Below are 72,089 nucleotides of genomic sequence, written 5' to 3' on the forward strand. Positions count from 1 at the left end.
ACGCTTAACCGACTGCGCCACCCAGGCGCCCCTCAATATTGTTTTTAACAATAAAGCTAAAGCATATCACGTAGTTTGTCCCCCAAGGGACACTTGACAACTGGCTGTCATAATTGTGAGGGCAGGGGTACCACTGGCATCTGGCAGGTAGGGACGAGGAATGCTGCTAAACACCCTACAGGTCACAAGACACCCCACAACAAAGGATCGTCTGTCCCAGAATGTCGATAGAAACCCTGCCATTGGGCAAAGCCCCTTTTGTAAGGAGGCAATTCTCTGCAAGGGCCTCCCTGGTTGCTGCTCTGTGGACCTTGAGATCACCACTCCACCCCCTCCCGAGGTCATCCAGAGACGTGCCATGGGACAGCAGCGCTACAGCCACAGACGGAGGGCCGGAAGGGGTGAGATGGAAAAAGAAACATACAGGGGCGCCTGGGTGGCTCGGTCGGTTGAACGTCTGACTTCGGCTCAGGTCATGATCTCACCCTTCGTGAGTTCGAACCCCGCGTGGGTCTCTGCGCTGACAGCTCGGAGCTTGGAGCCTGCTTCGGATTCTGTGTCTCCTTCTCTCTCTGCTCCTGCCTCTCTCATGTTCGGTCTGACCGTCTCTCTCTTTCTCAAAAATAAATAAACATTAAAAAAATTAAAAAAAAAACACATAGAAATGTTTATTGAGGTCTTATACCAGGCTCTGAGCTAACTTCTTTACATCAGTATGTTGTTGTTTGTTGTTGTTGTTTTTAAGTAAGCTCTATGCCCAGCGTGGGGCTTGAACCCATCACCCCGGGACTAAGGGTCACATTCTCCACTGACTGAGCCAGCCAGGCACCCCCCCCTTCTTTAGATCAGTTTAATCAGTTATGAATTGATGTATCAATTATCCCCAGGACAACCCTGCAAAAAGTAGCTGCTGTTTTCATGCCCGTTTTGCAAATGAGGAAATGGAAGCACAGAGATGTTAAGTAACTTCCCAAGGTCACATAGCTGAGAATCAGGAATCTGGGGATTCTCACTCAGGCTGCCCGGACTCTTCATTTCCTCTTAACAAATGTGCTGTGAAAATCCCCAGATATTACCCTCTGAAGAGCAACCAAAATGGGCTGTCAGGACCGCCAATGTTTTCCAGCTGTTCTCCTCAGACTATTAACCAATTACATCAATTCCAAGCAGGGCCAGTGCATAATTTCTTCATTGCAAAATATTTGATCATCGGCCGGGCTATTTATTTTTCCTGCATTCACACCTGTTACCTACCTGTGACAGCCAGAGGTCCACAAGGAGTCCCCGCTCCGGAAGCATACACAGCTGACAGTAAAATCGTGATTCACTGGAAACCAACTGTATGAAGTTCACCTTCCTTTCTTCCTATTTTTGGCCCCTGGGCCCCATTTTTAGAAATCATGTAAATTAGGGGCACCTGGGTGGCTCAGTCGGTTCAGCCTCCAACTCCTGATCTCAGCCCAGGTCTCGAGGTCAGCGTCGTGAGTTCGAGCCTCCCGTGGGGCTCTGCGCTAAGTGTGAAGCCTACTTCAAAAAGAGAGAGAGAGAGAGAGACGGAGAGAAATACTAGGAAAATAACCTGGGGTTCAGAATTTGTCTTTAAACCACAACCAAGAAAACATCGCTTCGGGGAAGTCCTGAGGTTAGCGTTTAAGTGTGGCGCAAACCATTACAAGTTCTTTAGAGCTAATCTTAGGTCACCGGGTCCGGAGCTGTCGCCCAGGGCAGACCACCAATCACTCCAGAGAGACTCGATTATGCTCAGATGCTCGGAAAGGAAAGATTCGAAAAGGTTTTCAACCGCAAGAGATGATGTGAAACAGGTTTTCTGCATCTCCTGGAGCGGTGCCCCAAAGGCCAGCCCCCACGAGCCGACACAAAGCCTGAGCAAAACGATTCATCGAGCAGCTTTCTTCCAGGAGTGGTATTTGAATTAGATCCGCTTGCCTACCTGTGCACCCTCGGGTCCCCACAATACGGCTTGTCCCCATCACACCCACCGGTCACGTGAGCCTGCCGCCGTGCCTGAAATTGCTTGGCTCCTACCTGCCTGCCTCTGGTGTTCGCATCTGCTGTTCTCTCTCTGCACCTGCAGGGCTCTCCTCTGACCCCTTCTTATCTTTGCGGTCTGTGCCTGGCCCCCTCCCCATCCATAAGCCAAGTCCCCGTCATCACCCCGCTGACGTCTTCACGGGACGCGGCAGGTCCTGACTCCACCTTGTCACTTGTTCAACGTGCTGTCTTCAAGATCATAGGGAGCGCGTGGTAGGGGTTCGAGATGCACTCTAAAATCCACACGGCTGACCTTCAAATCCCACTGGTTAGTAAACCGGCCGTAGGACGTTTAAAAGATACGTTAAGATACTTGCTTTGGATTCTGTGTCTCCCTCTCTCTCTGTTCCTCCCCCACTCACTCTCTCTCTCTCTCTCTCTTTCCAAAATAAATAAAGATTAAAAACTTTTTTTTAAAGATACTTACGTTTTGGTTTCTTAACTTCCCCTATTTTATAAATGGCATGACATGAGTTGGAATATGGAGAGTTTCGGATACGACCCAGCAGGTAATAAGTCCTATATTGAGGTTGTCGTGTATTAATAATAGTTATTTTATGCATTGTAATTAGAATAACTATAACGGTATTCTGTTCAATTTGGGATTGATTAAAAAAATTTTTTGGGGGCGCCTGGGTGGCGCAGTTGGTTAAGCGTCCGACTTCAGCCAGGTCACGATCTCGCGGTCTGTGAGTTCAAGCCCCGCGTCGGGCTCTGGGCTGATGGCTCAGAGCCTGGAGCCTGTTTCCGATTCTGTGTCTCCCTCTCTCTCTGCCCCTTCCCCGTTCATGCTCTGTCTCTCTCTGTCCCCAAAATAAATAAACGTTGAAAAAAAATTAAAAAAAAAAAAAAATTTTTTTTTTTTTTACTTATTAGTGCTTGATTAGCTCTCCTATTAGAAAGAGGTGTCATGATGCTAATTTGGATGTAAATTAAAAAATATAAAAAATAAAACAAGTTAAATAGTTAAATAAAAAATTAATAAAATTTTTTTAAAAATTTTAAAAATTTAAAAATTTAAAAAAAAGAAAGAGGTGTCATGAGAACAGGGACTTTTTAAAAAAAATTTTTTTATGTTTATTTATTTTTGAGAGAGAGAGAGAAAGAGTCTGAACGGGGGAGGGGCAGAGAGAGAGTGATACGCAGAATACGAAGCGGGCTCCAGGCTCTGAGCTGTCAGCACAGAGCCCGATGCAGGGCTCGAACTCACGAACGATGGGATCATGACCCGAACCGAAGTCGGACACTCAACCGGCTGAGCCCCCCAGGCGCCCCAAGAACAGGGACTCTTGAACACAGTATCAGGCGTGCAGTAGGCACCTGATAATTATTTGCTGACTTGCAGAATGAATGAATGAATGAATGAATAAAAATGGTGTATTTTCTTTCACCAGGTATGGCAGTGATACTCCCAGCAGGGGACAGGAAAATCCAAAGAAAGATTTTATGAAATCTGAATAGAAAGTCCTGAAAGATTATGGTCCAGAGGATTATCTTGGGGGGCCAGAGAAAGCTGGGTGCTGAAGGAAGCTTGGCCTCTTACAGGATCCTCTCGGAGGCCGACACCCTCCCAGAACATTCCACAGGGAACCTGGTTTCCTTGCCTGCTCCCTGGAGAATCAGAAAGCAGTAACCTGCGTCCTTTCATTACTGAACCTGGTTTATTTGGGTTGGAAGGGAACTTTGCAAACAAGCTCAAAATGTGAAATGTAAGACATCAAGGGGGAGCTAAAAATAGCCAAGTGGGATAAACCTTTCCCCTCATCGCTGTCAGCAGTGTGTCTGCTGGTCAACCTGGGGAGGTGGTGGGGGGTTTGGGGGGGGGAGAGACAGCAATGCCTTTCTTGAGAGGAATTCCAAGATTTGCGGTGCAGACGGCCAGTGGCCCCACGCTGCGGCAACACCCCCTGTACTAACATCTGTTTGTGCGGAATGCACACAGCTTCTTGCCGCTGGCCTGGGCGGACGGCAGTTTTGAGATATTTGTTTAGGTTTACATCTTTTTTTCAATTCTCCCACATTTTGCCCGATGAAATATTTCAAAACACTCACTTTGGGAAAAGCAAAGAGGGCGGCTCCTGGGTCCAGGGCAAGTGCCTTTAACTATTGCCTGTTGAGCAGTCACGCTCCTGCCGAGCAGGTGCGGGGCCCCAGGACACCTCAGAACTTGACACTCCTTAGCCCTGGTCTCGAACACCTGGAACGACTCGGGGATGCGGCAGGCTGTTGTGAAGATTTGTTTTAATACTTTTTTAAGTTTCATTTCCTTATTTTAATTTTTTTTATTGTTTATTTATCTTTTGAGAGAGAGAGAGAAAGAGAGACAGACAGAGCACAAGCAGGGGAGGAGCAGACAGAGAGGGGGATGCAGAACCCCAAGCAGGCTCCAGGCTCTGAACATCAGCCCAGAGCCTGACGCAGGGTTTGAACTCAGGAACCTGAGCCGAAGTTGGACACTTAACTGACTGAGCCACCCGGGCGTCCCAATTTTTTTACTTCTTTTATTTTTATTTATTTATTTTATCCCTTTTTAAATTTATTGTTGTATTTATTATTTTATTTATTTATTTTGAAAGAGAAAGCGTGAGCAGGGGTGGGGCAGAGAGAGAGAGGGAGAGAGAGAATCCCAAGCAGGCTCTGTGCTATCTGTCGGCACAGAGCCCGATGCAGGGCTCCAACTCACAAACCATGGGATCATGACCCACTTGGAAATCGAGAGTCAGCTGCTTAACCGACTGAGCCAGCCAGGCACCCCAGAGATTCTTTTTAAATTTTTTTTTTTTTTTTTTTTTTTTGGGGGACAGAGAGAGACAGAGCATGAACGGGGGAGGGGCAGAGAGAGAGGGAGACACAGAATCGGAAACAGGCTCCAGGCTCCGAGCCATCAGCCCAGAGCCCGACGCGGGGCTCGAACCCACGGACCGCGAGATCATGACCTGGCTGAAGTCGGACGCTTAACCGACTGCGCCACCCAGGCGCCCTCAGAGATCCTTTTTAAAGCAACCACTACACCCAACGTGGGGCTTGAACCCACAACCGTGAGATCAAGAGTCGCGCGTTCGACCAACGGAGGCAGCCAGGCACCCCAAGACAGGTTTTGGGAAAACATTTTCCTGATGAAGAAGTTGAGGCCCAGCAGCACCCTCGACCAGGCCCACATTGCTAGCAAGTGGCAGGGTCAGAGTTCAAAGTCAGGTGTGTTTGAACCAAATTAATTCTGCACTCAATCACCAGAGTATATACATTCATTATATGCAGAGAAAGAGAGAGAGAGAGAGAGAGAGAGAAAACAACCACTGTGTACCAGGCACTATATGGGGAGCTAGACCTACCTATCAACAAGAACCAAAAAGTTCTTGCTCCGATGAACCTTACACGCTACAGAATGAGGCAGTCGAGAAGTAAAGAGGGGCGCCTGGCTGGCTCAGCCAGCGGGGCGTGCAACTCGTGATCTCGGGGTTGTGGGTTGGAGCCCCCACACTGGGCACAGAGACTACTTTAAAGATAAAAATTTCAAGGGGCGCCTGGGTGGCTCAGTCGGTTGAGCGTCCGACTTCAGCTCAGGTCACGATCTCACGCTTCGTGAGTTGGAACCCCGCGTCGGGCTCTGTGCCGACAGCTCAGAGCCTGGAGCCCGCTTCGGATTCTGCGTCTTCCTCTCTGCCCCTCCCAGGCTCGCACTTTGTCTCTCTGTCTCTCTCAAAAATAGGCATTTAAGAAAAGAAAAAGAAGAAGAAGGAGAAGAAAAATAAATAAATAAATAAATAAATAAATAAATAAATATAAAAAATTCATAAAAATTTAAAAAGAGGGGCACTTGGATAGCTCAGTAGGCTAAGCGTCTGACTGTTGATTTCAGTTCAGGTCATGATCTCACGGTTCGTGGGTTTGAGCCCCGAGACGGGCTCTGTGCTGACAGTGTGGAGCCTGCTTGGGATTCTCTCTCTCCTTCTCTCTCTGCCCCTCCCTCATGCACATGAGCACACACACTCCCTCTCTCAAAATAAATAAAAATAAACTTAGTAAAAATTTAAAAATAGAGGCGCTTGGGTGGCTCCGTGGGTTCAGCGACCAACTCTTGGTTTCAGCTCAGGTCACGATCTCATGGTTTCAGGAGTTCAAGCCCAGCATCAGGCTCTGTGCTGGCTGCTGGGAGCCTGCTTGAGATTCTCTCTCTCCCTCTCTCTCTGCCCCTCCCCCACTTGTGCTGCGTTCAAAATAAATAAACTTAAAAAAAATTTTTTTAATTAAAAATAAAGAAATAGAGAAGCAGTATGGACTCTGTCCGCTGACAAAAAAAAAATCTGGAAGAACTGGAAGAAGCTTCAGCTAATTCAGCAGCTCAGTGGCCTCTTGAATAACATGGGTTTTTACCAGCTTTCTGTTCTTTTTTTTTTATTAAAAAAATTTTTTTAATGTTTATTTATTTTTGAGAGAAAGAGAGAGAGACAGAGTGTGAGCATGGGAGGGGCAGAGAGAGAGAGAGACACAGAATCCGAAGCAGGCTCCAGGCTCCGAGCTGTCAGCCCAGAGCCCGATGCGGGGCTCGAACTCATGAACCACGAGATCATGACCTGAGCCAAAGTCAGATGCTCAACCGACTGAGTCACCCAGGCGCCCCTACCATCTTTCTGTTCTACAAACCCCAGCAGATGGGCCTGGTCTTACCAAGGCAGCCCCCCTCATGTTCGCAACACTGTTGCATGGCTCCAGCCATCACGTCTTCAGACAACCACATCCAGAGGCAGAGAAGTTACTCTTTTTTTCTTCAGTTTCTTGAGCCTCTCTTTAGGAAGAAAGTACTTTTTCCCTGAGACCCTTTTCACACTTCCTTCAAATCTCATTGCCCAAAATGATGTCCTATATCAATGATGTCATATATCACATAAATTAATCACTGATAAGAAGAAATGGACCACTCTAAATAGTTTAAGCTAATTAGAACCCACCTTCGGGAGCCGGTACAAATATTCTATAAAGCAAGGGTGCAGGGTGGCTCAGTAGGTTAAGCAACCAACTCGTGATTCTGACTCAGGCCATGATCTCACGGTTTGTGGGTTTGAGTCCCATATCGGGTTCTGCATTGTCACAGTGCTTGGGATTCTCTCTCTCTCCCCCTCTCTCGCTGCCCTTCTCGTGCTCTCTCTCTCTCTCCCAAAATAAATAAATGAACTTCAGATAAAATTAAAAAGAGTCGCATGTTCCACGGGCTGAGCCAGCCAGGTGCCCCTTCCAGCTAACATTTTTTGAGCACTTACTATTTGCCACGGATGATGTGACACATCTTAGATGCATTTTTCTCATTTACCCCTCATAGGTCTATGAGAGAGGCTGTTATTATCCCCATTTCACAGAAGAGGAAACTAACACAGAGCATGGCTAAGAAATGTGTCCAGGGGTGCCTGGGTGGCTCAGCTGGTTGAGCGTCCGACTTCGGCTTATGATCTCGCGGTTCGTGAGTTTGAGCCCCGAGTCGGGCTCTGCGCTGACAGCTCGGAGCCTGGAGTCTGCTTCGGATTCTGTGTCTCTCCCTCTCTCTGCCCCTCCCCTGCTCGTGCTCTGTCTGTCTGTCTGTCTCTCTCTCTCTCTCAAAAATAAATACACATTAAAAAAAATTAAAAAAAAAAAGAAATGTGTTCAAAATCCCACAGCTATTAAGGGGCGGCTCTGCAACGCACAGGGGGCCGTCTGGTACTCCCACACTCTCGCGTGTAGCACCCCACATAATATCTGTAAGAATTCAGACTCACTGAAAGGCGTTCTGAAGACAATTCCTAAATTTAGTGTTATTGACCCTGTTACTTCAATATAGTGCATTCAAGGCAGCAATCCAAGGAAGGCAGTTTCCTGGGAACGTAGCTTAATTGTACAAGTGATTCAAGCACCAACATCTTTCAATGGTAAGAGTGGAAGACATGTGGGAATGCAAACTGGTGCAGCCCCTCTGGAAAACAGTATGGAGGTTCCTCAAAAAACTAAAAATAGAACTGCCCTACGACCCAGCAATGGCACTACTAGGCATTTATCCACGGGATACAGGGGTGCCGTTTCCAAGGGACACACGCACCCCCATGTTTATAGCAGCACGATCAACAGTAGCCAAAGTATGGAAAGAGCCCAAGTGTCCATCGATGGATGAATGCGTAAAGAACATGTGGTCTATATATACAATGGAGTATTACTCGGCCATCAAAAAGAAGGAAATCTTGCCATTTGCAACCACGTGGATGAACCTGGAGGGTATTATGCTAAGTGAAAGTCCGAGAAAGACAAAAATCATATGACTTCACTCATATGACGACTTTAAGAGCCAAAACAGAGGAACATAAGGGAAGGGAAGCAAAAATAATATAAAAACAGGGCGGGGGACAAAAGAGAAGAGACTCTTAAATGCGGAAAACAGACTGAGGGTTACTGGAGGGGTCGTGGGAGGGGGGATGGGCTCAATGGATCAGGGGCACTAAGGAATCTACTCCTGAAATCATTGTTGCACTCGATGCTAATTTGGATGTCAATTTTAAAAAATAAAAAATAAAATAAAATAAAATAAAAAAAGAATGGAAGACATGATCTGCTTCTTAGGAAGCACCACAGCCTTTCCTGTGATATACAGTCCATGGCATTTCAAAACGAGTCTCTAAATGACTCCTTCCTGTTGCCAAGGAGTTTATGATCCCACAGAAGGTGCAATGTAACCATCTCACGTTTGATTTTGCCTCCTTAGTTCTTCCCACAGGCCAGGTAGACTCAGCGCGGACCCTCACCACCGGCCTCTGTCTGAGGTGACGTAGCATCATCCTGATTTTTATTTTTTTTTTTATTTTATTTTTGGGACAGAGAGAGACAGAGCATGAACGGGGGAGGGGCAGAGAGAGAGGGAGACACAGAATCGGAAGCAGGCTCCAGGCTCCGAGCCATCAGCCCAGAGCCCGACGCGGGGCTCGAACTCACAGACCGGGAGATCGTGGCCTGGCTAAAGTCAGTGGCTCAACCGACTGCGCCACCCAGGCGCCCCAACATCATCCTGATTTTTAAACGAAGAAACAGAGACTCAAAGACACGGGGGGCGCCGCTCGTGGTCGCAGAGCTAGCATGTGTGGGAGCCACGCACCCCCGCAGGCATACAGGGTGGCCCTATGCAAGGACACCCAGGGCAGAGAAGTGAGTTTCTGCCCAAACTTCGTCCTTCCTCCGCTTGCCCAGTGGGAGCCATCAGCCCACCTGCCCTGAGGGAGCCACTTTTTCTCATCAGCACATCATTTGTGCTCATCAGCACAAAGCCACCAAATGGACCAGTAGGGGCCCGGCCAACTAAAACGGCGATCGTAGATGCCAAAACTTACGTTCCTAATCATCTCCAGGGCAAAGATGAGGACATTACCAGCCTTGGACAAGTTTCTTAGCCTCTCTGAACTTTGGCTATCTCAACCAGATCGCTGTTACCTGTTTTCTCTCAAGCAGAGACAGGGAGATCATCCACAGAGACCTGGAGATCCTGTCCTTCGAGTTAGCGTCGCAATGGAAAAGGACTCAAGTTTGGGATCAAAGTCTACCTTTAAGACAATGCCGACTCAAGGTGAAGCAGGGAACGGCCATACTTTTGTTTTCCCGCTCTGCTGGAGATGGGCTGTGTGTCACCGTTTTCCATTCTGTGATTCAGCCTTCCTTTCTGTAAACGAAGGGCCACACCCCTGGAGGAAAAGAGAGCCTGCGATTCTCTGGGATTATTAACTCACAGCAGCCTCGTGCGGTCCTCAAAAATCCACAGATGTACAGCCACCTAGGGTAATAAACAAAATATAAATAGACAAGCTGCTGGCGGGGCTTTGCAAACGCTGCCGCTGTGTACCTGACGACAGAGGGAAAATTTAGTCCCTTCCTCAAAGTCCGAAGTAGGTGTTTTAGGGTGACTCATGCTTCGGTAAACCTCTTCTTTGGATTTTAGTGTGCTCTTGGGACTTTTCCAGAACCTTTAGCATGAGAGGAACCCTGGAGGTGCCTAACTCCACCTGCATAACATCCGATAAAAAAAAAAAAAATGTATGCCTGTCTTTACTGAAAGTGTTGAGCAAAAGAGATTGGGAATTCTAACTGCTCTCTGGCCAATGGTTTACATGCATGAGTTTAGTTTCTATGGCGTGTAGGTTGCTAACTCTGACCACCTCCGGGTTGCTATGATGATCCAATAAGAAATAATAGGAGGGGTGTCTGGGTGGCTGAGTCGGTTAAGCTTCCGACTTCGGCTCAGGTCACCGTCTCGTGGTCCGTGAGGTCGAGCCTCACATCTGGCTCTGTGCTGACAGCTCGGAGCCTGGAGCCTGCTTCCGATTCTGTGTCTTCCTCTCTCTGCCCCTCCCCCGCTCACACTCTGTCTCTCTCTCTCTCTCAAAAATAAATAAACTTTTAAAAATTAAAAAAAAAAAGAGGGGCGCCTGGGTGGCTCAGTGGGTTGGGTGACCGACTTCGGCTCAGGTCATGATCTCACAGTTTGTGAGTTCGAGCCCCGTGTCGGGCTCTGTGCTGACAGCTCGGAGCCTGGAGCCTGCTTCCGATTCTGTGTCTCCCTCTCTCTACCCCTCTCCTGCTCACACTCTGTATCTCTCTGTCTCTCAATAATAAATGAACGTTAAAAAAAATTTTTTTAAAGAAATAATAGGAGAATAATGCTTGGAAGAAGCAACCAAATCTAATACTAAGATAATTTCGAAGGACATCTTCATCTCATTTGATGAATACAAGCAAAGTTTCTTGCAAGATTCTCATTTGATAGAAGCATATGCCAAAAGGTGGGTTCAAATAAGCTTTTCTGGTACTATTCTGTAAGCCTGGAAACCCGAGGGACACAGACAAACTTTTTCCGACCAGTGGTGCATCCTATAGAGTTAGAAATCCCAGCCTTGAGAGAATAATGTGTCCGCTCCACAAATCCTAATCAAGATCCACCCATGCTGGTCATTTATTCTTCCAGCGCCGACGATTAAAGCTCCAGTAATGAAGCATGCTGTTCTCCCGCGAGACGCCAGTTTCAGACCCGCAAGCTGGAAACGCTTCTCAACCCGGGGCTTGTCACCAGCCACCTTGTGTTGAGTTCCTGGTATCTTGCAAATAGCGGTGGGTGTGCTCCTCCCTTTCACCATCCCACCCTCCCCAGGCTCCTCACCCACCTCCTATTTTCTATTTAACAGATTTATGAGGAATAAATCAGACAAAAGTAACAGACAATCAAAAAAAAAAAAAAGCCACAAACAATCTAGCGAAACTTCTACGAAATGACCATCTGAAAGTGACAAGGCAAACAGGTTGCTTTACAGCAGGTTAACCAAAGGCCAAATATTTTTGTGCCTAATCTAAAGGCCCCTCCAGGATCTACTGCCTCCCTGTCTTGGTCTTTGAAAGAGATCCGATTTTATATCGGATTTATATTATTTGCGGAATTATATCCACAAAGATATAATTGGAGGCCTTAAGCGAGTAGGATGTGTATTCTGAAAGATACATTATAAAAACCATCCATCATTTTAGATGCTTCTTATTTCTCAAAAAAAGAAGGTTAATAACTTTAAGCCGAGTACGAGAGAGGGAGAGAGGACAGAGAGCGAGGGAACCGAATGTGTCCCTTTTGTTCAACAAGGAAGTGCCAATAACCGTTTTAAGTAATCTACCGTCTAGGGACAAGGTAGAATTCTGTCAAGTTTCCAAACATGATGTAACTAGGAATGCCCAAACCAGGAAGTCATTGTGCCTGGGGCTTTCTAATTCTTAGAAGCTATAGGGCTTTCTGATTATTATAAAGCTGATTCCTTGAGGGCTTTTTATTTGTTTGTTGTTGCAAGTTATTTTATCTGTTTTTTTTTTTAGAGTCCACAACCAAAGGAAGAATATTGCAATATATACGAGTGAAAATAGAAAGTTGCCGGCCTCTCTCTCTGACACACACACCTTCCTCCGCCCCCGCCTGCTTCTCATCTACTTCCTGTGTTAACGGGGAGTGTATTTTTCCTATTCTTTTTTCTATGTTTTTACAGAAACACACACACACGCACACACACACACACACACACACGCAGATACATGCCTTTTTAAGGAAATCCTACAGTAGTCACCTGTCTATAACCATGTTTTAATCAACATCAGCCTCTGTGAAGCTATATAGCCCACCTCACGCCTCCAAGCCTTTTTTGAAGGCACTCTGGCTCACTTAGAACCACATTAATTTTCCACTGCCTTCTAGAGGCAACTTCACATCTTCTCAAGGAAGCTTTCAAGCGCGCAAGGGGAGGGCTCACTTCCTCTCTCGACTAGAGGAAATAATGCTTTCACACTTTGGAAACAGCATTACTATATACCCCATTGCCCTATTCCAGGCTGAGTACCCAACAGACAAATTACACTCTTCCTGTTGGCCATGGCTTTGAGTTTTCAGGACCAGAGCAGCCCCCGAACCCAGAGAGAGAAATCAGTAATAGTTTTTGTTTTTTTTACAAGGTGCCGTGCCCTGATGGAGGCAGAAGAGGTTTAACCACAATGACAAACTGCTCAGCTCAACGCTGCCTGGCTGGAAAAGCATCTGTTTTCTTTCCCCCGCCTGGTAACTAGTGGGTTTTGTCACCTGATTCATAAAGATGAGATTGCTGGAAACAACAGGCGGCCACAAGGCTCTAGGAAATATAGTAGCATAGAGCTCCTTTCTGAGTCTTGGTGTGTCTGTGTGTGCATGTGTGTGTGAGCGCACGCGTGCATGAGTGTGTGTACGTGCATGTGTGCGTGTGTGCAAGCATGTGTGTGCGCATGCGCGTGCATGTGTGGGTGTGTGCATGAAAATGTGTGCACGTGTGAATGTGTGTGCACACATGCGTGTAGGGGCGTGCATGAATGTGTTGCACGCGTGCATGAGTGTGTGTGCACGCGTGCATGAGTGTGTGCGTGCGTGTGTGCGTATGTGTGCACGCATGTGTGTACACATGCGTGCATGCATGTGTGGGTGTGTGCGCGCGTGCATGTGTGTGCACACATGCATGTGGGGGTGTGCGTGAATGTGTTGCACGCGTGCATGAGCGTGCGTGCGCGTGTGTGCGCGCAAGCGTGCATGCGTGCGTGTTTCGCATGCACATTTACAGCGGCAGCGCTTGGCCTGGAAAGATGTTCTTTCCCGGAAAAAGCAGGAGTCTCTCCAGCAGCAGGTAAACAGCCCAGGGTTTGGAACAAGGCCCAGTCAGCTGCATTTACTGGTTAATTCAACCAGTCGACGAGCACCAGCACCCGCCTCTTTTAGGATAGCCTCCCGGTTAGGATGCATCCTAGGGATCGGATTCCGGGATTCAAAGCGGGGCTCTGCCACACGCGAGCACTGTTATTCAGCCTCTGAGTTCCTCAGCCTTAAAATAAGGGAAAGTACACGTCCAAATCTCTCATCCAAATCCTTGGCGCCGAATAGGATTTGGAATTCAGAATTTTCAGATTTTAAAAGGTAAGGTGGGGCTTCGGCCCTGTTACACAGGATCACCGGCCGGGGCCCGGGAATCTGCCTCATCCACAAGTCTGCAGAGAAACCTGCAAAGACTGAATTAGGGAGAATGGATGCCCACGGTCAACAGCCTCACCTTCATTCAAGTCGTGTTCTGTAGCCAGATGAGGGAGGTCAGCTCACTTTGCTGCCAAAGTTGTTTTTTAAAAGTATATACAGCTTTTGGAATTTCAGGTTTGTGGACCCTTACTGGCATCTGCCTCACGGAGGATTAAATGGGACGATACCTGTAAAGCGTACTTAATACATGCTCAGTAAGTATTTGCTGAGTGTCCACTATGGCCAGACTGTACTAGAGCAGCTGACGACAGCCAAGGTCAGCACAGGTTTTCTGAAAAGGGTAGATACCTCTTGTTTTAAATTTTTTATTTTATTTTACTTTATATTAGAGATGGGGGAGAAGCACGAACAGGGGAGGAACAGGGAGAGAGACACAGAATCGGAAGCAGGCTCCAGGCTCCAGGCTCTAAGCTGTCAGCACAGAGCTGGAAGCAGGGCTCGAACTCACAAGCAGTGAGATCATGAGCTGAGCCCAAGTCGGACGCTTAACCGACTGAGCCGCCCAGGCGCCCCGGAAAGGGTAAATATCTTCACTCTGTGAACAATACAGTCGCTATCACACTTCTCCTTCGCTGTTAGAGAGCAAAAGCAGGAAAGAACTGAACAGGTCTGTGTTGTGATAAAACTTCATTTACAAAAAAGGAGACAAGAGGCCAAATCTGGACCACAAGCTGTAGTTTATGAGCCCCTGACCAAGACGGACATGACTCGAGCTCTGCATGGGTACTGGCATTTGAATGCAGAAGACAGTCAACGAATCAAATAATAAAAGGAAATGGCCAGTCTGATCATGATGGATATTGAAAGGAAATAGAATGTGCATTTAACAAGATCTGCAGGTGATCTGTGTGCACTTTAAAGTCTCAAAAGTGCTGGTCTGGGCCACCCCCCTCTTCCACAGAACAGGGCTTTCTACTGAGCTCACAGTCAGGGAGGACTTTTAATCTTTAGAACTCCCCTAAAAGGTGGGTCTTATGATACCCACTTCACAGACGAGAAAACCGAGGCTCCGAGGGTTTAAGCCACTGATTTCATATCACCAGCTTTGCGTGCTCTGGAAGAAAATTTTAGACTCAAGCCTTCAGAATCCCCAGCCTGCACTCTTAACAATTTTTTTTTCTTGCTTTGTGGGAAATGACAGGAAATCGTCTCCCTTCGGTAAAATGTCCAAGAAAGGAGGCAAGACATTGCCCTAAGCCAACAGTTCTCAAATGTTTTGGTCTCAGGACCCCTGAACCTCCTTCAGAATCACGGATAACCCCAAGGAGCTTTTATCTACGCAAGTCAGACCTATTTATGTTTACCTGCTCAAAACCAAATCTGAGACATTTTTGAAATGTTACTTTTTTAAAATCATTTTAAAATAACAATAACAGGAGCCCCCGGGTGGCTCAGTTGGTTGAGCATCCGACTTTGGCTCAGGTCATGATCTCACCATCCGTGAGTTCAAACCCTGTGCCAGGCTCTGTGCTGACAGCTCGGAGCCTGGAGTCTGCTTCCGATTTTGTGTCTCCCTCTCTCTCTGCCCCTCCCCCACTCACACTCTTGTCTCTCTCACTCTCAAAAATGAATAAGTGTTCATTATAAATAAATAAATAACATCTTACATATTAACATCAATAATGTATTTTCGTGAAAATTAACTATTTCCACCCCTGCCCCCAAATTTAACAAGTAGAGTGGCTTTGTTTTTACATTTTTACAAATGCCTTTAGCATTCAGCTTCCCAAGGCAGCTTTTCTTTCAGGTAGTTGAATTTCACACGTCATACCATCCCTGGAAACCCACTTCAGCTTGTGGAACAATGAGGGTGGAAACAGCAAAGAGCATTTTGCCTTTGGGCCCCAGCCCACTGCTGCTGTGGGTTGTTTCTTTCTATAGGTTCTGAGAGAGAGACCTTGGCTTCCTTGGTTTGTGGCTACATCACTTTAATCTCTGTCTCCATCTTCCATAGCATTTCCCCCTTGTTTCTTAGCTGGGGAGGGGCAGAGAGAGAGAGAGAGGGAGACACAGAATCCAGAGAACCCGAAGCAGGCTCCAGGCTCCGAGCTGTCAGCACAGAGCCTGACGCGGGGCTCGAACCCACAAACCGCGAGATCCTGACCCGAGCCGAAGTCAGACAGTTAACCGACTGAGCCACCCGGCGGCCCTGAATTTCCTTCTTCTTATAAGGATACCAGTCACTGAATTAGAACCCCCTCCCCCAGTCCAGTATCACCTCATCTTAAGTGGATTACATCTGCAAAGGTCCTTTTCCTGGGGCAGCTGGGAATTACGTCTGGAGCCACACTGACATGATCTTGTGAAAACAGCACTGATGTCCTCTCAGGGCTCCAGATCAGGGGCCAGCCGAGTATAGCCATGGACCGAATTGGGCTGCCATATTGTCTAAGGGCCCATGAGCTATGAATGGTTTTACATTTGTAAATGGTTGTGTAAGTATCTGCATCATCAGCCTGATATTGCGTCTTGCCTAGCAAAGCCTCAAATATCTATCTGGCCCTTTCCCAGAAAAGTTTGCCAGCCCCCGGCCTAAACCCTGCTGTCTGCACCAGACCCACCACCCACACCGGTTGTGGATGTCGGGTTCTGCTATGAGAACCACAGTCAAGGCCACCAGGGATGAAGGAATGTTAGCGTCACAAGTCACTAACGCGGGCTCCACCCAGCCCGTCCTGCTTGGCATCGCTGGGTTCCAAACCAAAGTCTGGGGCAGCTGCCTCTGATTGGCAAGCCCCAGGCCATGTGTCCACACCCTGGCTGCAAGGAGCACTGGGAATCGATCTACATTTTTCCCTCCTGCCGTGAGAGGTGGGTTCTGCTTTCCAAAAATCAAAGGGGAACAACTCCCCAGGTTTAGGAAACAGGTTCAGATGGTGGAGGAGAGACAAAAACGATAAACACACCCTACCTGACGCAGACACATAATCTCGGAACTTTCTCTGCTGGACACAGAAGACCAAGAACTCTGATGACTGGCTTTTCGACCTGACTCCGTCTATACCGGCCAAACGCCACGTTAGATATTGTTCCAGCTTTCTCCTCCAAATGCAAAACGTGAACCTCTGATAGATGGTCTTCACTTTCTAGAAAAACCTAAGCTAAAAGACTCACCCAAACCCCTGGAATATGACTTTTGTGTGGGCGGAACTACCATGTGGCTATTATTTTCACTGGCTCTGCCTCTGTCTTCAGGAAGATGCCTTCAGGTCTGGATCTTATCTGAAAACCAGTGAAGAATTAGGTACCAGCAGACAAGTTACGGAGAGAGCTCCCTATGCGTGGGTGCTGGGCTGGTTCCCATGCCCGGCTTCCTTAATTGCCACGATCACCGTTACACCCATTTTATGGATGAGGCCATCGCTTTGGCCTCCAGAGAGCAAAACGTAGAGCACTATATTCTACCCGAGGGCACCCATTGAGCGCATGTGCAACTTTACCTAGGTGCACACAGCTAGTAAGCGACAGACTAGGTTTGAACCCGGGTTCACTGACGGCAGAGGCTGGGATAAGTTTTTTTATTCCGTCTGGGCTGCATTTTCCTTATCTGTACCTGCACCTCGGAAAGTGAGAAACTTACATAAGCGCGGGAGGCCATGGGGCTGAAGGTTCACAAAACGAAATGACTTTAAATCTATCCTCTCTCTTCCCGCAGTGAGTCCTATAGCAGACACAGGCGGTTACCTTTCATTACACAGTCTGTACTTGAGAAATACTTCAGTATGATCAGTGCAATAAACTGTCCACAAAGTCCAGTTAGTTGAAACTCAGCGGGAGTGTGGTTAGCTAACTGGCGAGCAAGAATGCATCGTTTGGGGATAGCTGGCAAACACCAAGGCAGAAAGGACCACGCTCCAGCAGCAGCTATGACAGGTGCTTTTTGCAAAATTCAGAAATGGGGTATTTGGGGTTTTTTGTTTTAATTTTTTTAATGTTTATTTTACTTGAGAGAGAGAGAGAGAGAGAGGGAGACAGAGCATGAGTGGGGGAGGGGCAGAGAGAGAGGGAGACACAGAATCCGAAGCAGGCTCCAGGCTCTGCGCTGTCAGCACAAAACCCCATACGGGGCTCGAACTCAGGAACCTCAAGATCATGACCTGAGCTGAAGTCTGACGCTCAACCGACTGAGTCACCCAGGCGCCCCAGAAATAGGGTTTTTGTTGATGAAACTAGGGATTGATGACAACTAGCATGAGCACACTGACATTAGAAATAGATTTGTGGGGCGCCTGGGTGGCGCAGTCGGTTAAGCAGCCGACTTCGGCTCAGATCATGATCTCGCGGTCCATGAGTTCGAGCCCTGCGTCGGGCTCTGTGCTGACAGCTCAGAGCCTGGAGCCTGTTTCTGATTCTGTGTCTCCCTCTCTCTCTGCCCCTCCCCCGTTCATGCTCTGTCTCTCTCTGTCCCAAAAATAAAATAAAAAAAAAAGTTGAAAAAAAAATTTAAAAAGAAATAGATTTGCAAGAGGGGGGAAGAAAGACGTGTATTTATTTGCATTGGTGAAATTCAAGGTATTCAAGACATGTGAGCCGACCAACATGCTTCATAGGCTACAACAATCCACCTTTTACCCACCAATACCCTTCCCCTCTCCTTCCCCGATTGAGACTGTGTCCAGCCACTGGACAGGAGGATTTCTGACCGCATCATGCCAAGCAGACAGCACAGAATCCTGCTTTTGATGTACTGTTATGCCTGCCTTGCGTGAACCTTTCATTTAAGGTACGACCAGGGCCCCTGAAGGAATGGAGTGCTGAGACTTTATGGCGCTTCCGCGACACGTCGTATAAACTGTTTTGTGCGTGCTTCGCTGATCAGTGTTTGGTTATAAGGGTAGCAAAACGTGGACAGACCGGATTTTATGGTAACTTGTAGCCAGGTCGTGTGGAAACGCTCGCCCCTGCCAGAAATAACCTAGGAATCGTTCCATGTCAAATTCGGTTAGATCGCAACCGTTTCCCTGGTACCCAATAGCCATCACCCGTGTCTTCCTTCCTAAGAGAATCCCTATTGGTTCAGCTATCAGTCAGCTGAGCAGTTCAGAGAGCAAACACGGGCACCAGGAGATGACTAATCTAAGCCAGGGGCCAGCAAACTATGGCCCACAAGTTAAATCTGGCCCATCACCTGGTTTCATAAATAAAGTTTTATTGGAACACAGCCCCAGCCACTTATTTATGTGTTTCCTGTGGCTTCTTTCAAGCTGCTGCAATAGCAGAATTGACTAGTTGCCACAGAAACTGCATGGCCCACGAAGCCTAAAATATTTGCTATCTGGCCCTCTACAGAAAAAGTTTGTCACCTCTAGGACAGAAGAGTGTCAGTCAACACGTGTTCTATGGAACAGAAGCATTGGCATCACCTGAGAACTCATGAGAAAGGCGGACTCTCATGCATCACCCGGACCCAGCCTGGAATCAGGTCATCTAGAGGGTAAAACTTCCCGCAAAGGAGGAAAGCCATGACTGGCTTAGACCGAATATCCTTCAACCCTTGGAGCTGGGTACATTGGTGCCCAAAGCAAACTCAGTTTCTGTTAGCAGAGAAGAAGAAGGAGAAGAAATCACTGTAGGGTAGGGGACTCCATTTGCTGTAGTGTTCATTCCCCTCTGGTTACAGAATTTTCACATAGGCAAACCAAGCCCCAAGTGCCGAGAGTTTGTGTGTTACTGTGAAGGGCGCTGGAACAGGGAGAGTCATCGGAGGAAGACAAACTTCATTTGATGCACACACCGTAGGCGAGTCCTTTTCCCTCCCTGAGCTTTGGGTTTCATAAGTGTCAAGTAAGGGCGGTGATTTCAGACATAAAGTTTGCATCAGGGGGGACCGATGCAGTCACAAGTAACGGGACAGCCTGCAAATAGAGACAAATTCTGGCCTCACAAATACGAAATCTGGAGGTAAGGAGTTCGCGCATTGTGCAGCATTGCATAGGACTAGCAGTGTCATCAAATACTTAGCCTCTTGGTTTCTTCTCCACCATCTCCCATGTATTTTATACTCCCTTTGTGGTTTCAAGATGGCCGCCTCAGCTCCAATCATCTTATTCTGACTCAGAGAGGCAGGGCAGCAGCCAGGGAGGTGACCGCCTTCCTGCACACTTCTTTCGATGGGAGGGTGGGATGGGGAACATCTTTCTCCAAGGTACCACCCGCCCCCAGCCGAATTCTGCTTAAATCTCATTGGCCCAAACTGGATCATACAGTCATCCCTACACAATCACAGATAAAGATACGATTACCGTGATTGGCTTAGACCAGCAGGGGTCGGCAAACGTTTTTGAAAAGAGCTGGAAAATAAATATTTTAGGCTTTACAGGCCATATTACATCTCTCACTACTACTCAACTCTGCTGGAATAGGAGAGAAGCAGCCATAGATAATTCGTGAACTAACTGGGTCTGACTGTTCCAGTACAACTTATTTTTTTAGAAAAACAGGCCATGGATGGGATTTGGCCCACAAGCCATAATTTGCTAATCCCTATTTATACTCTACTCATCAAAAGCACAGGAGATAGAGTCGGGCAAATTCAAGCCCTGGCTTTGCCAATTTCCGGCATGGAACTGTAAACAAATAGCTTAACCTGTGTTCCAGTTTCCTGATTTTGTAAAATTGAAAATGGGTAGACCTTCAGGAAACAGAGAATCCACCTAAAGATACGATAAATGTCCTCCTTGATAGATAGGGCACCTTCAGGGTAGGTTGATTCAATGGCTGTAGTCCCAAGTTCTTTGCATCTTCTCGTTCTGCCCACCTCAGTGTATTGGCTTTGAACTTCAGATTTGCCCCTCATAGCCACAAAAAGGCGGCCACAGTGCAGCTGGCATCTGTTCATCTAAAGAAAATCTGAAAATTGAACATTCCTTCCCTTGTTTACCTTTTCAAGAGCAGGGATAACTTTCCCAGAGATATACCCCCACCCTGTTTACTTTATCCTGCTCATTGGTGATCATTACATTACCTAATTCTGGAACCTGTTATTACCAACAGAAATAAAGTTATCTTGAGGGGGCCTGGGTGGCTCAGTTGGTTAACTGTCTGACTTCAGCTCAGGTCATGGTCTCGAGGTTCATGGGTTCGAGGGCCATGTTGGGCTCTGTGCTGGCAGCTCAGAGCCTGGATCCTGCTCCAGATTCTGTCTCTCTCTCTCCCTCTCTCTCCCTCTCTCTCTCTCTGCCTCTCCCCCACTCCCACTCTGTCTCTCTCTCTCTCTCTCAAAAATAAATAAACATTAAAAGAAAAGAAAAAAAAAAAGAAAATTCTCTTAACTGATTAGACTACTTTAATCACAACAGCTGGGGGTGAGATCCAGGCATTGACAATTTTTAAAGCTCTGAAGAAAAGCTGACCTTATGCCCAGAATTGAGAACCACTCATAATGACCAGTCAAAACTCCATCCCTTGGAACTGTTGAGGTTTCAACTTTTCCTGAAGTACACAGCAGTTGAAAAAAATCAAACTAAATATATATGCATGTGTGTGCATGTAAATTTGCGTTTTATCTGCAAAGAAAATAATTAGCAATTACGATTAGGTAGACAACAACCAGGGTATGCTAAACTAATGATCTTTTTTTTTTCTCTTACATGATTTTGAGGACAAAATACCTAGTGTCTTGCATATTTTTTCAATTTTTTTAAATGTTTATTTATTTTTTGAGAGAGACACAGACAGAGCATGAGCAGGCGAGGGGCAGAGAGAGAGGGAGACACAGAACCCGAAGGAGGCTCCAGGCTCTGAGCTGTCAGTACAGAGCCCGACACGGAGCTTGAACTCACAAACTGTGAGATCATGACCTGAACCGAAGTCAGGCGCTTAACTGACTGAGTCCCTCTTGCATATATTTTTTGTATATAAAAAAATGTGGGGTTCAAACTCAGCTCAGGCTCCAAGATCTAGATAAAGTTGCATGCTCTACAAACTGAGCCACCCAAGTGCCCCTCTTGCATGTTTTTAAGTGGACATCTTAAATTTTATTACAATTCAAGCGAGTTCATATTTTTAGTAGGAAAATAGTAAATATTTTGTTAAAAAAAAAGAAAGAAAAGAGAAGAAGAGAAAAGAAAAACCTGGGAAACAAAAGCAAAAATGAACTACGGGACCTCATCAAAATAAAAAGCTTCTGCACAGCGAAGGAAACAATTAGCAAAACTAAAAGGCAACCGACAGAATGGGGGAAGATATTTGCAAATGACATATCAGATAAAGGGTGAGTATCCAAAATCTATAAGGAACCTATCAAACTCAATACCCAAAACACAAATAATCCAGTGAAGAAATGGGCAAAAGACATGAATAGACACTTCTCCAAAGAAGACATCCAGATGGCCAACTGGCACATGAAAAAATGCTCCACATCACTCATCATCAGGGAAATACAGATCAAAACCACAATGAGATACCACCTCACATCTGTCAGAATGGCCAACATGAACAACGCAGGCAACAATAGATGTTGGCGAGGATGCGGGGAAAGAGGATCTCTTTTGTATTGTTGGTGGCAATGCAAGCTGGTGCAGCCACTCTGGAAAACAGTATGGAGGTTCCTCAAAAAACTAAAAATAGAACTACCCTACGACCCAGCAATTGCACTACTAGGCATGTATCCAAGGGATACAGGGGTGCTGTTTTGAAGGGACACATGCACCCCCATGTTTATAGCAGCACAATCAACAATGGCCAAAGTATGGAAAGAGCCCAAATGTCCATCGACAGATGAATGGATAAAGAAGATGTGGTCTATATATACAATGGAGTACTACTCGGCAATCAAATAGAATGAAATCTTGCCGTTTGCAACTACGTCGATGGAACTGGAGGGTATTATACTAAGTGAAATTAGTCAGTCAGAGAAATCATAGGACTTCACTCATATGAGGACTCTGAGAGACAAAACAGATGAACAGAAGGGAAGGGAGACAAAAATAATATAAAAACAGGGAGGGAGATGAAACAGAAGAGACTCATAAGTATGGAGAACAAACTGAGGTTACGGGAGGGGTTGTGGGAGGGAAGATGGGCTAAATGGGTAAGGGGCACTAAGGAATCTACTCCTGAAATCATTTGTTTTGTTAATTCCTGAAATCATTGTTGCACTACATGCTAACTAATTTGGATGTAAATTTTTAAAAATAAAAAATAAAATTAGGAAAAAGAAAAGAAAAAAAGAAAAGAAAAGAAAAGAAAAACCTGTGGTCAGTGTATGTGCTTAGAATCCATAATTTATTCTATGATTTGATAAAATAACCCTTAACTAATCCATTGAATAGCACTCACTAAATATGAAAGAAAACCGTATCACATTTTTATCCTGAGGTATTCAGGTGTTTTTTATCCCCAGTGTATGCTGAAATATTTGATGGTTCTAGAAAACATTCCAATTGTATTTCTAAGAACCAACAACATTGTTACCCTTCTGTGATTGTTCTGAATGCACCTTAGAAAGAAATGTATGTAAGATAAAGTGATATAGGATGTCCACATTTAGGCACCTTGATTAATCATTAAAGGAAGGTTTCTTTGGGGCGCCTGGGTGGCTCAGTTGGTTAAGCGTCCGACATCAGCTCAGGTCATGGTCTCGTGGTTTGTGAGTTTGAGCCCTGCATCGGGCTCTGTGCTGGCAGCTCAGAGCCTGGAGCCTGCCTTGGATGTGGTATCTCTCTCTCTGCCCCTCCCCTGCTTGCCTCTCTCTCTCTCTTTCTCAAAAATAAATAAATCTTAAAAAAAAAAAGGGGGGGGGGAGGGTTTCTTTAACCTGTTACTTTGAAAACCGTTACACCATCTACCAGCTCAATGCTGAGCGCAGACCTCTCTGTAAGGTAGGAAGAGGGTGAATGTGAACTTAAGCACACAGCAGCATCCCCAGGCAGTTTCAGGCGTATGTAAATGTGATATAAACACGTAAATTCTAGAAATCAATTCCCTTAAGCCTGTCAGGGCAGCGTCGTCCTATTCTTAAGACCATTCTAAAATATTCCATTGGGGGGCACCTGGGGGGCGCAGTCGGTTAAGCATTCGACTTCAACCAGGTCACGATCTCGCGGTCCGTGAGTTCGAGCCCCGCGTCGGGCTCTGGGCTGATGGCTCAGAGCCTGGAGCCTGTTTCCGATTCTGTGTCTCCCTCTCTCTCTGCCCCTCCCCCGTTCATGCTCTGTCTCTCTCTGTCCCAAAATAAAAAAAAAAAAAAAAAAAAACGTTAAAATATTCCATTGGTTGTTTTGCAGATTAAGTGAGATTGACACAGGTAAGCAGTCAGTCCTCGGTAACTGGTAACTATTATTATTATCTGCAGTCATAAATAAAGGAGGAGCACCTTACTTCCCTGTCTGATGAGGGGAAGGAGATAACAGTTGTTAGAACTGAGGATAAACTCTCCGCTAACCTGTTCCTTGAAAGCACCTAGGACCTTCCAGCTTGGACAGCTGGTAATGATTGTTGAATTGGCGAGAGCCGGAAAGAATCAACTTAACTTCCCAACATGCTACATTTCTTCCCATCTCAAGGAACATGCCTCTGCTGCTTCTCTGCCTGGAACTTTCATCCCGGGTCTAGGTCTTTACCTTGTGGCCTCCACCCATCACTCAAGCCTCTTCCTTGACCTCCCTCCCTCCCGCATTGCTACACCCAACTCGGACACTCTCCATCCTATCTGTCCTGTTTCCTTCCCTTGCTAACATCCCTCATCGTCTGAAAATAGCCTGGGTTGGACTTAGGTGTCTGATTTGTTCACTGCCGAATCCTCAGAATGGAGCATAGGGCGTGACACGCGGTAGATCCCAAAGTAGGTAAGAATTAGTTGAACAAAAGGATTAGTTGAACAATCAATGACAGACCTCCTCTCAGAGGGGAAAGAGAATGGAATTTGGGGTCAAGACTTTGAGGTCATCCCACCATGCATTCGCTGGGACACGGTATGCCCCAGGACCTCATTGATCTCATCGAAAAAATAAAATAAAAATGCCTTCCTTGTAGAGTTATCAGGAGGACTTGGTAACACGTAGTCAGGACTTTAGTCCCGTGCCTGGCATGTGGGAGACACAGAAGACACTATCATGAATTTTGTTTGCTAACTTTTTTTTTTGTAACCTGGATATGTCACTACACTGATCAATCCTAGAGACCTTGAAAAAACTAAGCCACTGTGACAACACCAAAATCGTAGCCTACCTGGCAATACAGATCAATTTCCAAGATCTCCAACTTGTCTTAGTAGGAAAGAAGAGAAAATAACCCCAAATACCCTTAGGGTTCAATTCTCCTTTGGTTACAGAAGTTTTACATTTATAACCAAAGCTTCACAAGCCGAGAGTCTGTATCTTACTATCAAATCTGGTAGCCTCTTACTTTAACAACTTATTCTACTTGTAGTTTTGAAAATAACATACACCGGGGGAAAAAATGTATGTATGTCTCCTGAAACACTGTATTCCATTTCTTCATTATTTTGGAAATTACCCGAGAAATTTAGGTCTTTAGACAAGCAGTTTCGTTAAACTGATAAGGCAATGAAGGTTTTTTCGGTCTGTTTTAAATTTAGAATATAAGGGCTTTTCAAAGTTTGAGATGAAAAAAGGCGGGGGGGGCGGGGCCTGGGGGGGCGGGGCCTGGGTGGCTCAGTACGTTAAGCACCCGACTTCGGCTCAGGGCATGATCTCATGGTTGGTGGGTTTGAGCCCTGCATCAGGCTCTGGACTGATGGCTCAGAGCCCGAAGCCTGCTTTCCATGTTGTGTCTCCCTCTCTCTCTCCCCTTCCCCCTCTCAAAAATAAATAAACATTAAAAAAAATAATAAAACAACAACAACAACAAAAGTTTGAGATGAAAAAGGGATAAAGGAAGAACTGTTTGTCTGTTTGTTTTTAATATTCTGGGGCCCCTAACAGATTTCAGTTTTCCAATAACTATTACTGCTTCTTTTTCCTGTTCAGCATCACATTAAAAAAAAAAAAAAAAGAGGCATTTTGAGCAGAAGGAAACATTCAGGCTTAAGCGCCCGGGCTCCAGTAACCAGAGCAAGGATCTGCAAATTTTTTCTGTAAAGGAACGGACAAAGTGTTAAGCTTTGCGGGGCACAGCGTTTCTGTCACTGTTGCTCATGACCAGTCACAGGTGATGTACCCCCGAATGAGCATGGCTGTGTTCCAATAAAACTTTATTTATAAAAACAGGCATTGAATCAGAGTCGGCCATTGGCTGACAATTCGGTAACTGTCAACCTTGATCTCGAATTATATTCTGCCTGTACCATTTTCTAGTTACTCGATAATTTGGCCAACCCCTCATTCACCTGCAAAATGGACACACCTATAACGACCCCATCTGGTTCTGAGGATAAAATGGATCAGCGTATAAATTATTCCATGTAAGTATTCTGTAAACGTTACCTTATTATTATTCTCATCTGACAGTAAAGAGGGCAATCCTGCAGTCTGGAAGCATCACACTCCAGTGCACCAGGCAGCCTCCGGAAGAATCCGGAAGAAGTTTCCATTGTTTGTGGAGTTTAACTTTGTCCTCCTTCGCTTTTGACTAAAAATGCCTTTTCCCTCTTTCCTAAGCAATTCCATTCAAGGTAGTTCTGGGAGGAAAACAGAGGAGCCGAGGGATGTAGGATCTAAATAGATTGGGCTCTTGGGGGAGAAAGATCATTCTGCCCCTACTGTGTGCTCCCTCTGCCCCAATCTCCTTTTTGGTGGAAGGACTCTATTCCCCCGGTTTACCCCATCTTATCAGAAGGCTCGAGCTGTCCTGGAGAACGTTTTTGAAGACGCATGGGGGCAGCTGGTTCCTGTGCACCCAGCGTTGCTCACATGAGCACCATGGCAAAACCAATGTTTATTGACTCCATTGGACAACATCATCACCGAGGAAAAAGATCTTCTGGGATTTTGCTTTCCTTTTTCTTCTTTGGGACATTTTTCCGGCATCTGGGTTACCCACTTAAGTTTTTAGGATTTTCGGGCATCAGGCACTTGGCTTTGTCTCCCATTTCTTTGTGCTGATTGTCAAATCCCCACGTATTATTTACACCTCCCTTTCTCTCTGGGGCTTCTAATCCCTCCCTTTCTTATTACTAGCATTTCTTCCTGGACCTAGCCTCCTTTTTTCTAACCAGCAGGAAAGCTCCCCCCACCCCACCCCACCCCACCCCCGCAACCCCCCCCACTCCCCCCCCCCACTCCCGCCTCAAGATAAACAGCAAACAAGATCGTGAATTTCAATGACAAATACAGCAGGCGCTATATTCTCCAGCCCCACGTAATTTTTAACTTGGGGATGGTAACTTCTTCGGTTTTCCTGCTCTGAACATTGGCAAGCCCAGTTCCTCTTTCAATTAGCTTGCTTGTTACAAGGCGTAGGGAGCTGCCCTCCTCTTTAACTCAAATTTCCTTCTTCCCAGGCGTAACACAAATTTGCTGTACACATTGCAAGACAAAGAACAAAAAGACCTCACTAGCTGAGCAAAAAGATTCAGTTGTATACATGATTTCACCAGGTTTCCAACTGTATAATGAAATCAGACTCCTCCCCCGGAGGGGGAGGTCCCTCCCCAACCTACGGCGCACACAAAATCCCACCCACTTCTTTCCAAGGACACACTTTGTTCTAAATCCCCAAGGCTTCACTCCTGCGCACAAAAAAGAACAGGAAGCTTTACCTAAATTGTAAGAGTGAGCCGTGATCCTGCTCTGAGCCCCCGATGAAAGCAGTAGATGGGACAGAATTACACAATCTGTAGCCGGCATTTGTAACTAGCAGGCATGGGATGCGAACACAATGAATCTGGCAAGGCTGACCTCTGGGTGGGGTTGGGGGGGGGGGGGGGGCGGTGAAAGGGAACATGACTTTTTTTTTTCTTCCTCACGAGCCTCTCTCAAGCTGGAGGAAAGACTAAAAACTACATGAAAGGGCACGTGTTCATAATAGATTTTTAATGGCTTATTCATTCTGTTTTTAACCCTCACTTAAAAAAAAAAAGAACTTAATTCAATCAGTTCTCCTTCGGGTTAAGGCAAGTTAAGGACAGGTGTTGGGGGCGCCTGGGTGGCTCAGCTGGTGAAGCATCCGACTCTTGATTTCGGCTCAGGTCACGGTCTCATACATAGTTCATGGGTTTGAGCCCTGTGTCTTGTTATGGGCACAGAGCCTGCTTGGGATTCTCTCTCTCCCTCTCTCTCTCTCTGCCCCTCCCCTGCTTGCGCTGTGTTTCTCTCGCTCAAAAATAAACATTTTTTAAAAATTAAGGATAGGTGTGGAGTAAAGCTGCTGCTTTCAGAAAGCAGTGGGCGTGTTTAAGCAAAGAATCACAGGGTGTGCACTAGAGTATTTATTACAGCCCTGTTTCCAGAAGTAGAGACTGAAATTCACCCAAAGTCCATCAAGAGGGACAAGTGAAATACATTAACGAACACCACTCAGAGAAATACTATGCCACCATTTAAAGAGCGCATTTTTTCTAACATGAAATACTCTGCAAAAGATCTAAGTGAAAAATGCAAGGTAAAGACAAAGAAAGGTGTGTTTGAGATAGATATATATATATATATATATATGCTGATCTGTGTGTAGACTATTTCTGGAATGATACACTGAAAACTGTTAGTGATTTTCTGTGGGGGAGGAGGAGGACTTTCTCTTCCCCACAAACCCTTTGATTTGAATTCCCCCCAATCGGAAGCCTGTATTACCTTTTTCCCAAAATGTATAGGTAATTTTTTTTTAAAAACTCCATGTTATTATAGAAAATTGCCCATGATAAAAAAAAAAAAAGAAAATTGCCCATGATAGATACTTTGATTAAACAAAAAGTTGTCCTGGTGTCTATAAATATGATTTTGGTGATATATTTAAAACAAAGAGTTTATGTACACACACACACACTTGCATATTTATGGAACATGTCCGGACAGATATGTGTCATAGTATTAAAAGTAGTTATTAGCTCTCTCTAGTAAGCTCCTAAGCTAGTGGAGTTAAATAAAGGGAAAGAGGAATTTTTGATTCTTTTACCGGAACTTTATACTGTTTGAGTCTTTTAGTACATAATGAGATTATGTACTGCTCCTATTTTAAATTTTAAAAACTAAAATGAGGGGTGCCTGGCTGTCATAGTCGGTAGAGCATGTGACTCTTGATCTCGGGGTGGTGAGTTTAAGCCCCGGGTTGGGCGTAGAGCTTACTTTAAAAAGAGAGAAAGAAAATAAGAGGAGGAAATGGTCAAATACTGACCCATAATGCATGAGAAATGTGGGCCATGTCTTTCCACAGAAATGGAACTCCCAAGAATGTTAAATTTCTGCTTTTTGCCTCCTTAACGATGGGATATTATACATTATTAGATACACGGGAGCTTTTCTCCTTCCCCCAAATGCTATTTGCTAGGACTGCTCCAAATTGCTTTCCGAGGTGTCCCAAGTGTCCCGGTTGGTGTCTTTGTTCCAGATAGCCCGCCTGGAGAAGCGGGCAGAGAAGGAATCTCTGCCTTCAGGGCCATGGAAATGCCAAGTCAAGGAAAAGGCCTGTCTTGTTACAAGCAGGGCTCATACTCGTATTTGCTTTCCTGCCTTGCGCGGTTGAGCCGCACTTGAATGACTCCATTAATAAGAATGAGGTTCCTCTATGACAAAATCCTGACTTTGGCCGTCTGCTGTTTTCTGTGAAGCTGCCATTCTGTGAACAGGCTTCTGTTTAAGACCCATTTGATAGCCTGCCTCCAACGTGATCCCATGGAAATACCCTCTCCCTTCTCAATTAGCTCTAGAAAGACCTCTGTTACATTTTCTTCTGCCTTAGGCATGCGCAAGAATGATGTAGGAAGAGACACACTTGAAAGAAGATTGTTTCGAAAGTCTTTTGCGAGTCCCGGTTTCCAGGCATTTACATTGTAATTTACCTGCTGAAATAAACATATTTTGCAAGCCAGCATCATCTGTTCTCTGGGATTGATAACAAACACATAAGGTCAAATAGCAGCCCTAATCACTTCTGCAAGCCTTGCATGCATTTTCAGGCAAGGAAATACCAGGAATGAAGTTTACAACGCATCTATCTTCCAGCAGTTGGGGGAGGGGGGGCGGTCTCTCTGGGGCAGCTTTTTCTTGCTTCCAGGAAGTTTTCTGTTTGAAGTGCCCCTGCTCTGCCTCCAACAGTCATTTGGAAATTATCAGCATTTAATTTATGACCTTATGAATTATTTTATTCAGGAGGGAGGGGTTCCGTTTGGAAGCCAAATTTTTGCAAATGAGGACTGTGACACAACGGTCTCTGATTTGAACCTGGAAGGGGGGGGGGGGGTCCGTGGCGCCCGTCTTCCTCACTGACAGATGGAGTTTCTACTTATTTTGCATCCCTTGAAATTACAATGGCAGCGTTTGTAGGTATATCTGAGACATCATTTAGACCCCTTTAAATTTCGGTGGAATGTTAAAATGAAGGAAGACTTGACTGTCTCTCAAGATTCAAAAAGGATCCACGGGCTATTGTCTGACCTCCTCAGTGTCTGATTGACTAGTAGAAAACGCATCTCCATGGGAACAGATAAATGTCTGCTTTTCATGCCGTGAAATACTCAACTCAGCCCGCAGAGCCTCACCAACCTAGCACTTTATTTGGGCGGCTGTAAGCAGCCTCTCTCTTTTCATGTTCAGCCAAATTATCTGCCAGAATTTCTTTTCAAGTCTAGGGAAAGAAAAAAAAAAAAAAGAGTTTCTTCCCCCCCTCCCCCTTCCTGCATGGAGTTAATTACTGTATTTTCATCTGGGAGGGTGGGAAAAAATACACACTGAGCTGAATAGCACACAAAACAACGGCTGGCGTGTTGTATCTGCCTGTTGTCTATTAGCTGTTGGTAGTGTTTTTTGGAAGGTATGATGGTCTACGGTGGTATCTAGATAGTGTCGGGGAGGGTAATGAGACAGCAGCCCCGCAACTGGCTGTTTCGAACTGTTTACGTTTGTGCCAGAGTCAGGCTGTGTGACCTTAGGCAAGTGGGCAGCGGCTCTGATTTAGTGCTGTGATAGGAGACACTGAGGGAAGGGGAAGGATAGGAAAACCGGCTGGAGAGTCTCAGGTATCTGCCTCCCCTCCCCCCGCAAAGCCCCCAACATCTGCCATTTTAACTCCCTGATCACTGATCCAGTGCTCTGTGCCAGCAAAATTTGAGAACAGCTCTCCGGAGAACTGGGGCTTTCTCGGGTGATTCCAGACACTTCTGCTTCTGTTCCTGGTTAAAAATACCACCGGAAGCGGCATTTTCTGATGAGATCGTGGCACTTCCAGACCAGTTTCTGAAGCAGAGGGAAAAAAATAAATGAAGGGGGGGGGGGTGGGGGGAGGTGAAATACACATACACACGCATACAAACACCTATATATGTTTTTTCAACAAGCAAGGTCGAAATCTTGGGAGCAAAATATCTTAGCCTCTTTGATCCTAAAACTGGGCACAAGAATATGTGCGGGTCCCTTATTTCCCTGGAATCCATTCACCCGTTCCTATTATTCTGTCCTTTGTCGGTTCAGCTATTCGTGCCTTTGTCTCTCTCCTCTTCTTAGCACCTCCACCCACCCACCCACCCAACAAGTCTGAGCAGGAAACGTTTAAAGACCAGTGAACTGCAAACCCACTAGGCAGTTTTCAAAAGAATCCAGGTTAAAGATACCTGCAGTCAAGATGTAGCAATCAAGTCTCAATTCCAGCTCCTCGGTGGATGTGATCCCTAAATATCAAAACCCCAGTGGTCTTTATCTGGACCAGCTGCTTCTGATGTCTAGAAGGAATGTGGCACATCGAGTGTGTGAACACTGAGTCTATTGTATCCAAACAGGCTGATTGAAGCCTGGATAATTGGCATGTAACCTTCTCTATTAATAGTGCAGACAGATATGTGAATTAGCTGAATCCCTCTGACATATGCCATGCATTAGCTAAAGGGGCTTACAATTCTCCAAACATCGTGGCTAACTATTACACCAATAATTAGGCTTTAGAACTTGATAACTTTGGGGGGAAATCAATAAATAATGGGGAAGCTCCCTACTGCCTCTGAATAAGAAGTGCCTCTCTAATATTATTACATCTGGGGTTTGAGGATTTGGGATGTGTGTGTGTGTGTGTGTGTGTGTGTGTGTGTTGCTGATGCGGAGTTTCTGGAGAAGACTGGTAAATGTGGGGATTCTTTGTTTACCTTCGACAGTCATCAAGGTATTGAATAGCAACATACATTTGTCATGTCCTGTTTAAACGTCTTGTAAAGGAATAGACCCTGAATGAAGACTATGAAATACTGAATGAGGCTACTTAGAACCGTACATTCCTAAACAGTTGGCTGGTGTCACATCAATTCCTAAGACTATGTGGGCTGATGGCTAAGAGTGTAAACAGCAGTCAGATTGTCCAGGTCTGAAGTTACAGCTCCCCACCATATGAGCTTGTGACCGTGGGCACTTGTCTAACCTCTCTGTGCCTCAGTTTTCGTCTCTGGAAAATGGGAATAATACATGTTCCTATCCCACTGGGACTTCGCAAGGATGAAATAAGTTGTTATTCACAAAATGTTCAGAATGATACAGAGTATAAGTAAGCACTTGTGTCTTTTTACTTAATAAGCATGCCCTGAAATGTTTTTCAAACTGCAGGCTGTGACCTATTGGTAGGTGCTGAGAGTAGGTTAGTGGATCCCAACTATCATTTTTTGGATAGGATAGGATAGGATGTAGAATACATAGGAAGGATAAGATCTGTTCTGTAAAACTTTTGCTATGTAAATAAATGTGTGTGTGTGTGTGTGTGTGTGTGTGTGTAGTGGGTCCCAATGTAAAAATGTACATGATTCTTTTAGTGGGTCAAGTTAAAAATGGGAAAACCCGCCGTCGAATATTTAAAACCCAGAACAACCTAAATGCATCAATAGGAGATTGGTTTAATAAGTTAAGCAACATCCACCCCATGAATTATCAAGCAGTTGTTCGTGAGAAAAAGATCAATTCCCACATGCCGATTTGTACTAGCCACTCAGATATATTATTTTGTAAAAAGTAAAAAAACAAAACATTACAGACCTGTGCGTATTTCAATCCTGTTTATACGAATAAAAAGGGCCTTGTCGTGTGTGCGTTTGTTTTACTGCATCGAACCTCCTCTGCCGACTGTGCAGACCCTGTGCGGAGCGGAGTCTGGTCTCCCTCGGGTTCACCTGCTCGGTGATCGGCGCTACCATCCGGCCAGGGGGGCAAGCCAGAAGCCTGGAAGCCACTGTTGACGTGCCTCCGTCTCTCACTCACCTTTAGGGATCCCAAATCCGTTCATGTGGCTTCCTCTTTAATCCTCAACCCCTATTCCAAGCTGCTGGCATCTCTCCCCCGGGGAAACCACACCAAACTCCTACCTCGTCTCCCTGTAGCTTCCTATCCCCCTCAGGTACCTAACCAGTCTCCCTGCTGCCTCTTAACTGGTTGCCTGCAGTCACCTAACTAGTCTCCCTGAACGTGCTGTTACCCCCTTTCCTCCCATCGTCTTTGGACAAAGACCAAAATTCTGCAATAACTTTCCATTAGTTTCCTACAGATGGCATAGCAAAGCGCGCGCGCGCACACACACACACACACACACACTGAGTGTCGTAAAAGTACAGAAATGTATCACCGAATGGTTCTGAAGACTGGAAAGCAAGGTGGTGGCAGGGCCGTGTGCCCTCCGGAAGCTGTAGGGGGAATCCTTCCTCTTCCCAACTGGCCTTCAGCCCTTGGTTTCCTTGGACGGCAGCCACACCACTCCAATCTCTGCCTCTGTTGTCACAGGGCCTTTCCCTGTGTGTCCGTGTCTGTGTCTTAGAAGGACGCCAGTCTTACTGGACCTGAAGCCCACCTGCTTCCAAATAAGATCACCTTGTGAGTTCCTTGGGGGCTAGGATTTCACTACATCTTTTAGGTGGGGACACAATTCAGCCAGAATAGCCTTTGAGCCCCCGCCTGGCCAGGCCTCTGCCTTCCTTTCTAAGCTTCTCCCCCACCCTCCTGTCGTATATTTTAGCTCCACCCACACAGGACTTTTTAAATGGTCCAGGTTGCTTCCTACCACAGGGCCTTTGCTCAAGTGGTTTGCTTTCCCCTCTCCAAACTCCACTCCTATTTCCCCCCCAGATCCCCCCTCCCTTGTCCCTTGGGGATGCCTGTCTCTGATGCTCTCACCCCGGGACCAAGCTAGGTTCCTCTGATCCTCACATAATTTTGTAACACCATCCACTTCGTGTTGGTCACACTTGTCAAGATTGGAGTTTTTGTGTTTATCTGTTTGTTTGATCGAGGCCTTCTCTGCCATAATACCATGGGTTCTCAGAGGGCAGAAGCAGGGCTGTGCTTGGTCACCTTTTTAGTCTCGTCTCTTAGCACAGTACATAGCCTCACGGGTGTTCAACTCAGCGTTGGTGCTCGGGGGGATGGGAGTTTGCAAACCGTTTCCAAAAATACTTGCACCATTTTGCATTCCCACCAGCAATGTACAAGGGCTCCAATTTCTCCACCTCCTCACCACCCCTTGTTATTTACCTTTGTTTTTTTATGATAGCCACCTAACAGGTCTGAGTTATTCTTTAATTTGTCTTCCAACACCATCACAGATGCTCTTAATTTTTTGCGGAAAGTTGTAGCACAGCTCCCCACCCCCAAAAATATACATAAGCACCTAAAAAATTGGCCTATGATTTTTAAGACTTTTCGGGGCGCCTGGGTGGCTCAGTGGGTTAAGCCTCCGATTTCAGCTCAGGTCATGACCTCACGGTTTGTGAGTTTGAGCCCCGCGTCCGGCTCCCTGCTGTCAGTGCAAAGCCCACTTTGGATCTTCTGTCTCTCTTTCTCTATGCTTCTCCCCCACTCATGCACGCTCTCTCTCTCTCTTTCTCTCTCTCTCAAAACTTTTAAATACAGAGAACAAACTAAGGGTTGATGGGGGAGCAGGGGAGAGGGGAAAAGGGGTGACGGGCATTGGGGAGGGCACTTGTTGGGATGAGCACTGGGTGTTGTACGTAAGCGATGAATCATGGGAATCTACCCCCAAAACCAAGAGCACACTGTATACGCTGTATGTTAGCCAACTTGACAATAAATTACATTTTAAAAAGCTGGAAAAAATAAAGTTAAATGACGTTATTATAAATAAATAAATAAATAAGCATGTAAAACTTTAATAAATAAATAATAAACATGAAAAAATAAAGACTTCTCTAGAAACCACCTATATATTATCTGGGGGACCCATGGACCCCAGATTAACATCATAAAATCCGAGTTTAAAAAAAAAGTTGATTCAGACACAGATATAGACAGCGAAGAAACGCTGAAGCCCAGTGCCCCACTCAAGGCGACCCAGTTAATGAAGAAGATGGGAGGGGGCGCCTGACTTGATCTCACGGTCGTGAGTTTGAGCCCCACATTTGGCATAAAGGTTACTTTCAATAAATAAATAAGTAAATAAATAAATAAACAAATAGGAAGGAGGAAGGAAGGAAGGAAGGAAGGAAGGAAGGAAGGAGGTGAGAGCCCCAGATGAGGCATTCAGGCTCCACAATCATACTGTGGGTTCTTACCTGGGTGCAGCCTTAGAGCAATTCTCGGGTCACCTGGGTGGCTTAGTCGGTTAAGCGTCGGACTTTGGCTCAGGTCATGATCTCACGGTTCGTGAGTTTGAGCCCCTCGTCAGGCTCTCCACTCTCGGCGCAGAACCCGCTTCGGATCCTCTCTCTCCCTCTCTCTCTGCCCCTCCCCCACTCGCGCTGTCTCCATCTCTCTCAAAGTAACTAAATAAACTTGAAACAATTTTAATAAATAAATAAACATCAAAAAAAATTTTTTAATGAGTATTTTTAGTTTCCACCCACAACTTAGAAGGTCTGGCAGCCCCGAGGGTCAGCTCTCCAAACGGCACAAGCTGCCAGAGCTGAGGAACAGCTGTCGGTCCAGCGCTGCCCAGGACGCCGCAGTCACCGCCCTTCCCTGTCGCCCTGGCCTCGGGCCACTTCACTCAGATCTTGCCCTTGCTAGCAACTGCGTCTGTGGGTCCACGCAAACACCGGACACCTTCCTGAAATAGGGAGGACTGCAAAGGCGTGAGCACGGCTGAGAGAGAGGAGTAAGACCCGGTGAGCACTCTGAGGCTAGCAATTTCGTCAGGGACCCTGACCTGCCCCCAGGCCAGAAGACACAAGGGTAGGGTGTGGTGGCCAGGACCCGAAGAAAGTAGCTGAGGGAGAAAGCCACCTGATAAGAGCGGGCGACCTTCAGTAGAGGAAGCAGCCAGCCGGGGGCAGGCGGGGAGCTGGGCAAAGAAATACCCCGACCTCACTGCCCTTCTGCCAGTCTCCCGCAGGTGCCTCGCGCTGGCCAGACCCAAGTGGAAACCAGAGCGGAAGAGTCTGTCCATACAGGCCAGAAAGGGAGGCAGGCTGAAGAGCGGATCAAGAGGAGAAAAAGAGCAATATATAACATGTCAGCGATCTCAACAGTATTCCTCTTATGGGGCGCTTGGGTGGCTCCGTTCAGCTCAGGTCACGATCTTGCAGTTTGTGAGTTCCAGCCCCACGTCGGGCTCGCTGATGTCAGCCTGCCAGTACAGAGCCAGCTTCAGATCCTCTGTCCCCTGCCCTTTGCCCCTCCCCCGCTGGCGCTCTCCCCCAAATAAATAAACATTTAAAATTCTCCCTCTTATGATCTTTGGCTATTCATAACAGATAATATTAGAAACCACTCTCTTCATTACTTACATTTAGATTCCAGTTCCCCTATATTTCTAGAGCCTTTCCACACAACGATGTAGAACCAAAGCCCTGTTTCTCCCCACCATGCCCATTTCATCTTCCTAGCGTCCACTCAATACTGTTTTTCAAATGTTTAATTGTTTTGCAGGTGGCTGTTGCTTACTGAAGACAGGAACCGTCTTCCTCATCTCGGAACTCCCAGAACCTTGCGCTCTGCCAGACGTATAATAACTACGAAAAACCCGGAGACCGTGGGTGGATTTCTATGGATTGTTCTAATAATGGAGGGGAGGCCCACAAAGTGAGTGGTGGCGAAGAAATGCCGTCACTAATCGTCCCCAGCGATAGCCTTCTTTCAAAGAGGCGAATGGTCACTCACCAGATGGCAATGGTAATTCAACAAATTAATGGTAACAGTGACAATCATATTAGGTTAATATTTTGGGAGCACTTACTCCCAAATATAAAGTGCCAGTCACTTTATACACGCACGCATTTATATCTAAGGCTTTCAATAACATCGTAAGTCACGTAACATTATTCCTATTTTGCGGAAGAAGAAACTGAGCCATAGAGAAAGTAATTATCCAAGGTCTGGAGTCAGGATTGGCCACCAGATCCGATGGATTCAGAATCTTCAGTTGTAAATCCTGGCTCTGCATAGTTAACATAGCCTTAACTAACCGTTGCTTCTAATATTTGTACGTTGAACGATTACATCCGTGATCCTTATCAACATGTATCAGAAGTTTGGTTATACAGCAACTAGAGACCTGACTTAACCAGTGGCTTAAGCTTGTAAGGGTTGTTTCTCCTTTAAGAAGTCTGGAGGTCAGCTGCTGTTGGCTTTGGTTCACTGGCTCAGCGACATAAGGGGATGAGGTTTCTGGGCAACTGGCTGGCTCAGTAGGTACAGCATGTTGGTCTTAATCTTGGGGGCATGAATTTGAGCCCCATGTTGGGTGTAGAGATTACTTAAATGAATAAACTTCGCAGGAAACAATGTTTATTTATTTCTGAGAGAGAGTGGGGTAGGGGTAGAGAGACAGGGGGACAGAGGATGCAAAGCAGGCTCTGAGCGGACATGAACTCACGAATCACAAGATTATCACCTGAGCTGAAGTCAGTTGCTTAACCAAACTGAGACACCCAGGCACCCCAAAACACTTAAAAAAAAAAGAAGAAGAAGAAGGATGAGGTTTCTGACGTGTTCTTGGACTTGCCCTCTTAGTCACAAAATAGCCACTGGAGTGCCAGCAATCGTTCCCATGTTCCAAGCAAGAAAAAAGAAAAGTGGAAGGCAAAATATCACCCGCCAGCTGGATGAGGCCTCTTTACAGAGCATTCCCAGACATCTCGTCTAGGTTTTCTGCTTTCATTTCAAGAATCACCTTTATTGGCAAGAGTTGAGGCTACAGTTGGCCTCTACAGCATGAAGGTTCTGTTCTTAAAGAAGAAGGAGAAATGGGTGGTAAAGAGGCAATTAACATTCTCTGCCACAGCCCAAGTATCTATTTATACCTATTCATATCTGTATCTTTATCTATTTATGCTTTACTCCAGGGTTTGATCAACGAGGCCCGCTGCCCGCCTTTGTAAATAAAGCTTTATTGGAAAACAGCCACGTTCACTCATTTATCTATTGTTTATGGCTGCTTTCCCACTACAAAGGCAACGTTTAGGAATTCCGACAGAGGCTGTCCGGCCCCCAAGCCCGAAAATAGTTCCTGTCTGGCCTTGTTTCACTCTCTCCCTTTCTATCTCTGGGAAAATGCATTGCACCTCAGGGTGACTCAGTTCGCTGAAAAGCGAATAGGCCCAAATATAACAGGTGAACCAAGCAGTCCTCCATCATGACCGCAGCGTTTCTTCGTCATCCTTGCTGTTAACTCCCGTTGACAAAGACCATTCAAGGAACATCTGAGCTGGAAGAGGCATTTCCCCTGATATCTGCTGCAAGGTCGGAGCAATCCTGTGTCGTCTCTTCCAGTGTCTCTCACGACAATGACAATCATTTGCACTGAAGAATAAACACACTTTTCGCCTCCAGATGCCCACAGACGTTCCGGGAGACTCGCACACACGGGAACAATCTAAAATTATCCAGCTTTGTATGTTATGGAAATAGTCTCATTCAAAGACAACTTCGTATTTGTTGAGATAATTACAAGTTTGATAAGTGCAAATTATCTGAGGAATACTTTGTGAAGCATTATGCACGAGCCTAGGGTATTGGTTAAAGGATAGTTTATGGCGAATCTATATAGATTTGAGATAAATCAAAAATATAAATCAAAGAATGCCTACCGTTCTTTCATTGGGTTCTCCACACAGGGCCGGTGTATTTTTTGCAAGGGATTTGCAACTGAATGAATCGGACAATTCAAAACATTTCTCTTTGCCAGCTTACCGGCATTGTCATGTGCCTATACCATAAACGCTTTATAACTCCCTCAACTTCCTGGCTCCAAAATTATGTTTCTTGACAAATTTGCAATTTGAGAGGACGTTCACAGTACATCAAATTTTGTGGTCGATAACACATTTTTAGTATTTTATTTTATTTTTAAAATTTGTTAATGCTTATTTTTGAGAGAGAGAGAGCATGCGAACTGGGGAAGGGCAGAGCGGGGGGGGGGGGGGGGGGTGCAGACGATCCAAAGCAGTCTCTGGACTGTCAGCAGACAGCCTGATGCAGGGCTCCAACCCACAGACGAAACCATGAGATCGTGACCTGAGCCAAAATTGGATGCTCGACTGACTGAGCCATCCAGACGCCCCTTTGATATTTTATATAACACTATTTTAAATGCATATAATTTTTAAAATTTCAGGGGCGCCTGGGTGGCGCAGTCGGTTAAGCGTCCAACTTCAGCCAGGTCACGGATCTCGTGGTCCGGGAGTTCGAGCCCCGCGTCGGGCTCTGGGCTGATGGCTCAGAGCCTGGAGCCTGTTTCCGATTCTGTGTCTCCCTCTCTCTCTGCCTCTCCCCCGTTCATGCTCTGTCTCTCTCTGTCCCAAAAATAAATAAACGTTGAAAAAAAAAATTAAAATAAATAAATAAATAAATAAATAAATAAAATTTCAAAGAAACACAAGTGTACATAATTCAAAGTCTCATAATGTTGATCACACTGTATTTAATTTGAGTACATGGGTCCCAGCAAAATAGAGAATACAAATAGCAATCTGAAATGCTTTGGATGGAACTACCTGTCCCTGTATCACAAGAGGTCTCAAACATGGCACTTCGACACCTGGGGCTAGAACATTCTTCGTTCTGGGGAGCTGTCCTGTACCCTGTAGAATGTTTAGCGGCATCCCTGGCTTCTATTCACTAGATGCTAACAGCACTCCCTACTCTGTTGTGACAACCAAAAACGTCTCCAGACATTGTCAAATGTCTTCCGGGAGGCAAAATCACCCTTGGGTTGAAAATCACTTCTGGACTATGTTCCAGAGCATTTGTTTTGGACAGAAATCCGGATTCTCTACTATTTACTAGCTGCAGAAACTTAAGGATAATTCAACCTCTGCAGACCTCAGTTTTCTTCCTAGAACGTATAGATAATAACGGCTTTATCTCACAAGGTTCTTGTGGAATTAAAAGTGACAATGCATGCGAAACCATAAATTCTCAAGACACAGTAGGTATTCTAATTTTATTATCCTTCTTAATTATCAATATATCTTTTGGTGGCAGAGTGCCCACTCGGGGCTTTGTAGGATCAACTCATGAACAGCATAGACAAGTACCCCCAGCTGGGACTGATATAAAAAAAACTCAGGAGCTAATGAAATGAAGTCTTTCTTTCTGAGCGAACTGAAACATTAGCTTTCGCAAGCCACGGAAAAGGTTTTTAAAACCAAGAAGCAAAGGGCGCCGGGGTGGTTCAGTTGCTTGAGCGTCCGGCTCTTGATTTCCGCTCATGTCATGATCCCAGGGTGGTGGGATTGAGCCCCGCATCAGACTTGGCGCTGGGTGTGGAGCCTGCCTGAGATTCTTTCTCTGCTTCTCTTTCCCCATGCCCCTGTTTGCTCGCTCTCTCTCTAAAAAAAAAAAAAACAAAAAAAAACCCAAAACCTAACAAGTAAAACAAGCCGTCTTCTCCAATTGGCAGTCAGGGGAAAAGAGAAAGGAAGCATCTTTCTTCCATGCCAGTTCCAAGGGCTTTTACAGAAACACACTGCCTCCTCCAATGACCGCAGAGTGTGCTGATGCCAGAGAGGGGCTCTCCTGGTGCCTGGGTGGAATAAACGTGTTGGCTCTTGAAAGAAAGAACCAGGCAGATGGCTATACCAGCCCCAATTATTTTCAAGTCATTTCTCAAGTGTGTAAACTTATTGGTACTATTGTCTGCCCCTCTGCTTTCGGGAGGTTATTATCGCCAGATTAGCTGTTTGAAGCGTGCCCTCTTGCCTCTGTTGTGCTGGAGAATGAAGCCTTTCCTTGAACATGGCACTTCCAACACAAAATGCTGGCACTCGAGAATATGTTTTATCACCTCTCGAGTCCTGAATGGGAAAAATTTGGCTGCGATTCGCTTTTCCTGTTCTGTGAAATGTATGCATGGCCCCTAGGAATTTATTCCTCAGATGGACTCCCACGCTCGTGAAATAGTGTACCTGGCTGTTTATTGCAGCGCTGTCTGCAAGAGCAAAGGAGCAGAATATTATTCAAATGTTCAGCCAGGGGAGACCGATTGCATGTTAGTTAAATGGAATACTATGTAGCAAGAAAAATAGAATGAGGAACTTCTTCACAGATATGAAGCAATCTCCAAAATACACTGTGAAATAAAAACAAACAAAACGTACCTGGCGCCCATCAAAGAGATTGCCTGTATATTCACAGAATGGCTCCGGAAAGATACATGAGAAACTTGTAAAACAAGTTTTCTCCAAGGAAGGGAACTGGTCACTTGAGACACGGTTTAAAGGAGATTCAACAACCTTTTGCACCTGATGAACTTGGTACTCTGGCAATTTTATATATAAAATAAAATACATATATATATAATAAGTAAATATATATAATATAGATTTTAATATAAACAAATATAGATGTTTAATATAAATGATTTTTTAAATAAGTAGGGAACGTAAAAGTTTAAATCATTTTTTAAATAAGTATGTACTTAAACGTTTAACTAACACCTCCCCCAATATAATGTATGACTGTAATATTAACGTGTCTCGGGGGAAGATGGGAAACGTCTAAACTGTACTGTTTTCCTCCCCCCCCACCACCAACCCCCGCCATGGTATTTTTATATAGAAATAATTTGAAATTTACAAAAGAGGTTAAAAGTACAGAGGGTTAGTTCCTGGGTCGCCTTCTCGACTTCCTCTATCACGAACGTGTTACAGAACCGTAGTTCGTCTATGAAAACGAAGAGATCGGACAGCGGTGCGATACACTCGTCACTAAACTACACGCTTCGCTCTGATTTCACCTGCTTCTACCGACGATCTCCTTCCGTCCCAGCATCCCAGCCCGGATACCGCCCCGCGGCCCCTGCGCCTCCTCCAATCAGTGACAGCCAAGCGCTACAGTTTTATAATCGGCTCCGTTCTCAGCCAATAGGAAGAGTGGGAGGGAAAGACTCTGCCTGGATCTGGGTGCAGCGGGGACGTGCCCACGCGCCTGGACCCCCGAAGCCACCAGAAAGCGGCGCATCGTGTGGCGGAGCGCCTGTCCGGCTGATGGCCCGAGCAGGAGTTCTGACGATAACAGCTCAGTTTTATTGAGAGTATCTCTTATTTGCGAAGCACTATGCTAAGCGTCATTGCAGCTCCCCCCACCCCGACAGCCCCAGGTGGCAGGAATTTACATTGACCCCATTTTACGGATGAAAAGAGAGAGAACATGTCACATCCAGCACACATTGTATGAGAACTTGGGTTGAAACAGGGGCTTCTGGCTCCTGCTTCGTCGTCTACACACAAAAAGGTATGTTTTGTAAACAAAACAACAAGAAAAAGACAAGTTACTTAATCTCTCTCAGGCTCAGTTTCCCCATCCATTAAGTGGGAAGAGCCTCGTTACCCAACTCACGCTGTGAAACTCACCTGAGGTCGTGAAATCTAGCTGGGGTTCCATCTACCGAAGGTTTTTGCTTTGTTGGCTTTTCTACCGGGTATAAACCTATGTGTACCTGTGGCTACAGGTGAAGAAGGCGGCCCGGGTACAAAGTCAGCCTGGAGCAAGAAAAGGTCTGTGGAGTCTTGCTAAGCCGCAGGACCAGTTTCCTTTGATTTTCCGATCGGTTACGGGCAGACGCTTTGTAAAATACAATAGATACTGGATACTGGGGAGGAAAAATGAAACAACAAAAAAGCAATACCACACAAAGCACAATTCCAACTTCTGCTTGGATTCCATGCAGCTAATCTGTCGAAAGCAGCAGACCAGCCCCGTGTAAGGACCACACAGAAGGCAGTTCTGGTTCTAAGGAAAAGCTGGAGCTCTGTGCGTGGGCCATTTTGTACCCCGGTCTGTCCTATAAAGTGGCTCACGTGGGCACTGCAAAGAGTAGGTCTGGGGACACAGACTCCCGAGCCCACACAGCAGACGGCTCAGTAAAGGACTGCAGGTGACAGACAAGAAGGAGATGTTCAGCCCCAGGTAATTCTTTGCTGTGCAGAAAAACCAGCTCAGCATGGTCAGACCTGCCGATCGCTTCGGAGGAGCGAGAAACTTTCATAGGAAAATCTCCCCCTTTTTTAATGCAGTTAAAGAATGTTTCAGAAGAATAGTTAACGGTGCCAGCCGGCTTGTGAACAGCTTCCCAATTTGCAGGGCCCGATGTAAACCGAGAACGCGGGGCCCCCGGTTCGAAATTATTAAGAATTTCAAGACGTGGACAGCCACGTGAGCATTTAACTAAGCGAGCCTACTCAGGGCGTGCACCTTGAAGCTGACTTTGCCCGTGAAGGCCAAACAAAACGTCTTTGCGTCAATTTTCATGAGTTTTGTTTCGCTCCTTGAGAGGAGGGGCTGAGGTTCCTGCAAAGCCTCCACGTACAGGCTCAAGGATTAGAGGAGATGAAACTCTGTGTGGACCAACGGGGAGGAGCAGACGTGCGTAGAGCAGCTCGGTAGCTCTAAACAAATACAGCGATGGATATTTTGTGGCACAGAAAGTTCTTGATCTCGAAGGGCGCCCAAAAAGGGGGGGAAACATTGCTATCTGTATTGAGGACTTACATGCCAGATATCATTCTGGGCATTTGATATATATTCACTCGGTTAGCCTTCATAAAACCCGAAGAGGCGGGGGGCAATCATTCTGCCCATTTTAGAGATAAGGAAACTGAGGTACAGTGAGATTGAGTGACGTGTCCAAGGTCACACAGCTAGGAAATGGTGGGGTCAGCATACGTGTTTGGGCTGTCTGGCTCCAGAGCCTGCACCCATAGCCACCAGACTGCCTTGGAATGAATGGTTAGGCTTCCAGAGAGTTCCGTGGCATCGTCAGGCTGGTGGGGGGAAAGTTTGGGCAAGGAAGTCCTCGCCAGACCCCAGATGGGATGAGGGGGATGGTGAGGAGGGAACCAACGGGAAGTATATTTGGTGGGGGAGGGGAGGTCTGGAGAGCGAGCTCTACTGACCGTTCCCGGTGGCCCCTGAGAAAATGATCTCCACGTGCAGCTCAAGGACGCTCTCTCTCCTCTGGAGACAGAGACCAAGTTAGAGTGCTCAGGGGAGGAGGTGGGGGGCGTGGGGGGAGGGGGGAACGAGGGGCAGGGAAAGCCACGAAGGTAACGGGAGCCAGGGTGACCTTGGAAACATGGGGGACAAGGGAAGGAGAGTGAGGAGAAAGAGGCAGGGCAGGGGCAGAAGTTTCTGAGCAAACTAGAGGGACTAAGGCGCATTCAGTGGGGCACCTGGGGGGCTCAGGTGGTTACCTGTCCGACTCTTGATTCCGGCTCAGGTTACGATCTCTTGGCTTGTGAGTTCGGGCCTCGCATCGGGCTCTGTGCTGACAGTGCTGAGCCTGCTTGGGATTCTCTCTCCCTCTCTCTCTGCCCCTCTCCTGCTCTCTCTCTTTCTCTCTCCAAATAAATAAATAAATAAATAAACAAACTAACTAAAAAAAGTTAAGACTAGAAAGGTTTGGAGCACCTGGGTGACTCAGTCGGTTAAGCTTCCCACTCTTGATTTCATCTCAGGTCATGATCTCACGGTTGGTGGGTTCAACCCCAGCATCGGACTCTGCATGGGCAGCACTGAGCCTGCTTGGGATTCCCTCTCTCTCTCTCTCTCTCTCTCTCTCTCTCTCTCCCCACCCATGCTCATGCTCTCTCTCTCAAAATAAATAAATCAACTTCAAAAAAGAAAGACCAGAAGGTTTTACCACGTCAACCTCCCACCCCAGCTGCCCTGCAAAGTGGCCCGCAGAGCCCGCATTTTCTGCCAGCCCCCGTTTCAATCGACGGCACTGGAAGAGCACGGTCTCTAGGTCAGGCAGACAGCTGATGGAGCTGGTGCCTTCCAAAAAGGCATCGCTAGGGGCTCCTGGGTGGCTCAGTCGGTTAAGCGTCCGACTTCGGCTCAGGTGATGATCTCACAGTCCGTAAGTTCGAGCCCGCGTCGGGCTCTGTGCTGACGGCTCGGGGCCTGGAGCCTGCTTCAGATTCTGGGTCTCCCTCTCTCTCTGCCCCTCCCCTGCTCATGCTTTGTCTCTCTCTCTCTGTCAAAAATGAACATTAAAAAAAAAAAAAAAAAAAGGCATCGCTAACCCCGGGCTTCGCAAAGCACGGTCATTCACACCCAGTGTCCGGGCCCGGGAGGCACAGGCAGGACCTTCAGGGATGTGGTTTGAAGGGAGAGGGGGGTAGTGGTGCCCACCCAAGGCCCCGCCAGCCACACCCCTGGGCCAGCTGGGGGGGTGGGGGGTGGGGGCTCCTCTGTTTTCCTTTAAACTTCCACTTGGGGGCGGTATGGGAACCGAGGGCATCGCCCCCTACTGTGTTCACCTCTGTCTTCCCCAACACCTACAGCGGGAGCAGGTGCGGGGCTGGGGGGGGGGGGGGCGGGGGGGGATTCTCACTAAGTGTTTGTGGAGAGAATGAATGAAATCAAGGCATCACAGCCGGATCTGATGGACCCGTGCGGGTTAACAAGCACCTGCGTGGGGAAGGGCCGCGGGTACGGAGGGAAGGCTCGGCAGAGAAAAGGAGCATTTGCAGACGGTTCACACCAGGCCCACCAGCGGGCGCGGCTTCTCCACCTCAGCCCGTGACATTGGAGGCCGGACAGCCCTCTGCTGCCGCGCTGCCTTGTGCATTGTGGGAAGGTTAGCACCATCTCTGGCCTTACCCAGTAGACGCCGTTAGCGGCCCCCTTCCCCAGCCGGGACTGCCAAACTCTGTCCAGACACCTCCCCACGCCCCTGAAGGCCAAATCCCCCCACCCCCGGAACCCCCGCCTTGGGATAAACTGCCTTATTTCCCACAGAGGTGGGTTTCCAGGTTTCCTGGTTTCCAGGATTTCTGCAGAAGGATCTGGGAACTCTTGAGACCTCCAAGCCGAGGACGTCAGAGCAAAGCTAGGACTCCGAGGTTTCCCTGCAAAGACCCTTTCCAGAACGAGTTCTATGGAATTCGAGCTCCCCCGTGTCGCGTCTGTGCTCGTGACATTCCCGTTTGTTGTTGGTGTTTGTTATTACTCCAACCGCTTCCTTCTAGGAATGAGGACACCTGAGGCCCAGAGGAGTTCAGGAACTAGTCCCCGTTTACGCAGCTAGCCGGGGAGCAGGTGGACGGCTTATTTCTAACATGCACAGACCAGGAGGAAACCAAATAACGGGTTTTTGAGTTGGCAGAGGGCATTCGTTTTGTCCCTTTCAACCTCGGACTAAGTGAGTAGCTGAGTGAAGGGCGGGGGCAGGGGGCCCACTTCCCATCTCGGGCCTGCTCCCCGGGGCTTTCGGCTTTGCTGCATCGTCTCTCTGTCGCTGCGGCAGGTCTGGGCCTGAGCAAGTGGGGGTCTTTGAGAAACCACAAGAACAGGAAAAGAAAGAGAGAGAAGAAAAAGCGTCCCAACGAACGGCTTGGGAAGGAAGCGGCAGTCGGCTGAGCCAGTGGCCACGAGGCCATGTTTTTGCACGAAACGATCTGGAGGGAGCAGGGGAGGTGGGTTTGTTTTGAAAGGAGACTGCCGGGCATCATGCGCCGTCCTCACTGAAGCCTGACTCGCTTTTGTTAGCAGGTGTGAGTCAGAGCTTGCTCCGGGACCTTGGGGACCGAGGCTGCCTGTCAGACTGAGTCCAGGGAAGGGCCTGGACTTCCCCACGTGGGATCGTTCAAGATGCCCAACAACTCGAAAGCTTGGCTTGCGTCTCTGGCTGCAGGTGAGCCTACGCTGGTGTTTGTCCGTCCAGACGACCCCGGGGCCCGGCTGCCTGCCCTTTCCTACAGGCCTGATAGACACGTTCCTCCCACGAGGTCGGGGCCCCAGCTGCACTCCGGGTGGAGCGGGTGAGAGCCAGGCAGAGGTAAGGCAACCGGTTGCCATTTAGCTATTCACCACATTTTCTTTGAGCTCCCACTGTACGCCAGAAACTGTCCTGAGAGCTGGAATACAGTCAAAGCCAATCCCTGCTGTCCGGGAATTGACACAGTAGTCCCTGGAGACAGTTAATAAACAGATCGATATCTAGGGTATCAGATGATGAGGACGTTCATGAGAAACATAAAGCTAAGGGGAGAGCTGGAGAGTGACAGTCAGAGGCTCTTTGAGAAGGGGGGTGGCGGGGCTGGGCAAGATCTCTAGGAGGAAGGAAGAGGTTTCAAGTTGTTCTAGAACCTTTACCAACAATATTTGGGGTGAGAATAGAGCCCACTTAAAAAACATTTTTTTTTAATATGTATTCTCTGAGAGAGAGAGCAAGAACACGGGCAGGGGAGGGGCAGAGACAGACACACAGAATCTGAAGCAGACTCCAGGCGCCGAGCTGTCGGCACAGAGCCCGACGCGGGGCTCGAACTCACAAACCGCAAGATCGTGACCTGAGCTGACATCGGGCGCTTAACCGACTGAGCCACCCAGGCGCCCCAATAGAGCCCACTTTTGAAAGGGGAAGTGGCTGGAACAGATACGTGTGCACCCGTGTTCACAGAAGCACCACTCACAATAGCCAAAGGGCGGGGACAACCCAGGCGTTCATCAACAGACAAGTGAATAAACAAAACGGGGTGGGTGCAAACAACGGAATACTATTTGGCCTTAAAAAGGACTGCAATCCAGACACAGACTACAATATGGGTGAACCTTGAAGACATTGTGTTAAGGGAAGTAAGCCAGACGCAGAAGGACCAATAGCATAGGATTCCACTGATACGCGGTCCCCAGAATAGTCCATTCCATAGAGACGGAGAGCAGAATGGTGATTGCCGTGGGCAAGGGGGCGGGGGTGCGGAAGGGGTTGGGGAGAATGAAGAGTTCGTGTTTAATGGGGACAGTTTCAGTCTGGGATGATGACAAAGCTTTTGAGATGGAGGGCTGATGTTATGGCTCCCTCCGTAACAACAGTATGAAGGTACTTCGCGTCACTGAACGACACACTTAAAATGGCGAAAATGGGAAGCTTTATGTTACGTATGTTTTCACCACTTTAAAGATGAGCTGGAAAAACAAATAAATAAATAAAGATGAGCTGGAAAAGAAGCAAGACTAGGAAGTGGACGGGGGAAGAAAAGAAGGAAGAGACAGGAACAACATTGACCGAGTGAAGCTTACTTTGGACAGTCAGCCATGATGCCTTTTGCGTACATGATCTCCTTTAATCTTTACAACATCCTTAAACATTAGACATGTTCCCGGCTTACAGTTGACAAACCAAGACTCAGACCCATTAAAGGGCCTCTCTCGGTGGTGAGTGATGAGGCTGTGATTCAACCCCACACGCCTTGCCCTCTGCCCGCGCTGCGAACCTCCCACCTCAACCCACACCACAGCGCCTTGTCATTTGCTGGAGTCGTTGTAAACATCTTCAGCTCTGTGCAGCCTGCCCTAGCATCCCTTGCTAAATCAAGCCATCATGGGAGTGGGCCTAACTGGGGCTCACTTGTGGAAGATGGATCCACGAAAAAAGAGGAGTCCATTAGAATCTAGAAGGCCGGATGTTATCATTGAGTTTCTTTATTTTTTTAATGTTTATTTATTTTGAGAGAGGGAGACAGGGTGTGAGCAGGGGAGGGGGAGACACAGAATCGGAAGCAGGCTCCAGGCTGCGAGCCATCAGCACAGAGCCCGACGCGGGGCTTGAACCCACGAGCTGTGAGAGCATGACCTGAGCCGAAGTCGGATGCTGCTTAACCGACCGAGCCACCCAGGTGCCCCCATATCTTTTAGTTAAAAAAAACAATCTGTGTCACTCATTCCACAAATCCAGGTGCTTTTCTGGGCACTGGAGAGCGTTCACAGAGACGCCAGCTCCTTGATGAAGAGCCTGATCTAACAGAATAAGGAAAGGAATCAGTAGCACCAGACCCGTGTGGAAAACACCGCAGAAATGTTACACAGAGATTCGGGCGGGATACTAAGGAAGCCCAGAGGATCCTAGAGAAGGGATTTGTTTGTTTGTTTGTTTTTTGTCCTGAGAAATTAGAAAGCTTCTCCTCCCCAGAAGATTTAGTTACCCCGGAACCTAAAGTACGAGAGTTAACCAGAACCTTAACTTACAGTCTCTGACACACTTCCACTTTCTACCCACCTTCCTTCCCACTGGTCAGTTTCCTGGGAAACATCCACATTTGGAGCAGAAAAATACCAATAACATGTCATTAGAATGACATCAACATGACCAGAACATTTTGTTAAAATAACTCCAAGTCCTAAAGTCCACGTGACAATTATTTTTAAATGGCAATTAGCTCCACAAAAAGGGAAGCACTAATGAGATTCCTTTTTTTTTTTTCTTAATACCAAAAAATATTTGATTTCTTAGAATGCTTATCCGCTGGATCAGAACAGTGGTTGAGGTCTAATATTAACTTTGGAACAATTTAAGTAAATTCCGTTACTCGGAAAGGATTAGCAGAGCCTCTGGGATTTTGTACAGAGACGGAATACGGGTGTAGCAAAACCTCATTTTTAACTTTCTCCGAGAAAGAAAAATGGGATGTTGCTGCTTCGGGAGATTTCGGCCCCTGGGTCTTGAGTCGAAGGAGAGTTGGAGAGCAGAGCAGTCTTGCTCCCCTGTGCTGGCTCTGATCCACACGTGTCTTCCTGACTCTGAGTTTGGGGACATCAGGTGGAAGCCGGAAATCAGGCCTGGTGGGTGCATTTCCACCGTGGAAACTGACAAGCCAAGGTTCCTCCCGCCCCAGATGCCCTACCAGCCTGCCTGCCACTGTACTTGTATTAGAAAGTTTCTGCTTATCCCCCAGATTCCGAAATAGACTCGTTTCTGCTCACAGGAACTGCACCTCTGTGGTTAGCGATGATGTTACTGTAATTTATGATACAAGGTGGAGCCCTTTTCTCTTGTTTAAAAATACACCGATAGGGTGTTAGTGGCCCCCAGTGTGGGTTATCATCGTTTGCTCAGGAAGGGGAATTTGTGAAAGAGGCAATTTCTACTTCTGGCAAGAAACCCTAGCTGGGCTCCCAGGGAGAGATTCAATAGCACGCAAGCACATTCTTGCAGCATTTTACTAGATTCAACTAGTAAGAAAGTCTGGCCATCCCTGAAAGGTTTAGAGAAAAATAACAAATTGCTTCTCAGAACTGGTAGAGGGGAACTCTCAGTCCAAGAATATACGTAGAGCAAAGTGTACCAAGTATAGAGGCAGGGTGGATTTTTTCTTTTTTCTTTTCCTCCTCGAGGAGTGGTGTTTACCACACGGTCTGGTTCCATGGATTGAGAGCATACTTCACTGTCTGTGCAAATAGAATATTTAAGATTCCTGAAATATTTTGACTTTCCTAGAGAATTTTATCCTCCATTGACTATACCTTGGTGGCCGAGTTTCAGTCTTAGAAAAGTCACACAAGTGACATCAAATGTTGCATGTCTGAGATAGTAGGTACCTTGCCTGCTTAGAAAGTGAGGTCTCAGCGAGGAAGATCGACTTCCTAACTGTGATCCGACCAGGAAGATCGCAAATCCAAGGAAACACACCTTTGAGGGGAAAAAAATGTATCGATACAGTTTGCCTCATGCTGGTCGCGCCGTGTGCAATTATTCACGGGCAACCTCAAACAGTAAAACCAAGGTAGGCTCAGAAAAAGAGACTTATTTTGGCTTGAAGATCAAGCACAGTTTTCAAATAGTTTCAAGTTCTAGAGAAGTTTTATTTTATCAGGACTTCTGAAGAAAAGGCTTGCCTTAAAAGAAAACCCCAAACCCTATTTTTCTAAGTCTCTCTTTCTGAATGTGAACTAGCAGAATTACAGATGGAATGCTTGATAGGAAGCGGGGGGGGGAACATAATCAGTGCAAAACACCTCTTCTGAGCCGGGGCTCTGAGGTTTAGGTGTGGTTTCTTTTTTCTTTGTCTACCTGTTCTCCTTTTTGGAAACATTCTGTTCAAAAACCGAATCAAGGAGTTCTCCAAAAAGTTCAACATGGAATTACCAAGCGAACAGCAAGTCTATTCCTAGATGGAAGCCAAAAGGATTGAAAACAAGTACTCAGACCTCCTTGTGCATTACAGCACGACCAACAGACGGTAGAAGCAACATAAGTGTCTATCCACAGAAGGATGGACAAACAAAATGGGGTGTGTGCATACAATGGAATAGTGGCCAGCCTTAAAAAGGAATAAAGCTCTCATACATACTACATTGTGGATGAACCTTGAAAACATTAAGCTAAGCGAAAGAAACCAGACCCAAAAGGACAAAAATGGCACGGTTCTACTTACAGGAAATACCTAGACTAGTCAAATTCATAGAAACAGAAAGTAGCTGTGGGAATGGGGAATTATTGTTTAATGAGAACAGAGTTTCTGTCCAGGGTAATGAAAACTTCTGGAAATGGGGGTGATGGTTGCACAGCATTGTTAATGGCATCAACGGGACTGAATTGTACGTTCAAAAATGGTTAACGTGGCTAACTTTATGTTATGTATATTTCACCATAATAAAAGAAAACATTTTTTTAAAAAGATGCTATAGAAATTGAATCTGCCGGTGTTCTGTATAAAAACAGGTGATACCCATAATATCAGGACATTTTATCTTGCTTCTGCTTACCTTCCGTTCTGTGAATCTCAAATTTCACCTAAAATTGTATTATTTACTGTCAGCTGTTGTATCCAAAGACCTGCTCTTTTGTCAAGAAAGCAAGCCTGGAGCGCCCGGGTGGCTCAGCCGGTTGAGCGTCGGACTTCGGCTCAGGTCATGATCTCACGGTTCATGAGTTCAAGCCCCGAGTCGGGCTCTGTGCTCTGTGCTGACAGCTCAGGGCCTGGAGCCTGCTTCGGATTCTGTGTCTCCCTCTCTCTCCCCCTCGGCTCATGCTCGCTCTCTCTCTCTCTCTCTCTCTCAAATATAAATAAACATTAAAGAAAGAAAGCCCAAGGGGGTGCCTGGCTGGCTCAGTCGAAAAAGCATGTGACTCTTGATCTCGAGGTCATGAGTTTGAGCCCCACGTTGGGTGTAGAGATTACTAAAATATATATAAAGAAAAGAAAAGAGAGTGAGCCCGAGGAATTTGACTCCTACAAGTTGGTTCGAATGTGTTGAATCATATCTGCTTGGCAAGCCACGGCATCAATGATTCCCAGGAAAGCCGGTCCCACTGGCTGTGCTCAGGAGACCTGGGGATGATGTCACAGGCGTGTGGCATTGCAGACAGGTAGGGGTCGTGGTTGAGAGTCTGGGCTCTGGGCCAGACCACCTGACTTTGTGACCTTAGACAAGTGTCTTAAGCTCTCTGGGCCTCACTTTCCTTATCTCTTTGTAAGATATATCCACGGCATCACCTTCAGCTTAGAATGACTTTGTGGAGGGGCGCCTGGGTGGCTCAGTTGGTTAAGTGTCTGACCCTTGATTTCAGCTCACATTATGATCTCATAGTTTGGTGAGTTCGAACCCCGTAACGGGCTCTGCGTTGACACTACAGAACCTGCTTGGGATTCTCCCTCTCCCTCTGCTGGCACTCTCTCTGTCTCTCTCAAAATAAATAAACTTTAAAATAAATATCGTTTTTAAAACTCAATAGTATATATCCAATAAGAACAAGTCAGTGGATTGAGTCCATTCAAAGGAGGACAGACTACTTAAGAGTCGCTTTTTTTTTTAAGGTTTTTTTTTTTTTAATTTACATTTAAAAAATTTTTTTTCAACGTTTTTATTTATTTTTGGGACAGAGAGAGACAGAGCATGAACGGGGGAGGGGCAGAGAGAGAGGGAGACACAGAATCGGAAACAGGCTCCAGGCTCCGAGCCATCAGCCCGGAGCCCGACGCGGGGCTCAAACTCCCGGACCGCGAGATAGTGACCTGGCTGAAGTCGGACGCTTAACCGACTGCGCCACCCAGGCGCCCCAAGGTTTTCTTTTTTTTATTGTTATCTTTTCCAATTTTATTGAGATATAACTGGCACATAACATGAGGCGTACAACATAATGATTTGACACACGTATGTATTGCAAAATGATTACTACGATGAGTTTACCATCACCTCACATGGTGAGTTTTTTTTTCTTGCGATAAGAACTTCAGAGATCTACCGTTAACAACTTTCAAATATATAATACAGTATTGTTAAGTGTATATGCATAGTAATCTGATTTATTATTTAAAAGTGGAATACTCATCGAGGTGCCTGGGTGACTCAGTCTGTTAAGCCTCCGACTTCGGCTCCGGTCGTGATCTCACGGTTCCCGAGTTCGAGCCCCACGTCAAGCCCTGTGCTGACAGCTCAGAGCCTGGAGCCTGCTTCGGATTCTGTGTCTCCCTCTCTTTCTGCCCCTCCCCTGCTCACGCTCTGTCTCTCTCAAAAATAAATAAACATTTAAAAAAAAATTTTAATGGAATACCCATGTAATTATCAAATGTGACTTATTTCTGGATGGCCACAAAAATTCATTTGGAAAAGGTTCCCAGATCCTTGATTAAAATGGTGGCTGACTAGGCCAATAAAATTTGAGCCACTGTTGATAATGTGGTGTTGTGTCTACAAACAGAAGTCCGAGAGACTAAGGTGGCAAAGCTTTGCTGTACTTCGATGGATGCAGAACCTGTGATGCTTATCTAGCCTAACGATTTTCACACTGTCCCACGGTGCCATGCAGGTCTATGGACTGGTTTCTGGAGAAAAGATTTTCTTTTTAAGGAATCTCTAACACCCAACATGGAGCTTGAACTCATGACCCCGAGATCAAGAGTCGCATTCTCCACCGACTGAGCCAGCCGGGTGCCCCAAGAGTCAGTGGCATGTAAAATGATTACATTTTCAAGGGAACCCGGATGGCTCAGTTGGTTAAGCATCCGACTTCGGTTCAGCTCATGATTTCACAGTTTGTGGGTTCAAGTCCCATATTGGGCTCTGTGCCGACAGCTCAGAGCCTGAAACCTGCTTCAGATTCTGTGTCTCCCTCTCGCTCTGCTCCTCCCCAGCTCACGCTCTGTCTCTCTCTGTCTCTCAAAAATAAATAAAACATTAAAAAATAAGTAAATAATTTTTTAAAGGGAAGTAATTACATACATTTTCAGCATATGACCCTGAAATTTCTAAGAGCCCGGCCATAAAGAGGAGAAATCTGGTAAAAAAAAAAATAAAAATAAAAACAAAACAAAACAAAACAAAAAGAACAAAGTCGGAGCCCGGGGGGGCAGGGAAAGACTTTATTTGCCAGATGCTAAATTCTAAAAGACACTTCCCAGGAGATATTTTACAGTGGCGTCATCATGGGGAAATATTCTGAAAAGCAATTTCTACATGTGCAGAACTGCTCTCTATGCCCACTTCTTATAGTGATTTTCAATCACAGTCTAAAAAGAGGGAACTAAAATTTATCACGCAGTTACCAGGTGCGGGGGGGAGGGGTGCGTGTACCATTTCCTTTAATTATCTCCATTTTATACATAAGAAAACTGAACCGTGGTGCTGGCTTCTTGCACAGGGACAGATGGGAAGTCAGATGTCTGTTCAACTCAGAAACCCCTTTTCTCACTACGCCCCGACTTTCAGCCACATACATAGTCTGCTCTTGAAGACCACTGGCCTAGATTCTCAGGACTCTACCCTCAGAAGGTTCTGGAATCCCCAAGCCCTGGGGGCAATCTGCTAAGGGGACCAACCATCCCAGCTTGCTAAGGACTGAGGGGTTTCCCGGGACGTGGAAATTTTAGTGTTGAAACGGGGGAAGTCCTGGGCCAGTCGGAACCAGCTGGTCACCCTATGAGTTCAGGATGCAACGAAAGGGCCAAAGTCGCTCCTTCATATGCAGAAATGTCAGTAGAGTCCTTCAGGTTCTCCTCTGGGTACTTCGCCAGGTGAGGCTGGCTGAACAGAGCGAATTCCCCTCCCTGGGACCCCCAGCTTCATGGTCACTTCGCAGGTAGTAGGGTTGGCAGAAGCAGCCCTCTAGAGGCAAACAGAGTGCATTTTCTGTCAAAGTCATGACAAAGACAGCACTCCCTATCAAAATGACACCAGCATCCTTCACAGAGCTAGGGCAAACATCCTAAAATGTATATGGAACCAGAAAGACCCCGAATAGCCGAAGCAATCTTGAAAAAGAAAACCAGATCTGGAGGCATCACAATCCAGGACTTCAAGCTATACTACAAAGCTGTAATCATCAAGACGGTATGGTACTGGCACAAGAACAGACACTCAGATCAATGGAACAGAATAGAGAACCCAGAAATGGCCCCACAAACGTATGGCCAACTCATCTTTGGCAAAGCAGGCAAGAATATCCAATGGAATAGAGACAGCCTCTTCAGCAAGTGATGCTGGGAAAACTGGACAGTGACATGCCGAAGAATGAACCTGGACCCCATTCTTACCCCAGACACAAAAATAAACTCAAAATGGATGCAAGACCTAAACCTAAACGTAAGATAAGAAGCCATCAAGATGCCAAAGGAGAAGGCAGGCAGAAAACCTCTTTGACCTCAGTCTCAGCAACTTCTTACTCCACATGTCTCCGGAGGCAAGGGAAACAAAAGCAAAAATGAACTACTGGGACCTCATCAAAATAAAAAGCTTCTGTACAGCGAAGGAAACGATCGGCAAAACTAAAAGGCGACCGACAGAATGGGAGAAGATATTTGCAAATGACATATCAGATAAAGGGTGAGCATCCAAAATCTATAAAGAACTTAGCAAACTCGACACCCAAAAAACAAATAATCCAGTGAAGAAATGGGCAAAAGACATGAATAGACACTTCTCCAAAGAAGACATCCAGATGGCCAACCGACACGTGAAGAAATGCTCAACATCAGTCATCATCGGGGAAATACAAATCAAAACCACCATGAGATAGCACCTCACACCTGTCAGAATGACTCACATTAACAACTCAGGTAACAACAGATGTTGGCGAGGATGCGGAGAGAGAGGATCTCTTTTGTGTTGTTGGTGGGAATGCAAACTGGTGCGGCCACTCTGGAAAACAGTATGGAGGTTCCTCAAAAAATTAAAAATAGAACTGCCCTACAACCCAGCAATTGCACTAGGCATTTCTCCACGGGATACGGGTGTGCTGTTTCGAAGGGACACACACACCCCCCATGTTTATAGCAGCACGATCAACAGTAGCCAAAGTATGGAAAGAGCCCAAATGTCCATCGATGGATGAATGGGTAAAAAACATGTGGTATATATATATCCAATGGAGTATTATTCTGCAATCAAAAAGAATGAAATCTTGCCATTTGCAACTACATCGATGGAACTGGAGGGTATTATGCTAAGTGAAATTAGTCAGTCAGAGAAAGACAAAAGTCATATGACTTCACTCATATGAGGACTTTAAGACACAGAACAGATGAACATAAGGGAAGGGAAGCAAAAATAATATAAAAACAAGGAGGGGGACGAAACAGAAGAGACTCTTAAATATAGAGAACAAACAGAGGGTTACTGGAGGTTGTGGGAGGGGTGATGGGCGAAATAGGTAAAGGGCGTTAAGGAATCTACTCCTGAAATCATTGTTGCACTATATGCTAACTAATTGGATGTGGATTAAAAATAAATAAATTATAATAAATTTAAATTAAATTAACAAAAGAAAAAGTTGTAAGAAAGATGAATGGTTAGCATTTGAGAGCCCTTAGAGGCCAAACCCTCTGTAGTTAAGAAATTAGGCCCTGGGGGTGCCTGGCTGGCTCCGTCAGAGGAGTGTGTGACTCTTGATCTTGGGATTGTGGGCTCAAGCCCCACGTTGGGTGTAGAGACTATTTTGAAATTTAAAATCTTGGGGTGCCTGGTTGGCTCGGTCAGTTGAGTGTCCAACTCTTGATTTCGGCTCAGGTCATGATCTCACAGTTCATGGGATTGAGCTCCCATCCCATGCTTAGGATTCTCTCTCTGCCCTTTCCCAGGCTGGCACTCTCTCTCCCTCTCTCTCTCTCGAAATAAATAAATAAATAAATAAACATTAAAAAAATTAAAATCTTGAAAGGAAGGAAGGAAAGGAGAGAGAGAGGGAGGGAGGGAGGGTGGACAGAAGGAAGGAAAGAAGGAAGGAAGGAAGGAAGGAAGGAAGGAAGGAAGGAATCAGGCTCTAGAATCTAAAGAGATCCAGATTCAAGTCTCAATTCTTCTGCCCCTTGCTAACTGTCAGGTTTGGACACATTATTTTAACCTTTTCACACTTCAGCTTCCTCATCTGTGAAATGATCAACCCCCCCCCCCGACCTTTTTGGTTTCTATTTTATCAATTTTTACATTTAACTTTGCCCATTCCTGTCTTTCATTCTTTGACATTATTTTGTTACTCTTTCCAAGTTTCTTCAGTTAATGTTTGTTGCCAATCTTTTTTCCCCTTGAAAATGCATCTTAAAGCTACGTATTTCCTTCTGCATCCTGCTCTGCCCTCAACCCACAGGTTTTCATGTAGAGCCCTCCATTCTCGTTGTATAGTTCTAGTCAGACTCTAATTTCCATCTGGACTTTTTCTTTAACCGGATAATTCATCTGAAATATATAGGTAGTAATTGTATCTGCCTCACAGACATGTTGTGAGGTTCAACTGAGACGGTGAAAAGTAAAACTTTTAGTACAATGCCTGACAAGTAATAAGCACTACAAACCTTTAAATTTTTTTAACATTTATTTATTTTTTTGAATGGTAGGGGGGCAGAGAGAGAGGGAGACACAGAATCAGAAGCAGGCTCCAGGCTCCCAGCTGTCAGCACAGAGCCCGACGCGGGGCTTGAACTCACGAACCCAGAGATCATGCCCTGAGCCTGAGCCAAAGTCGGACACCGAACCGACTGAGCCACCCAGGGGCCCATCTTCTTCTTCTTTTTTAAATGTGTATTTATTTGTTTTGAAAGAGGGAGGGAAGGGCAGAGAGAGAGGGAGACAGAGAATCCCAAGCAGGCTCTGCACTGTCAGCACAGAGCCCAGTGCGAAGCTCGATCTCACAGACTGAGATCACGACCTGAGTCAAAATCAAGAGCAGGACCCTCAACCGACTGAGCCACCCAGGCGCCCCGAGTTGAAGCCTTCCTATCACATTCACCCCTGTGTTGCAGGGGCCAGGAAGAGTTCTGGGCTACATGGGGTGCTCGATGTATGCTAGCTGAGATGAACTCATGGAAGAATGAATAATCTACTCTTGAGGATACTCCTCTCATTTCCAGAAAGCTCTTCCTGTAGATCTGGAGTGCCCCCCCTTCCCCCTATTGCTTCCACATAGTTTCCATTTTTTTTAAAAATTGTTTTCATTTAATGGGGCACCTGAATGGCTCAGTTGGTTAAGCGTCTGACTTCGGCTCAGGTCATGATCTCGAGGTTCGTGAGATCGAGCCCCTCATGGGGCTCTGTGCTGACAGCCGGGAGCCTGGAGCCTGCTTCCGATTCTGTGTCTCCCTCTCTCTCTGCCTCTCCCCAACTCATGCTCTCTCTCTGAAAAATAAATAAAACTTGAAAAAAAATTTTAAAAACCTGTTTTCATTTTTAAAAAGTGGGGGGGGCACAAACCCAACCTAGCTGGCTTAGGTCACAATGGACATTTATCTCAGAAAGCAGGAGATCAGTCCAGAGCGAAAGGCTTGGGTACCGCCTGACTTGGAGTCCATCTGGAAGTGGAAACCGCTAGGAGCACAGGGAGACCCCACCCCTCAACTCTGCCTCCCTCTGCGCATCTTCGTTCTCTTTCTAGACTGGTCTGCAGAAAACACAGGTGTCCGAGGCTCTCCGTCTGACACATTTCAGTGCCACTGGGGACGCCACATCTCTTGCAATATGAGCTCCGCCGCGGAGACTGACGGCTTATTCTCAGGGAACAGCTGGATTTGCCCTGCCTGGGTCAAGTCTTGCCTCTGTTTCCTCGACATTAGCTGGAGGAGCATGGTCCTTCAGTTCAAGCTCGTGGCTTGGACCCACTCCGTGGAAGGGGGCGGGGAAAAGGCAGTTCAAGAGTCACGGCGAGCGGGCGGCGTTCCAAAATGTACCACCTTGGACTCTGCAAGCTTCAGGCATCCCCAGGCCACTTTCCTAACAGGGGCGGGGGGTGGGCAGTACTGATTGCCTGGGTACGTGTCACAGCCCGGACACTTCCTAGCTCTGTGACCCTGAGCAAGTTGCTTAGCCTCTCTGTGCATCCGTTACCTCAGTGTGGAACAAAGCTGATGGGTGTAAAAATCTTAAAACTGTGATTGCCACACTAAAGAGATTTTTTTTTTAATTTATTTATTTCTGCGAGAGAGAGAGAGAGAGAGAGAGACAGACAGAGCATGAGCAGGACAGGGGCAGAGAGAGGTAGACACAGAATATGAAGCAGGCCCAGGCTCCAAGCGGTCAGTAAAGAGATTTAAAAAAAATTTTTTAATGTTTATTTATTTGGGGGGTGTGGGGGGCATGAGCGGGGGAGGGGCAGAGAGAGAGGGAGACACAGAATCAGAAGCAGGCTCCAGGCTCCCAGCTGTCAGCATAGAGCCCGGCGCGGGGCTCGAACTCATGAACTGTGAGATCACAACCTGAGCCCAAATGGAGAGTCAGACGCTTAACTGATGACAGAGCCACCCAGGCGCCCCCATTGTTTACGTTTAAAAATACTTTCCCACTTTAAATACATTTTTAGAAGGACACTCTGTATCACTGCTATCAATGAAAAATCAAATCATATTCCATAAATAGAAGGTAATCGTTTAAATACTTTATTTATTTATTTATTTATTTATTTAGGCTAAATTCTCGCCATGTAGCATTGCCTGCTGCCCGCGCTCTCCGATGAGCCCGCGACCTGCTCTCAGTTCCAAAGGGAGATTTGCAAGTGTTAGAGAGGTGTTAAAGACATATTAGCGTCACGCTGAGACTTTCTTCTTTGACTAATCATAAGGAGGGACTAGACAATGAAGAGGGTATTATGTTCTCACTTTGGGACTCTGTGTGATTAATGCCTTGTCCCCGTACCACTGAAGTCCTCTCCCAGACCACAAACAGGGAAACACTTTGTTATATCATCAACGCTCCATTCACATGACCACAATCAGGTTTTTGTCTAGCGGGGATCCCCACTTCCTGAAGTGGAAATAAGCCTCACATCCATCGGCAGATGAACGGAGAAGTCAAATGGAATATGCGGCAATTAAAAAAAAAAAAAATACTTTGGATGACTTCTACCGCACGGGGGGCCCTTGAACACGTTATACTAAGTAAAAGAAGCTGGTCTCAAAGGATCATATATTGGATAATTGTGAAATGTGCAGAATGGGTAAATCCAGAAAGACAGAAAGTAGATGAGTGGTTCCCTAGGATTAGGGGGCGGTAGGGTTGGAGGACATAGGAAGCGATTTCGAATAAGTAAGAGGGTGATGAAAATGTTCCGGAACTAGACAGCGGTGACAGTTGCACAAGGCTGTGAACATACGAAAAGCCATTAAACTGCATCTGTATTTTCAGTAGGTGAGTTGTATGGTCTGTGGATTGTATCTCAATAAATCTATTTTTGAAATAGCTAACTTAAGCCTCCGGAGGAGCTGGATGACCAAGACTATACCTCACTAGAATGTGTAACTAATCGCTGCATTGACTCATGGGCTGGGTTGGCGGTCACCACGGTCACCGAGGGGTTTCTGCCTGTAGCATTGACTTGGAATATGTTAAAAGCTTTAGCTAGGAGAATGGTCACTGCGATGCTCCCAAAACTAGCCTTCAAGCATTCAGAGTGGCTGGGCCAATCCATTCGAGGAATCCACTTCGGAAAAAAAAGTGTTCGAGACCTACTAAGTGGCGAGAATCTGGAGATACGGCAACGGAGGACACTGAAAGGGACACCACCCTGATGGAGGTGGCACTCAACTGAGAGAGACAGCCAAAAACTAGTTAGTACATACAACCATGTAAGATAATTTCAGAAAATGAGAACAGTGCCCATAGGGTCATACAGCACAATGGGAGACAGGGCCGGAGGAGGAGGGGAGAGCCTTCAGCTGAGGCTCCATTTGGATCTAGACTTGAAGGAGGAGAAGAAGCCAGCCATGAGAAACTCCAAGGAAAGCGTGTTCCTGGCAGAGAGTACAGCAAGGGCAAAGGCCCTGTGGCAGAGCCACGTTTGGCATGGTGCAGGTTTAGAAGTAAAGCCGCTGTGGTTTGATCGCGAGCAAGGGGGGAGCAAGGCAAGAGAGAGGCAGGCAGGGATCCCGTTCACCGAGACCCCAAGGCTGTCGTAAGGAGTTTGGATTTTGTCTCAAGTCAGTGGGGAAACAAGGATAAAAGGTTTGAAGACAGAGTGACAGAACGCGATTTATTTTCTGAAAAGCACATCCTGACTGTCCTGCACAAAGCGGATTGTGGGAGGACAAGAGGGAAGCAGAGAGACCAGGAAGGTGATCGCAACTGCCTTCCTGTTCTGCGTGGTCGTTCCCGTCTCAGAAACAGGGGGCAGGGCCTCTGTTTGTTGTTAAAGTCGCCCAGCTATTTACGAGCCTAATCAGTTTGAACAACAATGTAGCCGGGTGAGTTTGAAATGCAGAGGGCCCTCTATGCCTAAATGTATCTGTGCATGAATGTAAATTCTTCTTTTTTTCATGTTTGTTGATTTATTTGGGGGGAGGGGGCAGAGAGAGGAAGGCAGAGAATCCAAAGCAGGCTCCACGCTGTCAGCACAGAGCCTGACTTGAACTCACGAACCGTGAGATCATGACCTGAGCCGAAGTAGGACGCTTAACTGACTGAGACAAGCAGGCGTCCCGGATGTAAATTCTTTTTATTCATTTATTTATTAAAAAAAAATTTTTTTTAATGTTTATTTATTTTTGAGAGACAGACACAGAGTGTGAGCGGGGAGGGTCAGAGAGAGAGGGAGACAACAGAATCCAAAGCAGGCCTCGGGCTCCGAGCTGTCAGCACAGAGCCCGACGTGGGGCTCGAACTCACAAGATCATGATCTGAGCTGAAGTCGGCCACCTAACCAACTGAGCCACCCAGGCGCCCCCCCGCCCCCGAATGTAAATTCTTAATTTTTTTTTAAGAATTATTTTTTAGGGGCGCCTGGGTGGTTCAGTCGGTTTAGCATCTGACTTTGGCTCAGGTCATGATCTCACAGTTCGTGAGTTCGAGCCCCGTCAGGCTCTGTGCTGACCGCTCAGAGCCTGGAGCCTGCTTAGGATTCTGTGTCTCCCCCTCTCTCTCTGCTCCCTCCCCCACTTGCACTCTGTTTCTCCCTCTGTCTTAAAAACAAATAAACATTAAAAAAGATTTTAAAAAAGAATTCTTTTTTTAAAGTTTATGTACTTATTTTGAGAGACAGCACTCACAAGTGGGGAAGGGGCAGAGAGACCGAGGGAGAGGGAGAGAATCCCAAGCAGGCTCCGCACCACCAGTTCAGAGCCTGAACTCACAAACCTCAAGATCGCGACCTGAGCCAAAGTCGGACGCTTAACCGACTGAGCCTGTGGGGCTTGAACTCGCAAACCTCGAGATCGCGACCGAAGCCAAAGTCGGACGCTTCACCGACTGAGCCACCCAGGCATCCCTGTAAATTCTTAATCTTGACCAGACGGAATGTTTTTGTGTGCAGATGACATCATTCACCAGGCTGCAACGTCCGACAGCGTGACCCCTGACAACGGCAGTAAATGTCACTAACCTGCTCGCGGTCGTCAAAGGGCTTGAATGATCACTAAAGAGGTGAAGATTCCAATTTAAGGGAGGATATATATATATATATGACATATATAATATGCATATTACACCCTTCGTTTATAAATGCATCGGTATATAAATTAAAATTAAATAAACTTTTATTTCTTATTTTCAGTACGTGTTAAATAATAAATTAAATTATAAATTAATATAATTTATTTAAAATAGTACAGACATCTGTCCTTTATTTATATATAATGTTATGTATTAACAGCAAAGATGTGTTACATTAAGTGCTGGTATATTATATACTAAATGCGTGTGCGTGTGCATGTATATTCTTTGATCGTCTGTACAGGAAAGTGTCTCTAGTTTGTCCTTGCTGCATGAGCCCACCCAAATCAAAATCGTTCCGTTCCACTCAGATACGCTGGGGCTAACGGTCCCATACTTAACAACCAGAACTACCCTGGTCAAGGAGGAACATGCTTTCCCACCATCGACACATCCAGGTCAGTTTCTACGGCCGCGGTTAAGTCCCAGAGCATGCCTAGTGCATCCGTGAAAATAGTATTGTTTTCCTCGGGCTTTGATAATCATACCTCGTGAATGCCGAAAAGTTTTATTATTCCCTTTTTGCGCTGCTCCTTCTAACCATTCACCGGCCTGCGCCCTTCAGTACAAATGGACAGATTTGAGGGTATTGCATGCAGTGTGTGTTTCTTTTTTTCAACGTTTATTTATTTTGGGGACAGAGAGAGACAGAGCATGAACGGGGGAGGGGCAGAGAGAGAGGGAGACACAGAATCGGAAACAGGCTCCAGGCTCCGAGCCATCAGCCCAGAGCCCGACGCGGGGCTCGAACTCCCGGACCGCGAGATCACGACCTGGCCGAAGTCGGCCGCTTAACCGACTGCGCCACCCAGGCGCCCCCAGTGTGTGTTTCTAATCTCACTCTGCCTATGCCAGACAGCATCAGCCAAAGCACTTAGGGCCGATGTCCTTCTGGAGCCTTCCTTTTCTCACAAGGCTTTCACCCTACAGCCAATCAGCTACTGAAACCTATTGATTCTTTTTCCTGCAGCGCCCTGGGGAATCTTTCTGCCCGTCCTACTATCAATGCCTTGGCGTCTGCATGACCTCTTACCTCGATAATTGAATTCCTCCCTTCTTCCAGCCTCTGCTGCTTCCCCGGTTAAAAAAATTATGAGTCAGTCTTGACCACGTCTTCCTCCTCACCCTCCCTCGTCCAAACCATCCGGCCCTACCAATTCTGCTGCCTAGAAATGTCTCAGGACCGTCCACCAGGCTGCGCTCCCCACCGGCACCCGTGCAATCCAGATTGGACGAGTGCGGGACCCTCGAAACTGGTCCCCTGCTCTCATCTCTGCCCTTGCACAATCCACTCTTCCTACTCCACGGCCTGAGTAGACTTTTAAAATTGAAGATCTCCGACTGCGGTTCAGGTCATGATCTCCTGGCCCGTGGGTTCGAGCCCCGCGTCGGGCTCTGTGCTGACGGCTCGGAGCCTGGAGCCGGCTTCGGATTCTGTGTCTCCCTCTCTCTCTCTGCCTCTACCCAGCTTGCGCTCTCTCTCTCTTTCTCTCTCTCTCTCTCTCTCTCAAAATTATATGAACGTTAAAAAAAATAAAGATAAAAATAAATAAAATTGAAACTCTGAGCGTGCTGCTTCTCTGCTAGAACCCTTCTCCTTGGGCCGAGAAGAAAGACCAAACTCCTTAACATGACCTGTGAGAAGCTAGGAGATCTAACCCTCGCTGCCTCCTCCAGCCATATCTGGGCTCCAGCCTCAAGTATTTTTTCAGCCCTCCACACACGTTAGGCTTCCTTCTTTCGGGAGACATTTGCATGTTCGTATTCCTCCTGCCAGAAATGCCCTTCCCATCCCAGGGCTCCAAGTTAAAGCGCTGTCTTCTTCAAATCCCAGCGTAACCGCCATTTCCCGGTGGAGCCATCACCGGCCCCTTGGCCACAACATCAGGCTGCTCCATGGGGTAGCCTTGTAAGTCCGCGCAGCTCTCTCCCGACGCACCTGTCACGGCTGCGACGTCATATCACCTTTCACCCCCACTAGACCGTAGGCTCCATGAGGACAGTGACTGTATCGTCACATAACAAACGATCCCCAAACACAGCAGCTTCAAAAATGGTGATTATTGCAACTGGTATTGCAGGGAGTCAAGAATCCGGCTGTGGCGTAAGGGGATGCATCCAGCTCAGGGCGCCATCGAAGCGTTGGCTGGGGATGCAGCCTCCTGTGAAAGTTCAACTGGGGAAGGACCCATTTCTGGCCCATTCACATGGATTCATTCCTCATAGGCGGTTGGGCTGAGGACACAGCTCCCGCCAGGTGGGCTTCTCCATAGGGCAACTCACAATATGGCAGCCGGGTTCCCTCAGAACAAGCAAGCACATGAGAAAGAGCAACAGAGAGTAAACAAGACGGAAGTCTCATCACTTCCAGTCTCACTTTACCTTTGGAATGACATTCCCTGACTTTGGTCATCTTCTGTTTATTAAAACTGAGTCACTGGGTTCAGCCCACACCCAAGGGTGTGAATACTAGGAAGTGGGGGTCATTAGAGCCATTTTAGAGACTGCCTACCCAAGACATTATGTCTGTTGTGAGTCATCATTATTTTCCCAAATTATTTTACTATGGGGCTGGCACAGAGTAAATATGTAAACAGTCCATAGTAAACCCCAAGTGATTCTGCCTAAAATACCAATTAAATCATGCTACACCTGTGTTCAAAAACCTTTAATGGATTCCTGCTTCCCAAACGTTGTTTTTATTTCAGATCCTTTGAAACCTGTTTAGAAACTACTTTTTAATTTCAGAAACTACCTGCCCTTAACTAACGACATCTACACAAGCCCACCACCATGGCTTTGCCCACAGCCTTTTCTCTTCCCTACCCATTCATTCCGAATTTCATCTTCCAATTACATCCTGAAAGTTCATTTATTTCTAAAATTTCAACAAGTAGCAAACTGTCAAAGTCAGAAATCTAGGACTTTTTATAAAAAGATTGGTGGGGCGCCTGGGTGGCTCAGTCGGTTAAGCGGCCGACTTTGGTGCAGGTCATGATCTCGCGGTCCGTGAGTTCGAGCCCCGCGTCAGGCTCTGGGCTGGTGGCTCGGAGCCTGGAGCCTGTTTCCGATTCTGTGTCTCCCTCTCTCTCTGCCCTTCCCCCGTTCATGCTCTGTCTCTCTCTGTCCCAAAAATAAATAAACGTTGGAAAAAAAAAAGAAAAAGAAAGTCTTTTCAAATACCACATGACTTCGCTCATATGAGGACTTGAAGACACCGAACAGATGAACACGAGGGAAGGGAAGCAAAAAGAATGTAAAACCAGGGAGGGGGACAAAACAGAAGAGACTCTTATACATGGAGAACAAACTGAGGGTTGCTGGAGGGGTTGCGGGAGGGGGGATGGGCTAAATGGGGAAGGGGCACTCAGGCATCTAGTCCTGAAATCACTGTTGCACTCTATGCTAACTAACTTGGGTGTAAATTAAAAAAATAAACGATAATAAAGTCTTTTAAAAAATAAAAATTAAAAATTAAGTTGGGAGCACCTCGGTGGCTCAGTCTGTGGAGCACCTGACTTCGGCTCAGGTCATGATCTCAGAGCTTGTGAGTTCAAGCCCGGCGTCGGGCTCTGGGCTGACAGCTCGGAGCCTGGAGCCTCCTCCGGATTCTGTGTCTCCCTCTCTCTCTGCCCCTCCCCCACTCTTTCTCTCTCTCAAAAATAAACTGAAAAAAATAAATAAATAAATAAATAAATAAGATTTATTTGCTAATTATTAAATTTGTCAACTTAAAGAAAATTTTTTTAATCATCAAGCAGAGCATTTGAGCTCAGTAAGGCAACCACCAGATAGATCTGGTTTTACCCCACCGTTTAACAGCTCTGTGACCTTGGACGAGGTATTTAGCCTCTTTGGGTTTTTCTCATGGATAATACAAGGATGATGATATCATCTCCTTGGATGGGTGTGAGGATTAAGTAAAATAACCCATTAAAAGTTCTTAGCACAGGGGCCACCTGACTGGCTCAGTTGGGACAGCATTAGACACTTGATCTCAGGGTTGTGAGTTCAAGCCCCACGTTGGGCATAGGTTTTATTTCTTAAGAAGTTTTTTTTTTTTTTAATGTTTATTTATTTTTGAGAGACAGAGAGGGAGCAGGGAAGGGGCAGAGAGAGAGGGAGACACAGAATCCGAAGCAGGCTCCAGGCTCCAAGCTGTCAACACAGAGCCCGATGTGGGGTTCAAACCCACAAACCACGAGATCGTGACCCGAGCCGACATTTAAAGTCAGACATTTAACCAACTAAGCCACCCAGGTGCCCCTATTTTTCCAAAAAGTTTTTTAAAAAAATAATAAAGTTCTTCTTCGGGTGCCTGGGTGGCTCAGTTGGTTAAGCATCTGACTCTTGATTTCAGCTCAGGTCACGATCTCATGGTTCATGGGTTCAAGCCCCATCTCAGGCTCTGTGCTGACAGCTCAGAACCTGGAGGCTGCTTCAGATTCTGTGTCTTCCTCTCTCTCTGCCCCTCCCCCATGCTCTCTCTCTCAAAAATAAATAAAGTTTAAAAAATAATAACATAAAAATAAAATAAAAAATAGCAAAGTTACTAGCACAGGACTTCAATAAATGTTAAGAGTGAAGTAATCACGTTTCAAACTGAGTCTTCGTTGACTCAGCGTTCCCAGGGCTAGTCACAAGACCTAGCACATGGGTGTTTAAAAACACATTTGGAAAACAAACAAACGAAAAACAACAAAAAGAAATGAAAGAAAAAAAGAAAACAGTTGGGAATTTGTTTCATTTTCCAGTCTGCAAGTTATACTTAATACAGTCGAGCTCAATTACTGTGAGCTTTTTTTTTTTTTTTTTTAAGTAAGTTCTGTGCCCGGCCTGAGACTTGAACTCATGACCCAGAGATCAAGAGTCACAGGTTCCACCGACTGAGCCAGCCAGGTGCCCCTAGATATATATTTTTCAATGCAGTGTATTACTATTATTAATGAGTTACTCATGAGAGGAAGCCAACTCATGCCCAAAATTATCGAGTAAACATATAACCTACAAAAATGAGAAGCTAGTTGCTCTATTTTAAAAGAAAGAGGGAGGGAAAGGAGGAGGAAAGAAAGAAAGAAAGAAAGAAAGAAAGAAAGAAAGAAAGAGAAAGAAAGAAAAAGAAAGAAAAAGAAAGAAAAAGAAAGAAAGCAGGCCACAGGGTTTCCCCATGGAAAGGGAAAAAAAACTTACAAATTGGCATAATGAGAAAGGTCAGAAGCTCCACAGCCAATATCATAGAATGACGAACTTAATTTTAATTCTCATATTATAATAATACAGTTTTCAAAACACTTCTTTCCTTCTTAATCAAATAGTTATGGGAACAGTATACCATTTGGCACAGAGAAAGGTGAACAGTATTTTATTAGAGAAGATTCATTAGAACATGTAATATTTCAGCATTTAACGGCACTACAGATTTTCTTTTCTTTTTTTTTTTTTTCTTTTTAGTACCAAAATAGAAAACTTTCGGTTCTCTTTTGAGTTAGCAATCCATTTTGTTTTTAAAAAATCGCAACTCGGCAACGGACAGAGAGCCTGGCCGTGAACCGGCTTGGGTAGAATAGCCTGTGAAGTGAAATCGGAATTTCTGAATTGGGGCCTGAATTGCCAGCTTCCTCACAGAACTGGCCAGGAGTCAGAGGTACTCCCAAGTTCAACAGAATGACAGCGTCCTCGCCCACAGGCCACCTGCTTCCAGCTGTGAGAAACCACCGGCCGGTCCTCCCTGAGCCCCACACACACATCACAGCCACCTCTAGTAGGCCAGGGACGTAGTCTGAGCTCAATCTGGGGGCTTCTAATCACGTCCATTATTACGGAGAGCTGGATTCTAGCGTGATCAATAGATGAATCGAGATCAGCCTGCCTCCCGAATTCACGCAAAGACACGCAAGACGGCAACTCAGTGTTCTCAGAAAAAAAACATCTGCACAGCTGGGCGAGGTCCCCAGAGATTCAACTTTTTTTGTGTTTAAAATAGATGGGGAATTTAGACAAATTGGCAAAATTCTAGACTCGATTCTCATTAATAAGGCTCACTGATCACCAAACACCAGCCGCTTCAAGGACTGACGGTATTTACAAAATGCTTCCCCGACCTAGGGAACTAGAACCTGTCCCACCAGCCACTGTGACAGTGGAATAAACTAATATCTGCCCAGTAATTATTTATTTCCAAGTGTTTGGGCCTCTGGGGGCCAGGGGGAGGTCTCGTGGAGTGTCACAATGTCTAATAAGGACCAGCCCCATAATTTACAGGGACCAGTGTGAAATGAAAAAGGCCCCTTGTTCAGAAATTATTAAGAATTTCAAGACAGCAGGGTGCCTCGGTGACTCAGTCGGTTGGGCATCCGACTCCAAGCTTCAGGTCACGGTCCCACGGTTCTTGAGTTCGAGCCCCGCCTGGGGCTCTGCACTGACAGTGTGGAATCTGCTTGGGATTCTCTCTCTCCCTCTCTCTCTCCCTCCCTCTCTCTCTCTCTCTCTCTGCCCCTTCGTGTGATATCTCTCCCTCTCTCTCTCAAAATAAATAAATAAAAAAAAAAAGATTTCAAGACGGGAACAGCAGAGCATTAAGTGTGGGGTCCTTCTGATGGTGGGGGCCTGTGCAGGGGCCCAGGGCACACGCCTGTGATGCCAGCCCCTGTATCTAATGATTCCAGATTAGCGATGGAATGCTGAGCCAAAATGGTCACTTGACTGGTGTAAGTCACTACCCAATGTCTCAGCTAAGTCTCATGCATGAATCGGATCATTCTGTGAGTCCACGGGGGCAAAACTTGGGCGTTAGGCTACAGATCAGGTGTCCTTAGCTTGGGAGGTGAGGAGGTTCACAAATAAACTTGGGGGGTGCCCACGACGCTCCTGAAATTGTGCCCCAAGTGCTGTGTTTGCGTGCTTTTCTCCCAGGCAAACAGTCCGTAGAAAATCCGTGACTGCAGGGTGCCTGGGTGGCGCAGTCGGTTGAGCGTCCGACTTCAGCCAGGTCACGATCTCGCGGTCCGGGAGTTCAAGCCCCGAGTCGGGCTCTGGGCTGATGGCTCGGAGCCTGGAGCCTGTTTCCGATTCTGTGTCTCCCTCTCTCTCTGCCCCTCCCCCGTTCATGCTCTGTCTCTCTCTGTCCCCAAAATAAATAAACATTGAAAAAAAAAATTAAAAAAAAAAAAAAAGAAAATCCGTGACCGTGAAAACAGGCAGCTGGCACCCGCCAGGCTTTACATCCATGAGACCTTTGTACTCACCAACGCTCAGCACCTTGTCTGGCATCTCACGGACAATCAGTAAATGCCAGCTGGTGAAGGGTAAGTAGGAGAGGGTAGTGGGTAGGAGACCACTAGCCTCACTCCGAAGGTGGCTCATGTTCAAATCCCAGCTCCGCTGTCACTAGATGCGTGACTCTACCTGAGTCACTTGCATGGCAAAGCGACTCTGGCAACTAAATGGGATAATCGCTGAGCACGGCAGCAGGTATGTGGTGAGCCTCAGTCTACGTCAGGGTTCATTTTACCTTTCCTCAGGCCTTCCCGTATTTCTTCTGCTTAATTTGCTCTAACGCCAAATCAGTCCTGAGAAGAAAGGTAGGAAAGAAAAAAAGAAAAAACTTCACAGCTCTTACATTGGTATGGTATAGCTTTTCTCACGGCAGTTTATAAAGAAACAAACAACAATTTTTTTCATTGTTTTTTAATGTTTATTTATTTTTGCGAGAGAGACAGAGCATGAGCGGGGGAGGAGCAGAGAGAGAGGGAGACACCGAATCCGAAGCGGGCTCCAGGCTCCGAGCTGTCAGCGCAGAGCCCGACGCAGGGCTCGAACTCACGAACCTCGAGATCGTGACCTGAGCCGAAGTCGGACGCTTAACCGACGGAGCCACCCAGGCGCCCCAACAACAATTTTTTTTTTAATTAACTTTTGTTCTTTAATTCTTCTTGAAGGGTAGAAATTAACTACTGACTGCAATTACCTGGTAGGAAAACTATAGACTTTTCACTTTCTACTGTATTCCTTTCTGCAGTGTATGTGTTTTATTTTAAAGCAAGCAGATACTGCTTTTGCAAATAAAGCCAAGTAAAGATACACATTTTATAGGTCTGTGGATCTCCAAGTGTGGATCCCAGAACCGGCAACATCAGCATCACTCTAGAACTTGAGAGAGATGCAAAATCTAATCCCCACCCGGGGCTTACTGAATCTGAAACTCTGAGTGTGGGGTCCAGCTCCCTGCACCTTCATGAGTCTTCTGGAGGATTCTTTTTCTTTTGTTTTTAATGTTTTGTTTTTATGTTTATTTATTTATTTTTTTTGAGAGAGAGACAGAGACAGAGCGTGAGCAGGGGAGGGGCAGAGAGAGAGGGAGACATAGACTCCGAAGCAGGTTTCAGGCTCCGAGCCGTCAGCACAGAGCCTGACGTGGGGCTCGAACCCATGAACCATGAGATCACGACCTGAGCCGAAGTCGGGCACTTAACCAACTGAGCCACCCAGGTGCCCCTTTTTTAATGTTTTCTAATGTTTACGTATTTTTGAAAGAGAGCGAGAGACAGAGCACGAGCAGGGGAGGGGCAGAGAGAGAGGGAAGACACAGAATCCGAAGCAGCCTCCAGGTTCTGAGCTGTCAGCACAGAGCCCGATGCGGGGCTCGAACCCACGAACCGCGAGACCAGGACCTGAGCTGAAGTCGGGACGCTGATCCTCACCGACTGAGCCCCCAGGCGCCCCTAGGGGATTCTGATGCCTAAGTGGAGTCGGAAAACTTCTGCTGCATATCCTGCAGGACGCTGAAGGGGAATCCTCAGCACCCCCTAAAATGTGTTCCTCGTGATGCCAAAAACTCTACCCTCAGTATATCAGTATCCTCTGCGGGTTTGTTTTTTTTTTTAATTTTTTTTAAAATTTTTTTTTTTCAACGTTTATTTATTTTTGGGACAGAGAGAGACAGAGCATGAACGGGGGAGGGGCAGAGAGAGAGGGAGACACAGAATCGGAAACAGGCTCCAGGCTCCGAGCCATCAGCCCAGAGCCCGACGCGGGGCTCGAACTCCCGGACCGCGAGATCGTGACCTGGCTGAAGTCGGACGCTTAACCGACTGTGCCACCCAGGCGCCCCTAATGTTTCTTATTTGAGTGCCAGTTAGTGAACATCCAGTGTCATATCGATTTCAGGTGTACCGTGTGGCGATTCAGCCATTCCACACAACACCCGGTGCTCCTTGTGGCAGGTGCACTCCTTACTCCCCGTTACCAATTTAACCCATCCCCACACCCTCCTCCTCTCTGGAAATCACCACTATATGCCCGGTAGTTAAGAGTCCGTTTCCTGGTTTGCCTCTGTCTCTCTTCCCCCCACCCCCCGCCTT

This window comes from Prionailurus viverrinus, chromosome A3 (genome assembly GCF_022837055.1).
Source record: "Prionailurus viverrinus isolate Anna chromosome A3, UM_Priviv_1.0, whole genome shotgun sequence".
NCBI lineage: Eukaryota > Metazoa > Chordata > Mammalia > Carnivora > Felidae > Prionailurus > Prionailurus viverrinus.